Source organism: Urocitellus parryii, chromosome 11 (assembly GCF_045843805.1).
Source record: "Urocitellus parryii isolate mUroPar1 chromosome 11, mUroPar1.hap1, whole genome shotgun sequence".
Classification (NCBI taxonomy): domain Eukaryota; kingdom Metazoa; phylum Chordata; class Mammalia; order Rodentia; family Sciuridae; genus Urocitellus; species Urocitellus parryii.
The window spans coordinates 101,339,060-101,411,148 of NC_135541.1; the positions used below are offsets into that span (position 1 = coordinate 101,339,060).

Consider the following 72,089-nt stretch of genomic DNA (forward strand, 5'->3'; position numbering starts at 1 on the left):
AATTTGTGTATCTGATATTGCATGAACTTCTGTAGGCAACTTAATAGACAAGGTCCTACTAGGAGAAACCTAGAGAGGACTAATAGGAGTCCTGTGAGGGGGAGCAGCCAAAGCCATACTTGACTGAACATTCCCCATGGAGCCTGTTGGCTTATTTGCTGTCTCCTCTTTTCTAGCTGTTCTTGTCTTTTTTTACTCCCAGGAAAGACTGTATTTTGGCTTAACTGGTTTTGGTAGGTGTTTAAGATCAAGTTGGTCAAAATTGACTTTGTTTCTATTTATTGTTAAGAGTCAGCTGAGTTCCCATAGGGGTCACTCGTGGGGGAACTTGAGAGCAGCTTCTTAGTTCTGCTAGTGCCATTTGTGCTAGGATAGGTCCAGGTCTTGCTTGATCATGTGGCTTCCCTTGGAAGCATCAGGGATGTCTCCTGTCTCCAATGACCCTCCTATTCACAGCAAGTGCACTGATTGGCTTTTCATTCTCCAGTGGTCTCAATAATCTCCCTGACCAGGAGGTTATGTGGCCCAGAGTTGCAAAGCTCTTTAGAGAAGTTCCCTGTTCCCTGGATTCAGACTGACTCAGAGGGCCAGAACCAAATATTGGTTTTCTTGGCCATTTTAATTTAACTTTAAGTCTTGATCATAAACATCCAGCAAAATCATTTTCACCCTAAATTAAGAGTATTGGGCTTTAGCTAAAGTCTGGCCTACTTTGGAGTCATTCTGACATGTAGTAAGATGGGAAGCATAGCCTTATCTCAGGTAAGGCTAAGATTTATAAAGCTTAGGTAAAGTGTTCTACTATCAAACTGATCTTTGTTTTTAAATATTATTTTATAAAGTTTATATATGTTGTTGCTTGATGTCATATGAATACTAGGTAATACAGTATATTACATTTAAATTGCACCCAGTGTATAGAACTTTATATTAATCTTATTGATAACAGGTTCAGTTTAAGAACATTAAATGATATAAATAAATCTCCAATATGTTATTTTTATAAGCCTAAAATAACCATGCAACCTTTTGGAGAACACTAGCTTGATATAATTTTTTTAAAGCTTCTATCTTAATGAAATATATCTGGAAAATATGAACATATTTAATATACAAAGAAGAGTAATAGTACCACAATTATTACTGATGTTTTTATATTAATCAAGTTTAGCTTTTAAAGAAATAACATATTACAATATTGCAAAATAACAGTTGTTGTTTAACCATAGTTGTATACACAGACCTTCTTTAGCACTTACTTAAACCTATATAGCCAGCATACACAGACTTTCTTCATCACTTGCTTCAACCCTCTTATTTACTTAATAGACTCTCTTATCTAGAAACACATTATTCTTTTATTAAATCCTTACTTAGAACCTTCTAATTTCTCTCTCCTGTTAACTCCTTCTTTATTCACACTTTGAAACAATCCTTGTAAATTTCTGAATTTAGGCAAATTATTCCATTTTAATAAGAGATATTTTGTTATTTGCAGAACACAATTAATCACATCTGTTGACCATTTCATGAAAACATGAACAATGTTTAAGTGTATAGAATTATACTGTAGTAGGGACAGACAAGGCAAGGCACCTAAGATAGCACTGAAGATAGGGAAATAGTTTTATTTGGTTGCAGCCAGATTCAGAAGGCACAGCTTCTGTTGTAATCAATTAATCCCCTGAACCCCAAGTTTAGGTTGTTTCAGAATTTTGTACCCAACATGTAAGGGAAGGGGCTCAGAAATTCACAGTCTGCAGAAGTTCACAAAAAGAAGTTTTTGTGTGTTTGTGTGTGTGTGTGTGTGTGTGTGTGTGTGTGTGTTCTGGGCAAGTTAACCCTTCCAAGGACACACCTGGGAAGGGGAGAGCTTTTTCTTCCTTTTCTCTCTCCCTGCCCCCGACAGCTGTTATCATGGAACCCAGTTGGTAACTTCCTTATCTTAGAAATGTAGCCTTCTCTGTGAAGCCCCAGCTCAAGGCCAGAGGCCTTGTTTACATATTTTTTGAAAAACTAGTAAGGGGGTGTCCAGCGCCCTGAGTGCTGATTTTTATTGCAAATTGGTGCAACTATTCTGGAAAGCAGTGTGGAGCTTTTTTACAAAACTTGGAATGGAACCGCTATTTGACCCATTATCCCACTCCTCACTTTATACCCAAACAACTTAAAATCAGCATACCACAGTGACATAGCCCCTTCAATATTTAATAGCAGCTCAATTCACAATAGTCAAGCTACAGAACCAACTTAGGTGCCCTACATCAGATGAATAGATGAAGAATTTGGTATATATACAAAATGGAATACTACTCAGCCATAACGAAGAATGAAATTATATCATTCACCAGTAAATGGATGGAACTGGAGACTATCATGCTTTGTGAAATAAGGCAATCCCAAAACCCAAAGGCAGAATGTGGATGCTAACTCACAACTAGAGAGTGAAAGATTAGAGGTTCATTGGGCTAAACAAAGGGGAATGAAGAGAAGGGGGGAACATGTAATAGGAAAGACAGGAGAATGAATAAGACACATCTTTCCTATCTTCATGTATGAATATACAAACAATGAAGTTCTTCATCATGTACAACCACAATAATGGGGGATCCTATTTTCAACAAGTTATAATTATTCTATGTATGTATAATATGCCAAAATATGCTATTATGTAAAAATAATATTTTAAAAAAGAATTTTCAATAAAAATACTGTATTCCTAGATTTGGGGTTGTAGCTCAGTGGCGGAGCACTTGCCTAGCATGTGTGAGGCACTGATTGGATCCTCAGCACCACATAAAAATAGATAAAGTAAAAGTATTAAACAAAAATAGCTCTGCCAAAAGAAAGATACTGTATTCCTAAATATATGTTGTAATTCCCACCACTTCAAGTTGGGATGTTAATATATTAGCCTAAATAGTTATCTCCTACTATCTAATTCTTGAAATAGTTTTCTATTTCAGTTTGTTTTTTATTATTGGTACCACTGTTAAATATAAAACCAGACAATAAGTAATGCTGCAGAGCTCTAATAACAAAGCAGCATGATATTGTCACAAAAATAGACCCAAAGACCAATAGGACAGAATAGAAGACAGAGACAAATCCAATACTTAGATCCCTCTGATACTTAACAAAGGTGCAAAAATATACATTGGAGGAAGAGGCTTTTTAATAAATGGTTCTGGGACAACTGGATAACTATCTAGAAAAATAACACTAAAACCCTATTTCTCACCCTGCACAAAACTCAAATGAAAATGGATCAAACACTTAGAAATTAGACCAGAAACCTTACAACTGTTAGAAAAGAATGTAGTGCCAACATTCTACATATAATTGCTGGAACCAGCTTCCTCAAAAGTACATGAACTGAAACTGAATATATAAGTGGGACACCATCAAACTACCAAACTTCTTCCCAGCAAAAGAAAGAAAGAAGAGTGTGAAGAGAGAGCCTACAGAATGGGAAAAATATCTTGGCCAGCTACTCATCTGATAAGGGATTAATACCCCAAATATATAAATAAGTCAAAGCACTTCATACAAAAATATCCCAAATAACCCAATCAATAAATGGGCAATAGAAAAAATGAAATAGAAAGTTCGTAACAAAAAAATTACAAATAGCCAAATAGATGAGAAAAGGTTCAACATCACTAGCAATTAGGGAAAGCAAATGAAAGCAATACTAAAATTTTATCTGACTCCAGAATTGCAATGTTCAAGAATATACATTAAAAAAATGCAGGCAAGGTTGTGGGGAAAATGTACACTTGTATATTGTTAATGGGACTGCAGACTTGTACAAGTCCAGAAACCACTATAGAGATTCATCAAAAAACTAGAGATGTAAACATCCTATGAGGATCTGCCCACTCCTTGGTATTTTGCCTAAACTTCTAAAATCAGCATACTACAGTGACAGCTACCTCAATGTTTATAGCAGCACATTTCACAATAGCTAAATTATGGAATCACCTTAATAGATAAATAAATTTTATAATTCTGACACATATATATGATATGTGTGTAAACACACACACACACACATACACATACACATACACACTGAGGTTCTTCAAAGGCATAAAAGAAAATGAAATAATGGCATTTACAGGTAAATGGATAGCAATGAGAATATCATGCTACGTGAAATAAGCCAAACACAAAAACTCAAAACTTGAATGTTTACTGTAATACAGAAACTAGAGTAAAACAAAGGAAATGGGGAGGGCAGGATAGGATATCATACAGATAAAGGAAAGAGCAGTAATGGAGAAGATTGAGAGGCAGAGTGCAGAGATGGGTAAGGGGAGGCAATGCAGATGATTGTTTTGTTGTTGTTGTTGTTATAGATGAACACAATATATTTATATATATTTTTTTAACCTGGTGCTTAGGGTTGATCAAAGGGACTCAGGCATTTGAGGCAAGTGTTCTCGACTAAGCCACAACCCCAGCCCCAGAATGAATTCTTAAAAAGTTGTTATGTGGGCATATAAATATACCACAGGGGACGCCACCTTTATGCATAGGTAGAAAGAAGCAATCAAATATAAATTAATAGATGAGCAAAAAGAAGTCTAGTAGAGTAGATGAAAAAGATTTGGGAAATGTTAGGGGGAATGGGAGAAAAAAGAGAGAGGGAAGGGGGCAATCATGAACTGAAGTCAAATTGCATGTGTGTATGATTTTGTCCCAATGAAACCACTACTGTGTGTAACTACACAGTTCTAATCTTAAAAAAGAAATATAGGTAAGAAAATCATTATGAAACCTAAAAAGGCAAAAACAAATTTCTATGGAAGTTTGGCTATAGGTGGGAGACACATACTGGCCTGGAGCCTGTGTTTTCCGATGTCATTTATAGTAGGACAGGTTTTACTATATTTTTATATTTTACATGATCCAACTGACAAATGGGGGAACTGAGACATTAATAGACAAGCTGGGTTTACAGGGCTTAGAGACCTAATCAGGTGCTTGGCTTTTTAGTTGGCCTTCCTTCCACCTCACTAGGCTCCGTCTCAGTATCACAGACCTTCCACACTCTCTAAAGTGGCTTCCTTTCCTTCACCTAGGGGAACCTCAGTATGTGGCACAGTGCTCGTGTCCCTAAGGAAACCAGGGCTGTGGAAAAGTGCTGGGTGGCAAGCACATTTATTCCATGTGGTAGACATCCACTTGTGCTCCAATCTCTTGCCTGCCTGTTCAGATAAGCATGTTCACCAGATTTCTCTGGCTCTCTTCAATATCCAGCCTCTATCTTGCCTCCCTAGTTTTAATTTGAGTGTTAACAGAAGTCCCACTCCCCAGCCTCTTGACACAACATTCCACTCTGTGTCTTCTGTTTTGTCTTTTGGGGGCACCAATTGATTCACACTCTCCAATCACCTCCATGGCCATATCCTCAATCACTTCTGCTCAGGTTTCTCAAAGTCTGAGCCTTGAAATTTTCATGCCAGATATTCTTGGGTCATGTTAATCCTTATTTTCTCTGTTGCACTGAATACTCATTTTTCAGATAATGACCTCAAGTGTCAGATGAAAGTGGACTATTTCATGGACTTTTTATTATGGCCTGTAAGTAAGAGATATCTGTAAACTGCTAAGCACAGTACCCAGGTGGCCGGAACTGCTCAGGATACATTAGGTTGCTGCCTTGCCCTTTTGGAGCTGCCATGGTGGATGTCGTGTTAAGTCTCTTCACTTCCTCCTGACAGGGCTTCCCTGTCACTGTTTTCCCATGTACTAGCTGAGATGTGCAGCAGCATGGCTCAGTCCCTGCTCTTTCTCTTGTTCCCAGCCCCAGAGGCCTGAACTGGAACCTGGCTCTGACCCACTCTCCTCTTAGCAGTAACTCCTTTTATTGATAGTTTACATTTTGATGAACTTTTGTAATACAGAGAATTTGAACCCAAGTTCTTCTGTGTGTGCCAGACCTGCCATACTCTATAGAGTGGTTTCTTTTTCTTCATTCTACCACTGAACTGCACCCTAGCCCTTGATAAATATTTTAACATATACATGTTTCGCATATATGCATATGTATGTGTATTTTATATATGTATGTGATTTTGTGCATATTTAAGTTTCACTACAAGGCATTGTACTAGAAAGCACATAGAAAATTATACATAAAGGTTGTTTATGAAATTGTACCTAACAAGTTTTTACTGGAAGTTACATTCATATGGAATATCCATCCATCAAACATTTTTTTTCTAAATAATAGAAACATATAAATCTGTTAACTTTTGCTTTTCTATGTGACATATATAGGCTAATGATATGAGAGGGAGGTCCTGGCACCTTGGATCTTGTGTGGTGAAGGCTAGACTGTGCATGATTTGGGGTGCAGGCTGTTTGTGATGTCCTTGACACTGGTTGTTTTTACTCCCTAGATTCAGGTATTTCCTCTGTGTTTGGGGTGTTGGCATAGATTTTCTAACTCTGGTCCTCCACAGCTCTTCTTTCTCTTCTCCTGGCTCAGATACTGTCATTGTCACCAGGACAAATGGTATAAATATGACAACTAAAGGGCTTGGACACAATGAAGGAAAATTATTAATGCAAATAGCTGGTGGTCCTCTGTAAGTGTGTCATGTGAATTTAGAAAATTTTCTGTGTGCAACATCCTTTTTCCTGACAGAGAAAGCATCGTCCATGTTCCTTGACTCTTCTGTGGCTGCCTTTCTTCTCATTCTTCTTCTTGCCACAGTTGTCCTATTGCTGTCTTTTGGTCATTGCCCTGTACACATTCTTATTCACTTGTCTGTGCCTTTTCTATACAGAAAACTTTCATGTTTATAATATTCTCCTGAATAGCCCACTTGTCAATGAAAACAAAATTTGTCTTCTGGAAAGTTTATCATTATGTAATGATGTAAGAAAGATTATAAAAATAAAGAAAACAAAAGGTGTCTATGGGCTTGAGCCACCCTGCATTTCTGAATGCTGCCTTTCTTGAACCTGGGCTCTTTCATTGTCTCTGCACTGGTGAGAACTGAGGATATTATCATGAATAACAGCAGATCTTTATTATTGTGGTTTTCTTTTTCAGAGCTGGATTCAAATGATCCTTCAGGAATGAAGAACTCTATGAAGCTAGAGGGTGATTCTATGGATGGCTCCTTCGCCAACAAGCATGGCCGCCACATCATAGGCCACATGGATGACTATACTGCTCTCAGAGAGCAGATTGGGGAGGGGAAACAGCTAATTGAAAAGATCCAGTCTCTCCTGAGACCCACATGCAACTTCCTGGGCCTTGAAGCTCAGAGCTCAGAGGTAGTCACACCTGCAGCTCCTGGGTTCACCCTTTCTTTGTGCCCTTTGTCCTTAATTCTAGTTTCTTCTCCTCTATTTACTTTTGTGGCCTGCATCTCCCAATGACAGACAAAGCATCTTCCAATTATTCTAGCCAAGCCCTTGCTTCCCTATCGCCTGATTCATTCTATGTTCTACTCTGTGGTACAGGAAGCAAACTAGATATTCTCCCTCAGAGCCACAGAGATGTCTGTGCAGTGTTGCCACCATCTTCAGTAAAGTATTTGTTAAGAGTTGATGCCCATATGATGTTGAAATCAGCACTGTCTCATGGTTTCTTTTCTGTTACACTCATGCTGACCCATGTGGATTAAAATCAGTCAGATGGACAGGTACAAAGGGATTCGCATCGATAAAGGCCTTGTGTGTGGAAAGAGTAAGAACCTGGCAAGGGGAGGGAGGCAATCTGCAAATGCTTCTCAGAGTACATCTCTGTTGAGAGACAACAAGGGCCAATGGCTGTGCTGTCTGAGCCACCAGAGACCCATGGATGTATAGACAGAGCCTTGCATCCAGGTAACCCCCACTTCAGGGCAGGATACACACCCCTATTTATAAACCAACTAATGGGCCACAGGCCCAATGTGAGAAGTCACCTCTGTGCCTCTCGTTCACTGGTGCAGAGGGGTCTTTTATTGCATGCGAGGAAGGTAAAAGGTCTGTAGAGGACATGACATGGGAATGAGCTGTGACAGCCTTATATAGGGTGTCCAGGTGAGGAGTCATTCCAGGTAAAAGGAGCCACACTTCAGTCCTGGGACCTCAAAGGGATGAGCCAGGGTTTCTAGGTTCAAGCAGCCCATGCTTTGTGCCTCATGATAAAGGAAGCTTGAGTCTTATGCAGGGCTGCAATGTCCTGAGCCCTGAGATGTCTCAACTTCAGTGATGTCCATGGCTCCCTCCCACCTTTCCACAGGCACCAGGCAGCAAATGTTTCCAAGAGCTAAGAAGCAGTGCTCATGCCCTGCAGCACACCCTGGAGGAGTCAGCCTCGCTCCTGACCATGTTCTGGAGAGCAGCTTTACCAAGCTTCCAGGGCCCTGGGCTGCCTGGCAAAGTGGTAAGGGGCCAGGGTTGTCTTCTGGTATAAGCCCTGCTCTTCTGACCCAGGAGATTCTGTATTCTCAGTTCCAGGGCTTTCTGAGGGTCAGGAGCTACATAGGTTGTTAGAATGTGCTGGATCTTAATGTAGCATCCTGGAGGGAGACCCCTGGTGGATCTTTTCATTGAAACTCTGATTACCTTACTTTGTCCTCACACCCCAAACCCCAAGATAATAATTCAAAGAAAAGAAAAGGAAATGGAGAAGCACAGACGTAGATGCCCTGATAATCTGTAAATATCTGCTTCCAATAAATCTGAAGTTTGAGCTAAAATTCAGGGGTTTTGAAGCTTCTCCATTCCTCAGAGCTTCTTGGTCAAAAGATCAAAGGAAGTCACTGTGATCCTGCAACTTCTTTCAGTCATGCTCCTAGAATCCCAACACACCTTTTATCTCTGTTCCAGTCTGAGGAAAAGGTAGAGCCCCTAAAGAATTGTCCTGCTTTGGGTGGGCTAGTCTCTGGATCCCCTCACTAGTTTTTATTTCCATATTAATGTAACTGGTATGTTTGGGGGAAGAACTATGCTAATTACAAGGAAGCACTTTACCATCTTCAGGTTTGTACAGACATTTTGAAATGTGAGCACTGTCATCAGGTAGCCCTGTGTCCCAGACATAGTATCTCTGAAATTCCAAGTCCTGCATGGATGGGAGAAGGGTGAGACAAAACTTCTGCAAGGACTGATTTGGAGGTCTTGTTCACAGTTGGGAGTTACTGTGGGTCTGGATTCAGGGTCTCCTTGATCACAGGACTGTAGGCCTGTGCTGGTCTGATTGGGGGCTTTCAGGTTCTCAACATTCCTACCTGTGGTCTCTCTCTCAACTGTTCTGAACTGAGGGATTCAGAAGTTGTAATGGAGAGAACTCAATCTGGAAGTGTCAAGAAGATTATAGAGTTCTACTTCTGATTGGCAGGAACCACAAAGAACTGGATATGTTTGGTCTCCAAACTGTTGTCTGAGAGCTTGTCCTTCTTCCCCAGGATGAGTCAATGGAGAGGGAGCTCCTGGATCTGCGAGCCCAAGTAACCAAACAGGAGAAGCTCCTTGAGAGCACAGCTGAGTATCTGAAGACTGCCAACCAGCAGAAGGAGAACATGGAGCAGTTCATTGTCAGCCAGCGTAGGTGCCCCTGAGCTGTGGAGCAGTAGAGGAAAGGGGTGGTCTTGCAGATGCCCCACTTGTGCTGCAGATAAACAGTGACCACAGAGGCACTGGAATGTTGGAGGGGAGAGTCTGATGCACTGGGCCCAACCCTCCTGTGACATGAGCAATTGTGGTTTCAGAGGGAGGGTACAAAGGGGTCAGCAATAGGCCATGATTGAGGGGTGAGAAGAAAATGCTCTAGAAATGCATGCCCAGCAAGTAGGGCCCAGCTAGAAATTCCTTCTTTGTGGGTTTCTTCTTCTTTCAGTGACCAGGACACATGATGTTTTGAAGAAGGCAAGGACTAACTTGGAGCTAAGGAACCTGTTGCACCTTACACGGTCACAGAGCCTGCTTCAAATACATTACCATCTGACATCAGATCAGTAAGTGACCCTGACCTCCTTTGACCTTCCAGGAGATATCTGGTCCAATACACAGGTCTTGGCTCCTGGATAGCCTCCTCCTAAGATTTTATCCCTTCCCCTTCCTGCCCCCTCAGCTCTCTCCTCTGCCCTTGCTCTCTTCCCTCTCATCATTATCTCTCCTCTTTAGCCCAATTTTCTCTCCTTGATGTCATTTAAGCAAGGAGCCAGAGAAATGCAGTTCAGTTGGTCCTTGAGGGAAGAACTTTCAAAGTCTCTCTGTGAATTAGTTGTCTACCAAGAGATCTTGAGGCCATATGTGCCTTCTAGACTTTCCTGAACTACTTTATGAAAAGTCAAATAAAGCATAACCTTATAAATTGACTTTAGTGCACAAAATTAGGTTAAGAACAGCATTTTATTTTAACACCTCATTTTCTTTAAAAAAAACATGAAGGAAGATCCACTTGGTCTCCTTGATATAAAAGAAAAAACTGATAATTAAAAAAAGACAACTTTAAGGGAAAAGTTTTAAAATATATGGCAGATATTCTCTACATTTACTTAAATGCTGTGCTAATAATTCCCTAGAAATCATATGAAGAGAAACTTGATGTGTAACTGATTGTTTTAAATATGAGAAATTAATCCTTTAAACTTAGAGGGTAAATATAAGAGCAGTTGAGCCTTCTAGGAATGTTCCTATATTGTACCCTGTGATCCTTGACACCCATAGTGTGATCAAGGATGGGCCATGTTTTAATTACCTCTTGTTTTCTAATTCCCTTTGGTTCTTCTGTGAGGATTGCTTTCTTTCCTGAGCCTCTTATCACAACACTTAGAGGATTGCCTCTGTACAGCCTCCTCCTATCCCTGCCAAGGTAACCCACAGCCTCCATTTCCTGCTGGCTCCCTCCAGTGTGCAGCCCACCCTCTCTTGTTCCTGATTTCTGGTCTCTAACTCCAGGCTGAGTCTTAACTGGTTGTATGCCTTTGGCTGGTCCCTTTGCCTCTGTGAGCTACTGCCCCTCATCTGTTAAAGGTGGACCTAGACTTCAATGATCTCTGAGGTTCCTATCAATTTGACTTCTTCTTAAGAAAACTGAGACACACACTTAACAGGGGAACTTGCCCCAATATGTCCTCTTCAGTACAGGCTGTTTCTACATTTGTGTATTTCATGCTCCATCCTTTTTCTCTGGAAGATCACAAAGGCCTTTATTTTCCTTCAAACCACATAACTTGTAGCATGAACTGGGTAGTAATAGGACAGTAGTAGGGCTGTGGCTGGGGCACCAGGGATTTGGGTGCACAGGGAAGCTTATCCTCTAAGCTGGAACCTGGAATCTCCTCCAGACCCAGTGCATCCCCTTGACTCATTCTTTTTACCACCTCCCACCTGCATGCTTTGCCCTAATTCCAGTGTCTGGGCATCAAAAGTGGTGTCTAATAGTTCCATCTGAACAGGATTCTTTTGTTTCCTTGCAGGTGAAATCCTTAAGGGTCCTGCTGTGTGCTCCAGCATTGAGACCCTCGCCTTCCAGGAGCCACAAAAGAAGCAAAGCCACCACAGGTCCCTTAAACACGAGGAAGCCTAGGCCTAACCCCCTCACCACATCTGAACAACTGTCTATCTGCTAAGGAGCACCTGGGCCCTATTCCTTCAAATCTGGTGCAGGTCTGAAGAGGTGTTCAGAAATGTCTCCTACTAGGGTAGGCAGAAAGGCAGAATGACTTCCTGGCAGTGATGGAATACCAGTAGTCAAATACCACCAGGCCTCTCACTAGACAAATTGCACCTAAGAGTGCATGCTAAACCTCGAGACACTGCTTATGAACAGCCTCAGTGACACAGCACCTGTCACAACACAGTTCTCACCTCAGCAGCTCTCCTCAGAAAATCAACTCTGGGGAAATGGTTGCCTCCTACACAAGGGTCATGTGGTTCCAATGTAGAGCTCCTTGGCAGTTCTAGAAGCACCCTAATGAGCAGCAGGGCCCTGCTGGACAGTGTCAGTGAGACTCAGCTAGCACCTTTCACAGATCCACACCTGACCAGGTAGCTCCTCTAGGCCAAGCCAGGCTGGACTTTGCACTGCACCATCAGGTCTGACCTCTTTGAGTCCATGTGAGGAAGGAAATTGATGACTTGCTAAGAGGCCCTCTTATTTGTAGCCTAGCACAATCTGCTTCCTTTATTCACTCATTCTCCAAATTTTACTGCCCCCTCCTTTCCATTAAGTATGCTGCGCCATTTTGCTAACCTAACATCCCTCGGGGGAATATGAGACTGATGTCCACACCAAGCCTATCCAAAGTCTTGCATATGGCAGCCTCTACTTGTTTCTTAGTGGTGTGGGCCAGGCCCCAATTGTACTGAAGCCTCCTTTGTGTCTTCAGAGTGCTCCTAGGACCTGAGTAGGTATGTGTAAATGTAAGATAAAGGTTTATTTATGTTGCTGTAGCCATACGTTGAAGACCAACCTCACTCATGGCAGGCAGGGTGAAACTGTAATGATCTTTCGGTGGCTCTTTTTTTTTCTTTTAAAGCAAAGTTTGTATAAATAGTTTTTCTTTTTTTTTTTTTGTCTTTGTTTCCCATGTCTATACCAGTCCCTAGAATAAGTGTTAAGAATAGAAAATAAAATAAACCAAACCCAAAAAACCAAAGACTGAATGTTTTTGCTGATAAGCAGATGCTGATCCATAAAGTGGGGTGGGGGGAATGAAGGAAATTTGGATTGGACAGAGGGGAGGGAGGTAAAGGGAGGGGTGTGGAGGTGTGAAGGATGGTGGAATGAGAGGGACTTTAATACCCTATATACATTTGTAACTACACTACTGATGTTGCCTGTGCACCACGTTCAGCCAGAGGAAGTGCTCCATTTGTGTACAATATTGTCATGTATAATTAATTAGAATAAATTTAAAAATTAAAATTAAAAAATGATAAAAATTTTTAAAAGAATAGAAAATAAAACTGTCATGAAGAAATTTATTGGCTAATTCTGAGGTCTAAGTTTAAAAAAGTGACAATTTTTCCTCTTTGCCATTTTTCAAGAATTTCTAAGATAAACAAGTGATTCTTAAACCTGATGTGCCTTTACAATTTCACAGAAAAGGACATATTTTGCTGTTTGTTCTGTAGCATTAAAACTCAGGAGTCAGGATGGCAATGGAGAATTGGTTTCTTTCCATCCTGGGTTTGAGCAAGATAGAGAAGAACATTTTCTTTGACAAGTCTTCATCTTTGGTGACTGTGAGGCATGGAAAGCTTTCATAAAAACAGAACACAGTGTGGGGGGAAGGCAGGAAATACCCAAGTGTGTATTTAGCTAGACTGTGTTAATCAGGAACCTGTCTTAAAGTGTGTGTTCCCTTTTGCAGTGCCCAAGAGGGCCAGGCAGTCCATCAACCTCCATCGTCAGTTTGAAGATCAAAATTTAAAAAGAATTTGAAGATTTTCATTTCAAAGGGGGTCTGTTTCACAGTTGGCTATGGGGATTGTGGTAGCGACTCCCTGGGCTGCAGTATAAAGCACTTCAGTGGTTGTGGGACTCTAATGGAGGATCTGCCTCTTTATGTAAGTATCCCAGTTGATACTAATGCAGAAACAGTTTAACAAATTGATGATTCTGATACAGGTGGGCCACAAATGACAGTTTAACACACATTATGTATGTCATTGAGTCAATAAATTTATTTAAGAACCTTAATTGATAATGAAAATTTTGTAATAAATTTTTTTAAATAATCCTTCAGAAAATTTTGTGTTCTTTCTTCTTGCAGAATTAAAATAAAGCTATTAGTCTACAGTTATTTCCTAGAAATAGTTAAAAAGGAACACAGTGACAGAACAAAAACTGTAATCTTTATCACAAAACCACCACCATTACTCAGCAGCAACAACAAAAAACCTTCAATAGACCTCCCTGTGTAGAGACATGCCCACTCCCTTGGAAAGATATGAAGTCAACCTGTGCTTTACACTTGAGTGTTTTAAGTATTTGCATGAATGATTTTGGCTTTGAAATACAGAGGAATTTGCTGGCAGATTTAGCTGAATGGTTGGAAACTCCTTAGACCCATTACTGAATCTAAAAATAATGCAGCCAATGGTAAGGATATGCCTGTACAATTTCACAGGAAGGACCTATTTTGCTGGTCAAAAGATACTATTATGTATTTTAAGTGCTACAACAGGTAGCACTTTTCTGGCCGTGAGTTTATTGTAGCAAGCTTGCAAATTTCCTTCTTTTACTTCTGATCTTCAAGGGCTGGTAGCCTTGATAAAATAATCAATGATCACAGGACAACTCAAATATTTCTACTTAGTAAGTCAGCTTACTAGGAAGCAATGTGATGATGACAACAGCAACATATTACCTCTTGTAAGTCTGAGACTGGTGGATACAGTCCCCAACTACTTTTGTAGAAACTTTTGAAATTTATTGTATTTCCCCATTTATGATTATAGAAATAATTCAAAATAGCTGTTTGAATTAATAATTTTTTAAAAGGCAACAGTATAAGCTGGAGTTGTAGCTCAGTGGTAGAGCATTTGCCTTGCAAGTAAAAGACAACTGGGTTTGATCCTAGCACCACATAAAAACAAAGGCATTGAGTCCATATACAACTGAAATAAATAAAAGGTGACAACAAAATATCCTTGAGGCAGATTCTACCGTATATAATTTTTTATAAGTATATTCTTTCCGTGTGTGTGGCAGAAACACAGCTCATTCTGTAAGAAATAAAAGGGGGGGATGGTGCAGTTCATATAGTTCAGTTCATAGAGTGCTTACATTGCAAGCACAAGGCCCTGGGTTCAATCCCCAGCACCAGGAAATTAAAAGAGAAAAAGAAAAGGGGAAAACCTCAGTCATACATGACTACCACTGTCTTCCAATTTTTTCTAATTCAAATAAAATCTATGGAGAATCCTGTGAGAAAAATGGAGTGAAAGTCCATTCTGCTACGTGACCAGTGCTGGCTTCATGAAAGAAGGTTCGATTCTTGAGCAAATGCTAGGGAGTTTTAAATTAAAGAGACAAGACTCTTATAACCTTTAATACCAGCTCCAGGATGGCTTCTCCTAGCTCCTGCCTCCCGCCACCTAATGCAGTAGTGAGGTTTACTGAAGAGGCGAGAGAAAGAGAGAGAGAGAGAGAAGAGAACACACCAGGGAGTGGACTTTTATTGGAGAACAAAAAATTCCAGGGAAAATCCCATCCAATGAAGGTTAAGGGGCACAGCATCCCAAGGTCAGGGGCGGAGATTGGTTCTTGAGGCAATGGCCAGACACATCTCTGCACGGACAATGTGTATCTAGGCACCTCTCACCCAGCCAGGGAGGTAACTCAAATCATGTGTGAGGATGGCCTCCCACAGTCCATAAAAGGAGACAAAAGAAAAGAGGACAGGTACCTATTGTAGCATTTAATATACATAGTACTATCTCTTCACCTGCTGACCTAAGATGATCAGAATTTACAGAGAATTCATCATAGGGTTAGGGTTAGAGTTATGAAATAATACTCCATTTTTAATGATGAAGTAGAAGAACCTGGAGAAGAATGAGGAGGAGGAGGAGAAGGAGGAAGAGGAGGAGGAGGAGGAAGAGGAGGAGGAGGAGGAGAAGGAGGAAGAGGAGGAGGAGGAGAGGAAAGAAAAGGGAAGAGAAAGAGCAGGAGAGAAAAAGATAAAAAATGAAGAAAGGAAGGTGTGCTGTACCCTTGGAAATCTACCAGGGACTCCATCGCCTTCCAAATGCCTCCATGATTCTAGTAGATATAGTCATCTCCACCCTCAATACAATGGCAGCCCTTCCAGAACTAAGTCCAACCAACCCATGAAATTACAATTTTCTGTGCTGAAATTACAATTCTGCATTTTTCTCCATTGCTGGCTCCTTCACCAACAAGTCTTCTCATCTAGTTCTGAAATCAGGAAAAAGGAAAAAAAAAAACTCATGCTTCAAACTGTTTTGGAAAATTAATTTGGAGGTTACTAGACTGAGACACCTCCAGTACTGTGGTTTCCTATTGAAGTAAAACAAACCACAACTCAATGAAAACAGAAAAAGGGAAACTCAACATTAATTACTAGACACCAACAATTAACTTACAAATAAGAGCTTTGTAGTTGAAACAAATATTTTGTCTTTTTTCATTAGCATCTTAAAATTTATTTCCATTCAACCCACTGAGAGGAGCCCTGATCTCCTGCCAACTGAGCTATTATGTTAATAATTTCATAGAATGCTTAGCACAAGGCCCTGGATTCAGTCCCCAGGTCAAACAACTATTTAAAATTTTCATGTGACTAACTCTTTCTTTGATTCAAACAGCAAAAATCTCATCTTCCTATTCCTTATGTTAGCCACCATTTTTTTCCTGAATTTTCATTTCTTATAATCTGTGCTGTGAGGAAAAGAAACAAATGAAATACTACCAAGATGGACAAAGAAGGACATGCCCAGAAAACCCACCATCTTGTGCTTTGAGAAATTGCCCTGAATCTGCTTATGCACATGCACATTTTGTTCATGGAATATGGTACAACTGTCCTGCACTGCTCTATACTATAGCCTTTGTCTTGCAAGTTTCACATTGTTATAACACTTGAACCTAGATTTCCTCCCCTTGGTGTATAATCAGGGAGAAAGGTTAAGAATCCAACCAAACAAGCAGGGAAGATTCACCAACTTTGCATTTTTAAGTCAATAGATACTATTTTATGGTTATTCATGGGGCACAAAATGATAATTTAGTACATTTATACAATGTGTTATGACCAAAATCAGGGCTATTACCATTTCCATTCCTTAATAAACTCAACATATTTTTAAAATACTAATTATGTTTACTGAACACAAAATTATGTTATAATTAATAATAGGTATCTATGAAATTCCCATATATTAGAAAGAAAATAATTATCCTCTTAAATAACACAAATGAAAGGGAAAAAAATCACAAAAGTAAGTGGAAAATTCTTCAAACTTAATGTCAATGAAAGGAATATATTCTAAAATTTGCAACAAAAGTGGTACTGACAGGAAAATATATAACTTCATGTCAATATAAGAGAAGACAGTTTAAAACCAATGATCTTAATTTCTATCTTAAGAATCTAGAGAAAGACAAGCAAATAAAATCCAAAGTAAATAGGACAAAGAAATCATAAAGAGCAGAAATCAATCCAATAGAAAACAGATAAACTACAGAAAAAAATCAAGTTTTGGAAAAGATTGATAAAACTGAGTAGAGCAAGAGTCATTGAGAAAAATGACAGAAAATACAAATTATTTTTAGGTGGTATCCATAGATTCTACAAACATTAAATGTAAGATAATCATGGACTATAATGAATAACATTATATTCAGAAATACAATAACTTAGGTGAAGTGGACAAATCTCTTGAAAAATAGATTTCTCAAGATAGCAAGATTATCCTATGAAAAAAAATTTCATTTATAATTTGAAAAAATTCAATATTTTTTTTAGTTGTAGTTGGACACAATAGCTTTATTTTATTTATTTATTTTTATGTGGTGCTGAGGATTGACTCCAGCACCTTGAACATGCTAGGCCAGCACTCTAATGCTGAGCCACAACCCCATCCCATAATTTGAAAATCTGACACAAATAAAACTCTAACTCTCAGAGATTTCACTGATTGAATTCTTTCAATTATTTAAAGAAAAAGTGATACAAATATTCACAAGTTAAGGGTTGGGGTTATGGCTCAGCGGCAGAGTGCTTGCTTAGCATGTGTGAGGCTCTGTGTTGGATCCTCAGCACTACATAAAAACAAATAAACAAAATTAAGGTATTGTGTACAACTAGAAAACAAATATTTTTTTTTAATTCACAAGTTAGAAAATAAAAGGAGAAAAAAATCTCCCACCTCATTTCTTAGGTAGACATAACCCTGATACCAAAACCAAATGGAACATATCTGATACCAAAAGATCTGATAACAACAACAACAAAAATATGCACAACCATTTCTCATAAACATATGTGCAATAAAAGTCCTCTACAAAAGCAAGCCAGACATATGTAACAGGAATAATACATCCCAAACAAGTTTAGTTTGGGAATGTAAAATTTTCTCACTATTTGAAAATTAATGAATGTAATTTACTTCATTAACTGAACAAGGAGAATATATAATAATTAAAATAAATTTTAAGAGTATTTGACAAAATTGAAACTCATTCTTTTTTTTTTTTTTTTTTTTTTTTTTTTGCAAACTAGGAATAGGAGGAAATTTTTCTCACCTGACACAATGTGTCTATGAAGAACAACAACTGATACATTTAGTAGTGAAATGCTGAATGTTTCCTACCTAACTTCAGGAACAAGGTGAGGATATCTCACCATGTTCACTTACTCTAATGCTGAACATCTTAGTCCACAAAATAAAGAAAAATAAAGACAAGCTGAGAGGAATAAGTGTGGAAATGAAAATGTGAAACTACTTTCATTTGAAAAAAAATTCTAAAAAATCTTCTTCAAATTGTTTTTATTATTTGGTGATATGGACAGGGTCATAGGATTAAAAGTTAATGAACAAACAGCCAAACATGGTAACAAAGGAAGAGACCCTGCACAGAGAAGAATTGGAAGACTTTAATGTTACCAAATAAGTTATTCTTCTCTTTACATCTGCTAAGTTTCCAGTGTTAATTGAAAAATTTCTCCCCAAGGCCAATGTTATACAAATGCTTTTTAAAATTATCTTGAAATTAGTGTTTAACTTTTTTTTTTTTTACATTTTGGGCTTACATTCATATATATATATATGTATTTTGTCTTATGTGTCAGTGCTCCAGCATTATTTCCTTACAGAAGAGATTATTTTTTAAGTTATCAATTCCTCCAATTATTTGATATATCATTAGCTTATTTGTTTATATGCCAATATAATCATATTTTTCAAGTTCAAGGAATAGAATTGTTTTAGTCAGCTTTATGTCACTGTGACCAAAATACCTAGCAAGAACACCTTAGAGGAAGGAAAGTGCCTGTGCAGCCAAATATAAATGGAATAGTTTGTCACACATTCTTTGCTATCTGACTCCTTTTGCTCAACATAATACTTATGAGATTGTTTCATGCTATTACTCGTATCCGTAGTTTATGTTTTTATTGCTGAGTACTATTCCATTTCAAGGATTATGATAACTTGTTTTATCCAGGCACTTGTTCATGGACATTTTGATTGCTTCCATTTGGGCACTACTCTGAGCATAGCAGCTAGGAAAAAAAATGGAGCTAGGATAAAGGTCCAAACACAGCACAGAAGTATTTCAGTGGACACTACTCCCCAACTTGTGCCACTTAACACTTTGCTGCTAGGAACTCAACTCCAGAGCTTGATCAGGACACTCAGTGTCTTCACAAGAATACAAATTCCCTACATGCCACTCCTACCCCTAATCGTCCATATGCACATGTAGGTTTGTCTCACAAGAATTCATCTCATTGAAGAATAAATGCCAATTGGAACCCTTACTCCAGATGAGACTGGGAAACTGCACTTATATATTATCAGTCTATGCCATTGTAGAAGGCATGATAAATGGAGAAAAAGACATCTACCATAGTAGGCATTAAACTCATTATATACTCTTAAAACAAATTTATATATTGTTCAGTCCCACACGAGGACCTTGCATCCCTTGCTGGTAGGCAACCTTGGTTTTAGGGGTTAGGTGAGTGGCTCTGAGTGCTAGGGGAGGTAATGCTGGGTCTGTGCAGGTCCCGCAGACTGCTGGGGGCCAAATGCACACCAGGGAGAGAGGGAAGCTGAAGACAAATTGTGAGGTAAGGGTGGGAGTGGGCTTGCAGCTCCCCTAAGGGGCCTGAAGAGCTGGCGGGCCTGGAGGGGCAGGATGTGGCCAACACCTGGGACAGCTGCTCCATGCGGCTCAAGGCCTTTGCCAGCTCAGCTGCTCCTTCTTCATCTGCTAGGCCAAGCAGATGGTAGCAGAGCACAAGATGCCCTCCTAGCAGTGCACCATCCTTGGACCGGGGCAGTCCTTCACCGCACAGTCCTACTCCATGGCTTCCATGAGCCAGGAGCCTATGTTGGACTTGTGGTTGTCTTCCACGGGATGCGTTTGTACTGGTCGTGTCCTTCCATGTGGTTTGGGCACTGGGAGGAGACATTCAACAGTACCCCCTAGGGCGTGCAGTATGTCTCTCCAGGCAGCATGGAAGGCACCATGGAAGTAGGGAACCAAAGAATCTCCAAGGGACCTGCCACCTGGATGAGCAGAGTGGTTCCACTGGAGCTGCAGCCCAGGTGAAAAGACTCCGTGGCACTGGGGGGATGTCTGCAGGTGCGTTGGTTTTGGAATAGAATTCTGGGTAAGCAGAGGAAACCATCTCACAGCCACATTGGAGCAAGCAGATGTCTGCTCACTGGGCTTAGGATGGAGTGCCTGCACTACTGGAGTCAAAGTGCAGTCCTCCCTGAGCCCTTGGCATGGGAGCTCTGATCAAAGTAGAGGATGACAGCCAAGTAGAGGCTAGAGCACAAGAGAGCACACTTGCTCTTGGACGTGCAGGATGGACTCCAGGCTCCTGGAGCCCTTGGCCCACCTATTGTCCTGGGTGTTGTATCTAAGGAGGTGGACCGACCTCGGATAGGAATGGTGTGCAAAAAGTAGAGCAGCAAGCGCTTGCTGGCACTCCCTAGCCTCCGGATTTGGGGACTTCGGCTGTTGTCAGCCCCACTGCCACCACGCACCTCACCTTCCAACCTGCCCCGCAGCCCAGGCAACCACCTCCTCCCAACCTCATCCCTGCTGCCGCCACAGCTACAGCCTCTGCCTTGGCGGTTCTTGCCCATCTTCATCAGCCTTTTGAGCACAGTTCAGTCCATCTCTCCCAGTTAATCAATCGTCACCATGGAGTGTAGGAACTGGCGCGATAGATTAAGAGAGGGAGCCTTCAGAAGTGACCACCAACTTAGTCCCCAGAGGCTTGGGCGGCCAGACCCCTATTGGATCCCTTTCCTCCTTCAGCCTTCAGGTTACATAACAGCCCTAGAAGCCTCAGGTGCCTCGCACAGCATGCACTCACTAGGGGGTGGCAGCAGAAGTGTGTGTGTTAAAGGCAGAGTAGCACTGGCCCCCTCCTGTTGTTGCCTCAAACACATTTTGCTGCTCCTGCCCCTTGGTCTGCAGCTTTGTCATTGCTGCTCTTCCCCCAGTACCACCAGAGCTCTGCACCCTTCCTCCACTTTTTCTTGGAGGAAATTTGATAATTGGTTTGGCAAGATGCTTGTCATCTATGTTGTCACTGAGATAATTGTTTTTCATATCTTACATCATTACAAGAGTATACACAGTGCTGAGTTATTGTGACATCGTAGGATCCATTCAGATAACTTTTTGATTTGGTATTGCCCATTGTGCTTTTCTATCTCACTTAGTCTTGTCCTCATCAAGTTTGGCGAACTTTTTGAGAAATCCTTTTCTGTTTTCTTGTTTTTCTTTATGGTGTCATCATTTTCTCCTGTCTTTATTTTACCTTCTCACTTTATTATCTCCTTTCCTCCACTTTGTCTTAATTCCTTCCTTCTTGTTTTTTTTTTTTTTTTGCAGCTACTCAAGGTGGATTTTCAGAGTCAACAGTGATTTTATCCATCCATGTGTCTTTATCTAATGTAAAAATGTGGAAGTAGAAGCAGTAATTTAAGAACTTCTTAAGACGCATCCTGTTGCTGTTGATTGGTTTAAGGTCAGTTATCATCTGCTCAAAATTATTTCAAAATTCCCTTGTAATTTTTATCTTTATCCCATATGTATATTTTACTAAAATGCTTTGCTTTTTTTGAAATTTTTTTGTGATTTTTCACATGGTTTACTTTGTTGACTCATCATCTAGTTCTGTTGTCAAATCATCTACTCTGAACAAGTCCTTAAGAAAATTTTGAGACTTCCTTTTTGCCTGTATTAGGTCACTTGCCAACATAGTGACAAAATACCTGAGATAAACAATTGAAAAAAAAGGAAAGATGCATTTAAGATTTCCAGGAATCAAGGAAAAAGTGGGAATGTCCAAGAATGCTGTCTGTACATGGGTCCACTGCCCAGAAACCCCAGCCCCTTTATGCTTTTCTTTCAACCCACTGTTCAGCCATGCAGCTCCCAGGGAAGCAGGGCACCCATGCAAGGGCACCACTGGCTTTTCTGAAAACAGTAAGCCTCACCCAATCATGGGGCTTTGAGACAGGCAGACAGGACAAACCATGCCAACACAGGTTAATGGTTCATGGAAACACATGTAGTGAACCTGGGCCTGTTATTCTGGGTGAGAAAGAGCATTCTGACCTGATGGTAACATTGAGGCTTGAAGTCATTCATGGGTGAACAGATGTGTTTGTTGCCACGTAGCCTCTCCAAGGGCTTTAAAAATGCCCTCCTGCGCCTCAGTGAAGCCATTAATTGGCAAGCAGGGAGGTTAGGGAAGGCCATTAGGTGGAATCCCACCAGCCAAGCCCACACGGACCCTTGGGCCGAGCACGGGTTCTCAGAAGGGGAAGGAAGCGGTACAGTCCCATCCCCCACAGCGGACACTCCGCCGAGGCAGTCAGCGGCCACCATCCGGGAAAGCTGAAGGATACACCGCCACTCTCCTTCAGAGTGCGACATCAAAACAGGTCGGTGTCATTCAGCTCACCCCCCAGACAGCGGGAATTTGCATAAAATCTCTCCTAGGCTTGCCGGGAGAGGGAGTATCAAGCTGAGCCTCCATACAGACTAGGGGGAAACCAGAGACACCTGACCTCCAACCCCTCCTCCCAGTAGCAGCCAAAAGGAAACCTGGCTAGCCAGCGCTGGGGGAGGGGCAAGCAGAAAAAATCAAAGTGATAGAGTGCCAGGGATCCCAGCAGCCTGCAGCAGGGCCCCGGAGATCCAGGCCAACTGATTCGCGTGGCCTGCCCTGCGGCTACAGAAGGCGTGGCGCCTCAGTGAAGCCATTAATTGGCAAGCAGGGAGGTTAGGGAAGGCCATTAGGTGGAATCCCACCAGCCAAGCCCACACGGACCCTTGGGCCGAGCACGGGTTCTCAGAAGGGGAAGGAAGCGGTACAGTCCCATCCCCCACAGCGGACACTCCGCCGAGGCAGTCAGCGGCCACCATCCGGGAAAGCTGAAGGATACACCGCCACTCTCCTTCAGAGTGCAACATCAAAACAGCGGACACTCCATCCAGGCAGTCAGCAGCCACCATCCGGGAAAGCTGAAGAATACACCACCACTCTCCAACAGCTTGCAACATCAAAACAGCCAGCACCAGGACCCCGGAGATCCAGGCCAACTGATTCGCGCGGCCTGCCCCGCAGCTACAGAAGGCGTGGCGCCTCAGAGAAGCCATTAATTAGCAAGCAGGGAGGTTAGGGACTGCCATTAGGTGGAATCCCGCCAGCCAAGCCCACCGCCCACGCCCGGAACAGGCCCAGCGACCTGCCAGCATTGTAGTCACGACACCCCAATTGGAATAGGGACAGAGCAGAGCCGCCTTCCACTCCCGGAACAGGCCCAGAGAGCCGCCAGCGTGGTAGACACGTCACCCCAATTGGAGTAGGGGCACAGCCGCCGCCCGCACCTGCAAGGGAGACTTTTCAAGTATACAAGAGCAACATAAATAAATAGGGGGTAAATTTCAAAACACAACAGTTTCACCAAGCAGAAAGAAACTCGAGCAGTATGAAAAGACAAGGAAAGAAAGGACCACAAGCAATGCAGGTCAACTCAACTTTAGAAGAGGTAATAGCTGCAACAGATGGAATGTCAGATAAGGAGTTCAGGATATACATGCTTCAGATGATCTGGAGTCTCAAGGAAGACATGAGACAGCAAAATCAGACAATGAAAGATCACATTGACAATGAACTACATAAACAAATCCAGGAAGTAAACGATCAATTTCACAGGGAGATAGAGGTAATAAAAAACAAACAAATAGAAATTCTAGAAATGCAGGAAACAATAAACCAACTTAAAAACTCAATTGAGAATACTACCAGCAGAGTAGATCACTTAGAAGAGAGAACATCAGACAATGAAGACAAAGTATTTCAACTGGAAAAGAACATAGACAGCTCAGCAAGTCTGCTAAGAAACTATGAGCAGAACATCCAAGAATTATGGGATAATATCAAAAGACCAAATTTAAGAGTCATTGGGATACAGGAAGGCACAGAGCTCCAAACCAAAGGAATAAAAAGTCTATTCAGTGAAATAATACGAGAAAACTTCCCAGACTTGAAGAATGAGACAGATTCCCAAATCCTAGAAGCCTACAGGACGCCGAATGTGCAAAATCATAAGAGATCCACACCTAGACACATTATAATGAAGATGTCCAACATACAGAATAAGGAGAGAATTTTAAAAGCTGCAAGAGAAAGAAAGCAGATTACATTTAGGGGTAAACCAATCAGGATAACAGCTGATCTCTCAACACAGACTCTGAAAGCTAGAAGATCCTGGAATAACATATTTCAAACACTGAAAGACAATGGGCTCCAACCAAGAATCGTGTATCCGGCGAAATTAAGCTTTAGGTTAGAAGATGAAATTAAAACCTTCCACAATAAACAAAAGTTAAAAGAATTCGCAGCTAGAAAACCATCTCTTCAAAAAATCCTTGGCAAAACATTACAGGAAGAGGAAATGGAAAACAACATTGAAAACCAACAATGGGAGGTAGGACAGTAAAGGGGGGAAAGTAGTCAAAGAGGATAACAAATCAGGTTTAGTAACATCAATAAACAAATATGGATAGAAGAACAAACCATATCTCAATAATAACCCTAAATGTTAATGGCTTAAACTCACCAATTAAGAGACACAGGCTAGTAGAATGGATCAAAAAACAAGACCCAACAATATGCTGTCTACAGGAGACGCATTTGATAGGAAAAGATATACATAGACTGAAGGTGAAAGGTTGGGAAAAATCATATCACTCATATGGACCTCGGAAACAAGCAGGAGTGTCCATACTCATATCTAATAAAATAGATTTCAAGCCAAAGCTAATCAAAAGGGATATAGAAGGACACTTCATACTGCTCAAGGGAACCATACACCAACAAGACATAACAATCATAAATATATATGCCCCAAATAATGGTGCAGCTGTATTCATCAAGCAAACTCTTCTCAAGTTCAAGAGTCTAATAGACCAACATACAATAATCATGGGAGACTTCAACACACCTCTCTCACCACTGGACAGATCTTCCAAACAAAAGTTAAATAAGGAAACTATAGAACTCAATAACACAATTAACAACCTAGACTTAATTGACATATATAGACTATACCACCCAACATCAAGTAGCTACACTTTTTTCTCAGCAGCACATGGAACCTTCTCAAAAATAGACCATATACTATGTCACAGGGCAACTCTTAGACAATACAAAGGGATAGAGATAATACCATGCATCTTATCTGATCATAATGGAATGAAACTGAAAATCAATGATAAAAGAAGAAAGGAAAAAGCAAGCATCACCTGGAGAATGAACAATAGGTTGCTGAGTGATCAATGGGTTTTAGAAGACATCAAGGAGGAAATTAAAAAATTCCTAGAGTTAAATGAAAACACAGACACAACATATCGGAATCTATGGGACACATTGAAAGCAGTTCTAAGAGGAAAATTCATTGCTTGGAGTTCATTCCTCAAAAAAAGAAAAAACCAACAAATAAATGATCTCATACTTCATCTCAAAATCCTAGAAAAAGAAGAGCAAAACAACAGCAAAAGAAGTAGAAGGCAAGAAATAATTAAAATCAGAGCTGAAATTAATGAAATTGAAACAAAAGAAACAATTGAAAAAATTGACAAAACTAAAAGCTGGTTCTTTGAAAAAATAAATAAAATTGACAGACCCTTAGCCATGCTAACGAAGAGAAGAAGAGAGAGAACCCAAATTACTAGCATACGGGATGAAAAAGGCAATATCACAACAGACACTTCAGAAATACAGAAGATAATCAGAAATTACTTTGAATCCTTATACTCCAATAAAATAGAAGATAGTGAAGGCATAGATAAATTCCTTGAGTCCTATGATCTGCCCAGATTGAGCCAGGAGGATATAGACAACCTAAACAGACCAATAACAATAGAGGAAATAGAAGAAACCATCAAAAGACTACCAACTAAGAAAAGCCCAGGACCGGATGGGTATACAGCAGAGTTTTACAAAACCTTTAAAGAGGAACTAACACCAATACTTTTCAAGCTATTTCAGGAAATAGAAAAAGAGGGAGAACTTCCAAATTCATTCTACGAAGCCAACATCACCCTGATTCCGAAGCCAGACAAAGACACATCAAAGAAGGAAAACTACAGACCAATATCTCTAATGAACCTTGACGCAAAAATCCTCAATAAAATTCTGGCGAATCGGATTCAAATACATATCAAAAAAATTATACATCATGATCAAGTAGGATTCATCCCTGGGATGCAAGGCTGGTTTAATATACGGAAATCAATAAATGTTATTCACCACATCAATAGACTTAAAAATAAGAACCATATGATCATCTCAATAGATGCAGAAAAAGCATTGGACAAAGTACAGCATCCCTTTATGTTCAAAACGCTAGAAAAATTAGGGATAACAGGATCATACCTCAACATTGTAAAAGCAATCTATGATAAGCCACAGGCCAGCATCATTCTGAATGGAGAAAAATTGAAGGCATTCCCTCTAAGATCTGGTACAAGACAGGGATGCCCTCTCTCACCACTTCTGTTCAACATAGTCCTCGAAACACTGGCCAGAGCAATTAGACAGTCAAAAGAAATTAAAGGCATAAAAATAGGAAAAGAAGAACTTAAATTATCACTATTTGCAGATGATATGATTCTATACCTAGCAGACCCAAAAGGGTCTACAAAGAAGCTATTAGAGCTAATAAATGAATTCAGCAAAGTGGCAGGATATAAGATCAACACGCATAAATCAAAGGCATTCCTGTATATCAGTGACAAATCCTCTGAAACGGAAATGAGGACAACTACTCCATTCACAATATCCCCCCAAAAAATAAAATACTTGGGAATCAACCTAACAAAAGAGGTGAAAGATTTATACAATGAAAATTACAGAACCCTAAAGAAAGACATAGAAGAAGACCTTAGAAGATGGAAAAACATACCCTGCTCATGGATAGGCAGAACTAACATCATCAAAATGGCGATATTACCAAAAGTTCTCTATAAGTTCAATGCAATGCCAATCAAAATCCCAACAGCATATCTTGTAGAAATAGATAAAAGAATCATGAAATTCATATGGAATAATAAAAGACCCAGAATAGCAAAAACAATACTAAGCAGGAAGTGTGAATCAGGCGGTATAGCGATACCAGACTTCAAACTATACTACAGAGCAATAGTAACAAAAACAGCATGGTACTGGTACCAAAACAGGCGGGTGGACCAATGGTACAGAATAGAGGACACAGTAACCAATCCACAAAACTACAACTATCTTATTTTTGATAAAGGGGCTAAAAGCATGCAATGGAGGAAGGATAGCATCTTCAACAAATGGTGCTGGGAAAACTGGAAATCCATTTGCACCAAAATGAATCTGAATCCCTATCTCTCGCCGTGCACAAAAGTTAACTCAAAATGGATCAAGGAGCTTGATATTAAATCAGAGACACGGCATCTGATAGAAGAAAAAGTTGGTTATGATCTACACGCTGTGGGATCGGGCTCCAAATTCCTCAATAGGACACCCATAGCGCTAGAGTTAACAAATAGAATCAACAAATGGGACTTACTCAAACTAAAAAGTTTTTTCTCAGCAAAAGAAACAATAAGAGAGATAAATAGGGAGCCTACATCCTGGGAACAAATCTTTACTCCACACACTTCAGATAGAGCCCTAATAACCAGAATATACAAAGAACTCAAAAAATTAGACAATAAGATAACAAATAACCCAATCAATAAATGGGCCAAGGACCTGAACAGACACTTCTCAGAGGAGGACATACAATCAATCAACAAGTACATGAAAAAATGCTCACCATCGCTAGCAGTCAGAGAAATGCAAATCAAAACTACCCTAAGATACCATCTCACTCCAGTAAGACTGGCAGCCATTAGGAAGTCAAACAACAATAAGTGCTGGAGAGGATTCGGGGAAAAGGGCACTCTTGTTCATTGCTGGTGGGACTGCAAATTGGTGCAGCCAATTTGGAAAGCAGTATGGAGATTTCTCGGAAAGCTGGGAATGGAACCACCATTTGACCCAGCTATTCCCCTTCTCGGTCTATTCCCTAAAGCCCTAACAAGAGCATGCTACAGGGACACTGCTACATCGATGTTCATAGCAGCTCAATTCACGATAGCAAGACTGTGGAACCAGCCTAGATGCCCTTCAATAGATGAATGGATAAAAAAATGTGGCATTTATACACTATGGAGTATTACTCTGCATTAAAAAATGACAAAATTATAGAATTTGGAGGGAAATGGATGGCATTAGAGCAGATTATGCTAAGTGAAGCTAGTCAATCTTTAAAAAACAAATACCAAATGACTCCTTTGATATAAGGGGTGTAAACAAGGACAGGGTAGGGACGAAGAGCTTGAGAAGAATATTTACAGTAAACAGGGATGAGAGGTGGGAGGGAAAGGGAGTGAGAAGGGAAATTGCATGGAAATGGAAGGCGATCCTCAGGGTTATACAAAATGTCATATAAGAGGTAAGGAGGGGTAAGTCAAGAGAATACAAATGGAAGACATGATTTACAGTAGAAGGGGTAGAGAGAGAAAAGGGGAGGGGAGGGGAGGGGAGGGGGGATAGTAGACAATAGGACAGACAGCAGAATACATCAGACACTAGAAAGGCAATATGTCAATCAATGGAAGGGTAACTGATGTGATACAGCAATTTGTATACGGGGTAAAAGCGGGAGTTCATAATCCACTTGAATCAAACCGTGTAATATGATGTATTAAGAACTATGTAATGTTATGAACGACCAATAAAAAAAAAGAAAATTTATACTTAAATTAAAACCCTATCCCCCAGTTCAGACTATGAAATAACTGCACATTTGGATGATATTGTCCCCATACAAAACTGCCATTACTAACTATTATTTTTGAGTTATACCACTAACCTAATTTAAGAATAGTGTTTAAAAAATAGCTTTCTGAAATTGCAATCTGCACATACTAAAGTGATAAGGTTTTATATTTGTTTTTTTGCTATATTATAGAGTACCATGAGAAAATTTTTCTCTTTATTCTTAGTTTGTGGATAGCTGTGTTTCTCCTGCCTGCCTAAGTAACAAGTTTATCTTTATATTAGGGCCAATGTTATTTATGTCTAGTCACATTTCCCTCTTTTACTGATTGCAAGAAAACAAGAGTAAATTTGGGGGCTTTCTCCAACATTTGTCTGCACTTAAAAACATGTTCCTTTTTTGTATTAGTAGCACTCATTGAATAAAATTTATTAAAAATTTCTTAATATAAGTTAACAGGTGACTATGAAAGGACCTTTCAGAGTAGCCCCTTCTCTACCTTATAGACAGTTTCACTTTCCATAGCTTCAGCTACTCCCCCAGTTAATTACATTTCAAACAATATTAAGTGAAAAATTTGAGAAATAAAAAGTGTCAAAACTTCACATTGTTCCAAGCAGCATGATAAAACTCATGTCATCCTGTTCTATTCCGCAACAGATATATTCCCTTTGTCCAATGTGTCTACTCTATACATTACTCATCCACTGATCACTTAGTAGTCATTTAAGTCATCTCAATTGTCATGGTACTGCAGTTCTGTGTTTAAGTAACCTTTATTTTATTTAATAAAGGCTCCAAAGTTCAAGAGCAAAAAAAAAAAAAAAAAAAAGAAAAGATTGATGCTAATGGTGCCTGGGTCTGAGGCAAAGACTCCAAATAGTAGTAAACACAGAGGGGGTCAAGATGCTGCCAGAGGCTGGGCACCAGTCAGAATGTTCTAGGGTGTCACCATCTGGCACAGTTGTGAAAGGTTGCCAGCCCCTTGAGTTAGAGCACTGACAAGTTTCAGCAGATTTACCTGTCTGTGGGGAGCCATTCTCACACGTGATCGGGTGCCTCCCGTTAAGGGTCTGAGGCACTTTGGCAAAAGTCGAAGTTTTTCCCGGCCCTTTCCTGATGAGAGATCCCATCCGTGTGGGGGTGTGCCTGACCACTGACCCCGGGGACCCAATCACTGACCCTGACCTTGGAGTGCAGCCCCCCCTCAACCTTCATTGGATGGAATTCTCCCCTGAATCTCTTGTTCCCTAATAAAAGGCTAGTCCCCAGCGTGCTCGCTCTCTCTCTCCTGCTAGCCCTGAGTAATCCTTGCTGCCCTGCTGGGTGGCTAGAGGAGCGAACCAGAGAGGGGAGCCATCTGGGACCTAGCAATAGAATTAAGGTAATTGAGTCTTGTGTTTTTATTTCGATCTCGTCTAACTAACTTTATGCCTAGAACCTCATTAATGAAACCACTGCGCAGGCCGCGTGGTAGACCTGTCTTCTCTGATTGCTAACAGATTGGTTCAAATACAACATTTTATTAAATTATAGGGCTGATAAAACTGTTGTTACAAAAACAATTCTCAAAATAGCATGTTTCATTGTACTTGAAATTAACCATCATTCAGACAGGAAGACAAAGCCCTTGTAAAACCTACTGGAACTATTGTAGCCTCTTATGATCATGAAAATATTTACTATCAATACAAATTATGTCTTTCTTAGAGAAAACTTGCAAAAAAATCTCACCTTTCTATAACATTTTCCATTCTAATTAGACACTACTTATAACACTAGATTAATGTGATAATAATATCCCATTACATAAATTTTTAGAATATTTTACAGGCAGTGCATCATCAGCATTACTAAAAAAAAAAGTTCTGTTTTGTGTTTTTTTTAAATTTTACAGATAACTCAGTTTGAATGTTTGACAATTACAGTGAAATATTATTAAAATAAAATGTCTCATTTTCTCATAAAGAATAGAAAAGGAATATCCTAAAATTATAACATTCAAGGGATTCATCTTCAAGAACTGAAGCTGAACTCAAAAAGGAGATTATGCTAAAGAAACTATAAGAAATGTTACTTTTGTGAGATTTTAAAAGATACCCTCTAATTTTCTTTTCTTAATTAAAAAAATGATGTTGGAATTATGAAGTGTGTGAACAATTAGTGTAATGAATTCATAATGTTTTTCCATTGCTCAGTATTAAAGTCAAAATTGATATTGAAGGTGGTGGCTCGGTGCAGCAGTGGCTGGAGCACATCAGCCCCAGTTGAGGATTGCAGTAGGGGGCATTGCCCTGGGGGCAAACTCTTTGATTCTACAATAGCTGATGAGGGAATGTGAACTTTGGAGGATAGAAAAATGATTCCTGTTGTTCTCTGAAAGACAAATAGAGATGTGGCAAATTGTTGGACTTCTCTTCTAGAATCTGAGTATGCAGTTGATCTTTCTGTACAAGACCAAATGCAGAGAAAACTTACATTAGAGAGATTCCAAAAAGAAAATTCCTGGTTTTGACTTCAGTGGAGCAGAAATCTCAGGAAACTATAGTAAATGTGGACCAGATTTTTCAAACCTTAAGTAATAACTTTTTGGGGGGTACATTCTGTGGATCCTAGCAGATGTTGCCAACTTAAAGGAACAAATTATGTGCTAGAAGAAAAATATGGATGCTTGCATTTAAATTGCAAAATACATTTAAATATGGTTCTAAAAATTGCATTCAAATATGATTTACATAGGAAACAAACAATGGGAACTTTCTGTGGACATATGGTAATTTTTTGGACTTATTTTTGCTCAGCATGGAGTTTTATACACTACATTTTACCAGTTTCATATTTAAATGCATTTTTACTACAAAAAACATTGGGGTGCTGATCATATTAAATGAAAGTGTACCTTCAGGGAAAATTAAGTTTTTCTTTTGATAAGTGTGGTGCAGGAATAAAGTTCAATAACCTTTTTCAGAAAGAGAAAAAAATGATATTGTAACATTAAGAAGAAAATAACTATCCTCATCAGCATTTTTGGTGGCAATTGAAATAGTATCATTGTAGGCAGAGACAAAATTTATGAAGAAGATAAAAAAAAGAACAAGGACAAAAGATGAAACTGGTAAAAGAGAAAATGATTGATATTTTTATAGCAGTTAATCAAAGAGCTCAAGGACTAAATACAGAATGAATTCTTTTCATTCTTTAAGTGAAGGTTTTTGAGGGATTGGTTGAAAACTCATTTCTTGAGTATCTGGAAATAGTGCTGGCCATAGACAGGCCTTTGTAGTCACTAAATTCTGAGTGTGTAGAATACCACTAGACTAGCAAGTAATAGAAAAATGAACAGAACACAGCAACATGAAAAAAATTAGCATACAACTTGAAAAGATAAGACAATGCAATAAATTACATTGCATGCCAGTTTTTAAGCTTTAAATATATCCCCAAATATCTAAGCAAAACAAGAATTCTGGAGAATAAACATTGTTCTCAAACACAAAAGCAAAAATTTTAAATTAAATATAAATTATATGAAATGTATCAATTCATATATTATGAATGAAGATATTTATTAGAAAAAAAATTCCCACCAAAATTGTTTACTCTTGAAGGTGTTTAAATAGGGAAATTTCTGAATTTATTTATCTTTTCCCAGGTATCTTAACTTTATATGTAAAATAGATACAAAAAGCTTAATAAACCAAAAATAACTTCTCCCTGATTAATAGTGGTAAAGATTTGGTATAATTTGAGACTTTTAGTGAATGGGTCCTTCTTTTCCTTCTAGTTCCATGTGTGTATAATATTAATATTATATTAAGCTATCGTTTGAAAAATATTAGAATATGGTCTCTTATACAAAAGAATTCATGTCAAAATTTTGTTTAACTAGGTTAACAATGAAGGAGAAGTGATATATGTGCTTTAATAAATAAATAAATAACTGTTAGACTGTGATTACTCCATTACATTCAGAACTGTTTAATGTTCAATAAGGCCATAATCTATAAATATTGGAATTTTCTGTTCCACATGACAGGAGTTAATGTTGATTCTTCATTGAGGAAAACTCTGCAAATTAACATGTAAGGTTATTAAATCTTGGACTCTAAATCAATAATAAATAAGTCTTTATTCTCTAGATAACCCTTAAGTTCCCTTTTATTGTACAACATTGAAAAAGATCTTTTAACTTTAACTAAACTTCAAATAATTTTTGAATTTCTCATCTTGTGATCAATGCAATCTCCAAAGATTGTCCTGTAGCACAAGAAGGTTAGTGAATTTAGATTTGTTCTGCTTTTTGTATACAGATTGTGAAGAATATTACTTAACTATACATGGAATCTTGGGATTGCTCTGTAAATCTAGACTTTCAGAACCGAGCAAGCAAAATACCAAAGAATTTACTTCTGCCTGAAAATTTTGAAACCAAATCTCAGATATCATTTGGAAATTACCTTTTCTATCAAGAATCTAAAAAAAAAACCAAAAAAACAGTGTTTAGAAACTTGCTCAGCCAGATTTCACCTTTAACACTCAAAAATTAGTGTAAATTCCTTTTTTCTTGAATTTTTACAAATGTAGAAATATCCCTTTACTGATAAGAAATAAATATAGGACCAGTCATGAATATAGAACCCTGCAAAGGAGATTTCAAGCCAGAGGGGCTTACATGCTCCAGGATAGTGACATTTCCATCTGCTACAGGACAAAGCCTTTCACAAACCCCATGATGTTAAGTCAACCAGGACTCTCCATACATAGTGGGCTTGCTATGCCTAATTAAATGAGAGTCATTCTCAAGTGTGACTCTTGAGATACAGCCTTGGTTTCACAATAACTTTGTCCAATTATATGCTGATAAACAGGAAGAAAAAAATATTGAAAGGATGTGAATGACTTTATTGCCCTAAAATGTAAGATAGCATGGAGAAGGTGTCTGTATTTTCTAATTCTAAGTAAGGTCTAGGGGAGGAAGGGGGAATTAACAATACTAAAATTAACATTTAAAAAAAACTGTTATTTCATTTTCCCAAACCCAAGTCTGCCAAATTGAGGATTAGCAATAAGAACTTCTTAATACATTCTTAAAAATATTATTAACAGTATTTCAAAGAGTTATACTTAAATTCTACTCTCAATTGCTTAATCCTGGGTAATTCTTGTTTTTCTGGATAATTGATCACCAGTGTGTTTTTATGGAGTTCATTTCTGGACTGAATAAAAGTCTAGACATAATGACTCAGTCAACTGTAAAACTCAACATCAAAGTCTTACACAATAATGTATTTTCTTAATTTTAGGAGTTCAAAATACATGAGATAGTCTTTCCATATATACTGTAATTGTTCTTTTTTTAATGCAAAAATTCTAGACTTCTGCTTGTACCAGAGCTTCATTTAACCATCACAGAAAAGCAAAAACTTATTTGAAAATGAAACTAAAAGACTGTGGACATTAATTATGGCCACCAATGATAACAGAAAAAAAAAGTGTGAAATTATTTACTGGAGTAGACTATGTACACATTTCTTAGAATATAACCAATGTTTCTTTCCATTGGAGATGAAAATATTTATAGAATGCAGAATCATTAACAAATTCCCTAGGTATTCATATAAAGTATACAATTACTGAAAATGTTTTTATTAAAATTATTTATTAATACAAATTTAACTCAGGGTAGTTTAGTTATCTCTTTTAATTTGACAATTCCTAAGCAGTCTTACAATTGTACTGAGCTAATTTAAAAATATAGAACACAACAAAAAATCTGGTGTCTCTTTACAAAATGAAGGAACAGAGCTATATGATTTTCTGTGGGCCTTCTGAAAAACATAAAATATTGTTTTAGGTTAAAGAAATATTTATTATAAGTTTTATTTGTCCTAAATAGAGGGTCTAATATTAGAGCATCTGTTTTTTAAGATAATATTTAATGTTAAATATTAGATTATTTAATAAATTATTTGGCCATTGAATTAAGATAGGATCCTGAAAACTTGAGCACTGCAATTTTAAGGAAGCTTAGTTCTTCCTTTTGTAAATAAACTTAGTTCTATTTTTAATAAAGAATGATATGATGAAGTCATCTCAAAGAAAATAAAACTATTTTGGTAATCCACAGATTTTCTCATATATGCACAGATTGCACAGAAGGTAAAAAAATGACTGTTTATCATTTAAGAATGAGAAAGCAAAATTCCAAATATTTGGCATGCTTCATAGCATTTTTAGAATAACTACTTCAAACTAAGCCAACTCTGGAAAAAAATAGTGTCTTTACAGATCCAGTAAAGACTATAGAATTGAAGACTATAGAATTCAAGGCAAGTAAAAACCTTCTTTTCATAACATTGTGAACATTTTAATGATCTTGCTTTTCATGACCCTCTTTCACATTACAGATATAGATGCTACAAGACTATCTTATTTGAATATTGATGAAAGTAAAAACACACTAAATAGTTAAGCTTCTCTATTAACTTTTCTTCCAGTATTAACTCAATGATGTGTATTAAATATAGCATTCAGTTGAAAGAAATGATATCACTTTAAGAGGTTCCTTGGTGATGAATCATTGAGAAATATCTGTCATATGTGAGCATCTTAGCAGACTCAACAGTCTTGAATTTATATAACACAATTTTTATTGACACATGTATTTCTTTTATATTTTTAAAAATAAACAACATAACCTTAAAATGACTCAAAGGTAAATCCCTTGAAAACAGAAAAATATGCCAAGTATACCAATTTAAAATAGTAATCAATTTGTTTGCATTTGATATCATTGAAAAATTAAGCAAATATCCAAGAAATATTAACATATTTTTGTTTAACACTTATTCGAGGTTTTGGGTTATATAAAAATCTTAGAAATATTTTTTGAGCTAAAACACTAAAAAATATAATCACTACTGTAAACATATTTATCAGAATATTCACTCTGATCAATTTTGGTGAAGCCTTTGTACATCTTTTCAAAATGATTGTTCGATGAATAATCATTGTTTACCTTTTGTGAACATGAATGAGTAAGTAACCTACATTTTTTAGTAAACCTACATAAGACATTTTAAAAATTCAAATTAAGTAGCAAAATGGATAACAAAATAAACTTTATTTTTATAAAAATAAAATGTACTCTAGTGCCATATTAAAAGTGGTGAAGCAGTGAAAAGATAGGAAGCAGCTTTTTAAAAACTTCCTTAAAACAGACATTAAAGATTCTCATTTATCCAAAGATCCATTTTAATTAAGTGAATCAGAAATCATTAAGTGTTTCTAAGAGAGCAATTTCTCTTCTAGTGGTCTTATGTTTTAGTCCAGTATTTTTTATATTAAATATTCTGATTTCTTTATTTTTGTGAAAATTTTATAAATATTCTCTATAAATTAACCAGAAAAGAATTCATTTAATTTAAAAGATATAATAATCTGATTCATCAATATGCCTTAGAGAGAGAAGAACACTTCACCCTCACCTGAAAAAAGGTAAAGTCTCAATTACGGACATATAGACATCAAGAGCAGAAATAGCTTTAGAATTACAGCTTCAGCCAGCCAGGACCTCAAAAGAAAGCTCTCCTTGCCAACCAACATAATATTCTAAATTCACTTGAACTCCTGAATATAGAAATAAGCAACTACACAGAGAAAAATAAAATACAGAGGAGATTCTTATCTTTCATGTGATAATCTTGATCTCGATTCTTCACCTAACAAAGGGTACAAAATGGCCAACCATGAGACTCAAGTTTTTATTTGTTTTCACCATTGCAAAGTAAATATTCAGTCTACATGAATCAAACAAAAACAGAAATGAAATTATCAATTGAAAAGACCAAAACAGGAACCTGGAGAGACCCCCAATTAGCAGAATTGAAGTTCCATTGTTCTGTCTTGTGCCCAATCTGGGGTGCATGCACTTCTTCAGAATGGCAGTTTAGTGGGCCCCATTAGTTTGATTCACCTGAGTATCTCAGTAGATGATCAAAAAAACATTAAACTCTTCCAGACTTTATGTATAACTGCAAAGTAAATGTAAAAATTAATGCTTCAAATATTTTTATTTCATTTGTTAATTAATCAGGGAACAAGTAGATATTAAAAGTTGTCCAAAAAGCAGTTAAGAAGTTAAAGAGCAGGACAGAAAAGAGGATTGGGAATGAGAAGAAGAAATGTGGAGAGGAAAGAAGAGAATAAAAGAGAGAAAGAGGAACAGAAGTACAGGTAGAGTCATAAAATTTAATTATTGAATTTTTAGAATAATGTAGGCATGAACACTTTATAATCCCCATAATTTGTTTTTATTACTCTTACAGTGTATGATCAGTATAATAGGTTTTATAAACAAGACAGCTGAATGGCCTGCCTTTTTCTATGTCATCAGTATGCTAAAGATCAGACATGCCCAATTTGAAGAGTACACATTCATAGAGGAGATAGTTATTCCATTGGCAAATCAGTGGAGACAAATTAGTTTCACTTGGTACAATGGGACATCTACCACACAACTAATTTAAAAATTGTTCTTTTCTTGAAGTTTACTTATATTTAGAAGGGATTAAGGGCAAAGTTCCTTGGAGACTGTTTAATGGAAATCCATCAAAGTATCCATTTATTTAACAATTCATTTGCTCACTGATTTGAGAGGAAGATCTTGGTGTTTTGGCAAAGAAGGCATCTGGCCAAGTGTAAAATGGAAGACAACCAAAAACAAAAAGAAAACATAGAATTAGATTCTGAAAGCTGGATGGAACTTTACAGAACACCTGATCCAAATTTTCAATTACTGTTGAGAAATTTCAGGAAAAAAGAATAAAAACCCTTTTCCAAACTTGCAAAGTTCATCCTAAAATCAATAATAATAATAGTAACAACAACACAAGTGACATTGGGGCCACATCGACCTTTTATTTTTTTTTTTCAAATAATTATGTTCAATTAATGTCACTATTAAAGAACAATGGGTAAGAGGTACATTTGGGGAAATGCTTCTCTCTGACAGAGTTCTCAGTATAGCTTACCATGAGTCTGTGGAGAGGAGAATACCTGAGATAAGGACAATTTTTTTAATGAAAGCATCCAGGGGAAGCAAATTTCAGCAACCAATCAAGTGATAGCAGGTGCACTGCTGATGTTCAGTCTGGCCATCCTGCCCTGGCAGAAGCAGTCAAAACAGGAGATAGAAATAAGTTGAAAATTTGAGTTTAATTACAACTAAGAATGTGAGTATAACCTAACAGCTATTGAGGTTCTATGTTAGCACATGTTCTCTATGTACTTAATCTTTTGCATTCTTCACAATAACTGTGAGATAGATATTGTGATCATCCCTATTTTGCACATGAAAAAAACTGGTGCTTAGAGATAAAAAGTATTAAATTAAACTATTTTGGCTGGCAATTTTTTTAATTGCTAATTCCCCTGATATCCTAACAAAGACAAACTCAATCCTAGAGCTATAGCAAAATGGAAAATGCTCACTGTTTTACCCATGCAAGAGTAAACCTGAAAAGATGCCAGACCAATTACCAGGAATACATTGTCCAGGATTCATTCTTTTCTTGTTATTAGTTTCATATGTAGTCATTCTACATGTGTTGGTATTCTTGGTATACCAGGGATTTCTGAAAAACGAAGTTCCTTTGTTAAAAGAAGCTCCATATGCATGATCCATCTCAACTATATCTTTATTCATGCAAGCTGTTAGCAAGCTCCCATTGGTGTAATAGTTGGTCTCACTGGATAATTAATGAATGCATTGTTTTCTTTAAATTTTATTTTGGAAAGAAAAGTTATCTGGTGTGTGTATCATATATAATTAAGTTCTTGAATTATTTGGGTTTCTGAGCCACAGAGCCTGAGCTTTATAACCTCCTTTGGAATATAGATCTACAATGAAGCTACCTGAATCACAGGCTTAAATGTAAAATTGAAGGAGGTAAAGGCTGATCTGGTGAATTCATTTCTATTTCAGCACAGGAAAATTATGCATCCAACAGTTTAAGTAAGCATCAATTTTCTTCAATCACTTTGAAGTTCTTCCATGATCAATTTAGGGAAGTTTTTCAGTTATTTATAAGCAAGTAAGACTTCACAGATATGAACAGTGAAGTTCTCTTGATTATTCACCACAGTTCTGCTTTTTTTCCCTTTTGGAAATAGCAATAACATCTAAGATTTGAAGAAGTTCAATATGAGAGTAATAAATTTCTACACTGTTGCTTTTGTTCCTATCTGTGGTGACCATTGAAAGGATGGCAATCTCACATTCCTGTTCTTTCCCAAAGACTTGAAATCAAATGTGATGGTTGCTTTAAGTTTGGAGACGAATGGGAGAAGAGTACATCAACTTTTTGTTAGATCCTTTCATTCTCCCAGCAAAACACACTTCCATCTCTAAATGATACACCACGTGGCTTGTATTTTATCAATGGGAAATATTTAATCTGTCTTCCTTTCTTCAGCAAAGATTTCCTGATCTTTTGCCTTATGAAAGCCACTATGTAAAGGTATTGGCTGTAGTACTAGTTTTCTCCAGATGTACTATTGTTCTCAGAACAGCTTCACTGCAGGCTTAGCTAAGGACTATCTTGCTCTTTGTTTGTTGGGATTTAACCATGCTTTTTTTGTGGCTGATCAGATTTTCACATTACACTTTCTTCTCCAATGAAAGTTTAAGTCCCTTACCATGTAGATGAGAAGCCTTGGAGGAACATCATAAAAACCCCTGAATAATCTTTAAGACCTACACAAGGACAGGTGCAGACTTAAAATATTATCATTACGTTTAAGAAAAATGCTATAAAAGAAAACAGAAGAATGGCACTTGTAATGATAAAGAATCTATTTTTCTGTATGTATTTATAAAAAGAGAATTTCTTAAATCATGGCTAGAGCATCTTCATTGACATGTTTGCTATGACAGTAATGTAGAGTTCAACAAATATATTTCTTAGACCCACTGCAATATTTGCTGATTGTATTACTTTCTTATTGCATCTATGCAAAAAAAAGGCAACACAAACTTAGTTAAAACATTAAAAATGCATTGCTTTATATTTCTGGAAGTCAAAAATGTAAAAATGATTCAGTGGGGTTCCTTCCTTCTGGAGGCTTCAAGGCAGAATCTCATCCTTGCCTTGTCTGGTGCCTCTGTCTAGAGGCTACCCACATTTCTTAGCTCCTGGATCCTTCCTTCATCTTGAAAGACAGCAGGGTAAGGTATTCAAATTTTTCTGCTTTATACCTCTGCTTAAGAAGATGGCTACAGTGGTATTGAGTTCAGCTAATAATCCAGGATACTCTTACCTTCTCAGGATCATTAGTTCATTCTTACCTGAAAACGTCCATTTTCTATGTTACTTACCATATCTTTATTTGGAAAGATCAGAACATTAGACATCTTTGAGAGTGAGTTTTCTGCCTATACTAGTCTCTGATCAATTTTTTTTAGCAATGTATATATCTAATTGTTTTCTGTTTTGTTTTGTCAATAATTCACCTTCTCTTTTTTGAAATTTATTTTTAACTGATACTGAAAAGTTGTATATACTAATGGTGTACTATGTGATGTTTTGATGAATATATATGGAGTATATTAAATCAAGTTAGACAGCTCTATATCTTTAAACATTTATCATTTATTTTGGGTGAAAACTTTCATAAAATTTCTTCCAGCTCTTTGAAATATATGTTTTTATCTAGAGTAAACCAGATCTCCTTGTTCCTATCTAAGTGTAACATGGTACCCAGGATCAACCTTTCCCCAGACCCCACTCTTATTCTCCTGGCCTCTAGTTACCACCATTCTTCTTTCAACTTTTTTTATATAAAATCAACATTTTTACATTCCACATAGGAGTGAGATTATGCAGGATCTTTTTTTGTGTGTCTGGCTTATTTCACTTAACAAAATGATCTTCATTTTTCTGGCAAATGACCGAATTTTCATTCTTTCTTGTGGATAAATTGTGCATATATACTGCATTTCTTTATACATTCATCAATAGATGAACACTTAGATGCTTTGCATTTCTTGCATATTATAAATTTGGGTGCAATAAAATGTGAGTGCACATCCCCCTTTTACATACTGATATCATTTTATTGCACATAAACTCAGTAGTGGGATTTTGGGGGTTGTATGATAATATGTTAATTTTTTTTTTATATATTTATTTTTTAGTTATCGGCGGACACAACATCTTTGTTGGTATGTGGTGCTGAGGATCGAACCTGGGCCGCACGCATGCCAGGCAGGCGCGCTACCGCTTGAGCCACATCCCCAGCCCAATATGTTAATTTTTGAGGAAACTATATACTGTTTTCCAGAATGACTGAATTAATTTACATTCCCACCAACAGTGCTCAAACGTTCTTTTTTCCTCACAAACTTGCCAGCGCTTGTTATCCTTAGTCTTCAAAAATAGCCATTCTTAGTGGGATTGGGAATTATTTTATTGTGGTTTCATTTTCTACTTCCCTCATTGATGACATTCAGTATTTTTGATGTATTTGCTGTCAATTTGAGTGTCTTCTTTTGAGAATTGTCTATATAGAACTATTGCCCATTTTTTAAAAATCACTTATTTTTTTGCTATTGAGTTTTTTAAAAAAATATATATAGTTCCTTATATACTCTATATACCAATGCCACATGGTATAGTGTACAAATATTCTCTCCAATTGTGTAAGTTGTCTCTGCAGTTTATTGACTGCTTCCTTCATTGTGAAGAAGCTTTTTAGTTTGAGATAATTCTATCTCTTCCTTTTCACATTTGTTTTCTGTGCTTTTGGTGTGTTGACCCAAAAATCTTACCCATTCCAAAACTTTGAAGTACTTTGCCTGTGTTCCCTTCTGGTAATTTCATAGTTTTAGTTCTTACATTTATGTCTTTAATTTGCTTCAAATTGATCTGATGCTTATATATCATGGATTTACCTCTGGACTCTAAATTCTGTTCCATTAGTCTCTGTGTTTGTTTTTATGCCAATAACATGCTGTTTTCATTACTACAGTTTATACTATATTTGGAGTCAGAAAGTGGAATGCCTCTTGCTTTATTATTTTGCCTCAAGATAAATTTGGCTCTTTTCTGTGGGGTGTGTGTGTGTGTGTGTGTGTGTGTGTGTGTGTGTATTGTATTTACATATATATTTAGGGATAATTTTATCTAGTTATGTAAAGAATGCTGTTGGCATTTTGATAGGGATTGTACTAATCATGCAAATAACTTTGGGTAGTATGCAATTTTGAAAATTTTGATTGTTTCACCCATGAATCCAGCATACCTCCCCACCTTTTATATCCTCATCAATTTCTTTTATAAATGTTTTTTAATTTTCATTGAAGAGATCTTTTACTTAATACATATATTCCTAAATGTTTTAATGATATGTAGCTACTATAAGTAGGATTGCTTTCCTGATTTGTATGCCAGAAAATTTGCTATTAACATATAGTTACTCTATTGATTTTTTTTAAAAAAATATTTGTTATTACTTATTTTTATTTATACTTGGACACAATACCTTTATTATTTATTTATTTATATGTGGTGCTTAGGATTGAACTCAAGGCCTCCCACATGCTAGGCAAATGCTCTACTGCTGAGCCACAACTCCAGCCCTACTCTATTGATTTTTCTATATTGATTCTGTATCCTGAAACTTGTTGAATTCATTTATTACTTCTGATGAATTTTGGTGAAGTTTTGGGGATTTTTTTATACATATGATCATGATATTTGCAAATAATAATAAACCAATTTTCTCTATGACAGTTTGAATGCCTATTTATCTCCCTTGCTTGATTATTATGGCCAGAACTTCCTAAACTATAGTGAAGAAAAGTGGCAGAAGGGGACCTTCTTGTATTATGTTGGATCTTGGAGAGAAAGTTATCATCTTTCCTCACTCAGTATAACATTTGCTATTGGCTTATTATAAATGGCATATCATCTTTCTTATTACCACTCACTGGCATGGAAGTTTTATCATATTTGGGGAGAGAAAAAGAGATTGATGGGACTATTCAGAAAATTTCAGGGAGGAAGAAGCAAAGAGTGGGAGGTAATAATTTTTTTGCCAAACCAATACTTAGACTACAAATACAGATAAGGTAATTTATTTTTAATGTGATGTTTTAAATATAATTTTTAAATTAATTTTTATTGATTTGTGCTTGCTATAAAACAATTTACCACCTTAAAACAACACACATTAAATATATAACAGTTTTCATGGGATCTAAAACAAGTCAGCAAGGTCTTCTGCTTGGGGTCTCACACGGCTGCAATCAAGGTGGGAGTGCACCAACTTTCATGCTTATTAGGATTATTTGTAAGTTAATTTCCTATGCTTGCATGACTGAGTGCCATCAGTTCTTACTGGCAGATTCTTGACATCCACCTTCAGATCATCGAGATCCTCTTAATTAATTACCTGATATGTGGGGTACAAGTCAAAGTGTCATCAACGTGAGAAAAAAATACTGAGGAAAAAACAACCTAAAGTAGGAATGGTTTATTTTGGTTCAAGATTCCAGAGATTTTTCTCCATGGTCAGCTGGCTCTGTTCACTCTGGGACAGTGATAAGGACCATTATGTTACTTCTATGATGAGGGTGTGATTGGACAAAGCCACTCACTTCATGGTGGCCAAGAAGTAAAGTGAGAGGAAGAGGCTGGGGACAAGTTATATTACTCAAGGGCATGGCCCCAATGACCCATTGCCTTGAACTAGGTTCCCAAAGTTTCTACCACCTCTTAATACTCACTCTTAATGGACTGATCTATTGATACTATAAAAGCCCTCAAGATCAATCCCCAAATCCCCACCTCTGAGCATTGGTGCATTGTAATTTATACCTATTTTAGTTTGGATATGAGGTGTTACCCAAATGCTCACAGGTGAGACAATGCAAGAAGACTTCAGAGGAAAATGATTGGGTCATATCTTTAACCTAATCAGTGAATTGATTCCTGATGGAATTAACTGAGTGGTAACTGGAGGCAGATGGGGTGTGACTGGAAGAAGTTGTTCATGGAGGACTTGACTATGGAGTATATATTGTGTATCTGGCAAGTGGATACCTCTCTCTCTGTCCTTCCTAATCATTATGTGAGCTGCTTTGCTCTGCCAAATACTCCATCATGATGTTCTATCTCTTCTCATTCCCCTAGGAATGGCGCCAGCTTTCTATGGATGGAGACTTCTGAAATTGTGTGGCCCACAGTAGACTTTTCCTCCTCTAAAATTGTACTTGTTGGGTCCTCTAGTCAGAGCAGTGAAAAAAATACTAAAACAATTTCTTAAACATGTGAGTCTCTGGAGGCCACTTCATATCCAAACCATAACATGTGCCTGTCTCCATATACGACTCAGGAAAAAACAAAGCTGTTCTTCAAGCCCAACAGAATTTCTCACTGCCGACTACTGAGAAAGAGTCTTATAGTTGATTACACCCCACAGTCTTTACTTGTAGAACAAAATCTAGTCAATGGAATACCATCACCATTTTTTTGGAGGAGTTAGAAATCAACTATGGGTTATATCAATATTACATAGGATGTAATACATACTGCTTTTCTATGACTTGAGAATATTAAAGTAATTTCAGGGAAAAATCTTACAGCTTATGTCATCACAAACAGACCAGAAGATCACATAGAGAGAATATTTGACTATACAAAGTAGATAATTATAGGACAATTGAGTTTCTAAGTAATTTGTTATTGGCAAGCCTCATAAATCTACAATGTAATTACTCTTGATTCTCAATGCTGTTGTACTTTTGTGGTCAAAATAACATCATTTGTATAAATAATAACATCATTTGTATAAATGATGCTATTGAGTATTTAATTATATGCTGCCAGGTATTAAGAAAAAACATGAATATAGTAAGGGTCACTGCTTTCAAAAGTTTATTGTCTTCAAAATATACTAACATGTAAAGATATTATTATAATGTACTGTAATAAATCTTACAATAGAAACTTTTACATTGATTAAAGGATAAAAGTATTAAATCTCTTTGTATTTGGAAATTATTATTAGAAAAGTTTATTTGGGGGTTTATTCTTACAGAGAAATTCAACATTCATGAAGGATAAGGGTAAAATAGTATTTTTTTCTACACAAAATCTATGGGAGCAAGTTATAGATTGGCATCCTTATGATACCTGTTATATTGAGTTAGGGCCCACAAACATTACCTCACTTAATCTTAATTACCTATATAAAGACCTTTTCATTTCCAATACGGTCACATTCGGAGGTATGGAAGGTGAGGACTTCAGAATAATATTTGGGGTGGTGATACAATCAACCAATAGCAGCTACTCTTTTCCCATTGTTGCTCAATCATGATTACAATATATGTTTTTTATAAGTCAAGTGATACATAACTCAGGAAACTGATAAATATTTTAAAAACACAATTCCCTTAAATCATTGTAAGCCTAGATATAAACAATGCCAGAGAAGGAAAATTCAGTGATAACATAAAACACATTTCAAAGGCTTTCTAGATGTAATAAAAAGGAAGGAAGGAAGGAAGGAAGGAAAAAGGAAGGAAGGAAGGAAGAAAGAAAGACAAACTTTCCAGACTTTTCCAATCTGATTTATTCTACCCTACAGTACCCACCATAATAATAATAACTTCTGTGGAAATTTTCTACAAGAATATGTCTGAAAGTTTTAAATGGTACCACACTTAATTTATATTATTATAATAGTACAACTTATTTATCGGATTCAGTAGTTGCTTTACGCTAAACATCCATTGTTATACATTGTAGAAGAGAATGAATAACTGAACAGGATTATAGAGTTTTACAACATCTAAAGTATGTTGATGGAAACTACAAAGAGTGTCACCAGAAACAAAAAAGTGATTTTTGAAAAAAGTAGAGATAATAAAGGCAACAAAACAGGTTTCACTAATTTATTGTGAATGCTAGGGGTCATTGTCAGTCACTCCCAGGATCTCCTAAATGCCTATTAATTCCTCAGTGGCTATCATTTTCTCTTTATTAAAGAATCTATACACACTTTCAAAGCCAACCTGTGCTAAGCACAGATTCGCTCTTATCCCATTACAATTACCTTTTTATTTTGGGCACAAGGAAATCTGGTTATCTTAGTTCTATAATGTACAAAATATATGGCTTATTGGATAATGTTCACAAAGAAGTTGTTCCATAGTGGAAACACATAATATATACACAATATCAACTGATGCGAGGTATAACATGATAAGAAAAATGTGATTAAAAAATAGTTTCAGAATTTAGGGAAAAAAAGAGATTTTACCTCTAAATATTTGGAAAGGATTTCTCATGAAAAGGACAACTCCATTGGGTTTTGAGTTGCCAGATAGGTAGATTTTAATTCCAAGCAAAATTGCATGATAAACAAAGCAAAAAGATAAGGCCTCCATGAGGAACATTGGGGTTCAATTGTCTGAAAGAAAGGGAAATTTAAAGGCAATAACATTTAAAAATTTAGACTTAATTTCATAAAATTTGAGTTTCATCATTTACACAAATAAGATACAGTGAAAGTTTCAGATAACAGATTTGCCTCAAAAGGATTAATGCTGCAGCAGTACATAAAATGGACTTGAACAGGGTGGGTAAACAGTAGATTTAGACAGTGTAGACAAGCTGTGTGGTACCAGAAATTAGCTAAACACTATTTCAAACAACTAAGTCAATTGTTTATGAGGGTTGGGTACAAATTTTGAGCCTGGCTGATTGAGAAGATATGATGTGTTTAATAGAAGCAGATGCAAGATGTAATTTGGTAAAGAACACTATGAATTCAGTTCTATTCATTGTGATAGCAAAAATTTTAGGACAGCTTTTGTCTTCCTCAAATGCAGACTGTGCATGATCCCACAGGCTGTGAGGGTGGTGATTATACCTATGTGATTAGATTATGTTGTATGAACTGCTGACTTTAAGAAATGGAGATTATGCTGGTGGATCTAACCTAATCATATGAGTCCTTAAAAGGAGAGCATTCTCCCTGGCTAGGGGCAGAACAGGAAGCAGCATGTTCAACACATCAGGAGGACTGAACGTTGGAATTGCTGGCTTGAAGACTGAGAGCTGTAAGCTACCTGGCAAGGATGGCAGTTGGCTTCTGAGAGCTGAAAGCAGTCTGTGGGTGTCATTCAGCAAGGAAAATGGACTTTGATTACTGTACCCACAGAGAACTGAATTTTGTTAACAATAAGAACAAACTTGCAGTGGATGATTCTCTGAAGCCTTCTGATGAAAACTCAGCTTGCCTGTTACATTTACTTAGAATGTTTTATAACCTGAGCAAAGAGCCAGTTATGTTTGGATAGATCTCTAACCTAAAGAACTGTGATGTAGTAAATAAAAATTAGCTACTAAATTTCTGGTACTTTCAAAAGAAAATGAATGCAGATATACTGTCTTTGAGTCCTCCGGAAAGTATGAGTGCAGAGATTCTTGGTACTATTGACATTTTGTGCTGGGTAATTGCTTAATGTGGAGGTTGGTTGTGAGCACTGGAAGATGCTTAGTTGCATTCCTGGCCTGGTACACAAGGGATGCCAATAGTGCCCAATGTTGTGACAATAAAAATGCCTCCAGACATTCTGAAATATCTTCTTAACAGCAAAAATTTCCTTAAACAGAGAAGTACTGATTTAAGATAAGAATTACCAGTCCTTTACAAATAGAGAATGTCTCATTCTGCTCACTATGCTATGGAAAAATATTATAAATTTGGATAGCTTATAAATAATAAAAACTGATTACATGTTTAGTGAGGTTCTGTTTCTCATAAACCCTAACTTCTCAGTCTCCTTAGAAGATAAAAGAATCAAGGCAGGTATCTCTGATCTCTTTTATAAGGGCATCAATCCCAGTCATGAGGACACCATCCTCATGATCAAATCCTCTGCCAAAGGCCAAACCTCTTAATTCCATCATTTGGGAAGTTAGGATTTCAACATACAATCTAAGAGGGTGATAAAAACACTAAGACCATAGCAGGATGCTGGAGTTTGGAAGATAACGTAAAAGATTTGAACAATTTGAAAATCAGCAGGCTGAAGATGATTGTTGAAATTGTGGAGATTAACAGATGCATAGCAAGAGTTTCAAGAAAGATGTCTGGAGTATTTTTTCTACTGAATGTTATGAAGAGAAAGGATATCTCAGACTAGAGAGGAAGCAAACAGAGATATGAAATAAGAAATCAAAACTTTTCAAACAATCCAAAGAATGAGAAATGTTGGAATGTCCAGAATAAAAAGATTATTGAAATTTGAACTTTAGCTTCATTGATTGATTAGTTTTGGATGACTGGTTTGGTCAGAAGCACAGCAACAAAAACAAAAAAGCATGAATAATTTATTTTGAGGTGATTTTAAATGGAGTCGTTTTCCTAATTTCTCTTTCAGTGGATTCATCACTGATGTATAGGAATACATTTGTTTATGGGTGTCAATTTCATGTCCTGCTATTTTGCTGAATTAATTTATTAGTTGTAGAAGTTTTCTGGTGGAATTTTTGGATCTTCTAGATATAGAATCCTGTCATCAGCAAATAGTGATTTTTTTTAGTTCTTCTTTACCTATTTGTACCCCTTTAATTTTTTCCCTCTAATTGCTTTGGTTAGAGTTTCAAGGGTGATGTTGAATAGAAATGGTGAAACAGGACAGCCTTGTCTTGTTCTAGTTTTTAGAGAGAATGCTTTAAATTTTTCTCCATTTAGAATGATGCTGGCCTTGGGTTTAGCACATATAGCATTTACAATGTTGAGGTATGTCCCTACTATCCCTAATTTTTCTAGTGTTTTGAATATGAAGGTGTCTGTATTTTGTCAAATGCTTTTTCTTCTTCTATTGAGATGATCATATGATTCTTGATGCAATCTAAAAAAAGAGGTGAAAGACTTCTACAATAAAAATTATAGAACAATTACAGAAAGAAATTGAAGTAAACTTCTGAAGACAGAAAGATCTCCCATCCTCCTTGATAGGCAGAATTAATGTTTTCAAAATTGCCATACTACCAAAACATTTATACTGATTTAATGCAGTTCCTATTAAAATCCCAATGACATTCTTCATAGAAATAGAAATAGCAATCATGAAATTTACTTGAAAAAATAAGAGACCCAGAATAGCCCAAACAGTCCCTAGCAAGAAGACTGAAGCAGGAGGCATCAAAATACCAGACCTTAAACTATACTTCAGAGCTATAGTAATAAAAACAGCATGGTATTGGCACCAGAATAGACTTGGAGACCAAGGGTACAGAATAGAGGACACAGAGACAAACACACATAAATATGGTTATCTCATACTAGAAAAAAGTGCCAAAAAGTTACACTGAAGAAAAGAGATATTCAACAAATGGTGCTGGGTAAACTGAAAATCAATTTGTAGCAAAATGAAATTAAACCTCTCTCACCCTGCTCAAAAATCAATTCAAAGTGGATCAAAGACTTAGGCAGTAGAACAGAGACCCTGCACCTAATGGAAGGAAAAGTAGGCCCAAATACGCACCCCATAGGCCTAGGATTTGAGTTCCTTCACAAGATTCCTAAGGTGCAAGAAGTAAAATCAAGAATCAATAAATGGAGGGATGCCCTCTCTCACCACTTCTGTTCAACATAGTACTCGAAACACTGGCCAGAGCAATTAGACAGACAAAAGAAATTAAAGGCATAAAAATAGGAAAAGAAGAACTTAAATTATCACTATTTGCAGATGATATGATTCTATACCTAGCAGACCCAAAAGGGTCTACAAAGAAGCTATTAGAACTAATAAATGAATTCAGCAAAGTGGCAGGATATAAGATCAACACGCATAAATCAAAGGCATTCCTGTATATGAGCGACAAATCCTCTGAAACGGAAATGAGGACAACTACTCCATTCACAATATCCCCCCAAAAAATAAAATACTTGGGAATCAACCTAACAAAAGAGGTGAAAGATTTATACAATGAAAATTACAGAACCCTAAAGAAAGATATAGAAGAAGACCTTAGAAGATGGAAAAATATACCCTGCTCATGGATAGGCAGAACCAACATCATCAAGATGGCGATATTACCAAAAGTTCTCTATAAGTTTAATGCAATGCCAATCAAAATCCCAGCAGCATTTCTTGTAGAAATAGATAAAAGAATCATGAAATTCATATGGAATAATAAAAGACCCAGAATAGCAAAAACAATGCTAAGCAGGAAGTGTGAATCAGGCAGTATAGCGATACCAGACTTCAAACTATACTACAGAGCAATAGTAACTAAAACAGCATGGTACTGGTACCAAAACAGGCGGGTGGACCAATGGTACAGAATAGAGGACACAGTAACCAACCCACAAAACTACAACTATCTTATATTTGATAAAGGGGCTAAAAGCATGCAATGGAGGAAGGATAGCATCTTCAACAAATGGTGCTGGGAAAACTGGAAATCCATTTGCATCAAAATGAATCTGAATCCCTATCTCTCGCCATGCACAAAAGTTAACTCAAAATGGATCAAGGAGCTTGATATTAAATCAGAGACACGGCATCTGATAGAAGAAAAAGTAGGGTACGATCTACATACTGTGGGATCGGGCTCCAAATTCCTCAATAGGACACCCATAGCGCAAAAGTTAACAACTAGAATCAACAAATGGGACTTACTCAAACTAAAAAGTTTTTTCTCAGCAAAAGAAACAATAAGAGAGATAAATAGGGAGCCTACATTCTGGGAACAAATCTTTACTCCACACACTTCAGATAGAGCCCTAATAACCAGAATATACAAAGAACTCAAAAAATTAGACAATAAGATAACAAATAACCCAATCAATAAATGGGCCAAGGACCTGAACAGACACTTCTCAGAGGAGGACATACAATCAATCAATAAGTACATGAAAAAATGCTCACCATCGCTAGCAGTCAGAGAAATGCAAATCAAAACTACCCTAAGATACCATCTCACCCCAGTAAGATTGGCAGCCATTAGAAAGTCAAACAACAATAAGTGCTGGAGAGGATTCGGGGAAAAGGGCACTCTTGTTCATTGCTGGTGGGACTGCAAATTGGTGCAGCCAATTTGGAAAGCAGTATGGAGATTTCTTGGAAAGCTGGGAATGGAACCACCATTTGACCCAGCTATTCCCCTTCTTGGTCTATTCCCTAAAGACCTAATAAGAGCATGCCACAGGGACACTGCTACATCGATGTTCATAGCAGCACAATTCACGATAGCAAGATTGTGGAATCAGCCTAGATGCCCTTCAATAGATGAATGGATAAAAAAATGTGGCATTTATACACAATGGAGTATTACTCTGCATTAAGAAATGACAAAATCATAGAATTTGGAAGGAAATGGATGGCATTAGAGCAGATTATGCTAAGTGAAGCTAGTCAATCTTTAAAAAATAAATACCAAATGACCCCTTTGATATAAGGGGAGTAAACAAGGACAGGGTAGGGACGAAAGTTTGAGAAGAAGATTTACATTAAACAGGGATGAGAGGTGGGAGGGAAAGGGAGTGAGAAGGGAAACCGCATGGAAATGGAAGGCGATCCTCAGGGTTATACAAAATGACATATAAGAGGAAAGGAGGGGTAAGACAAGATAATACAAATGGAAGAAATGATTTACAGTAGAAGGGGTAGAGAGAGAAAAGGGGAGGGGAGGGGAGGGGAGGGGGGATAGTAGAGAATAGGACAGACATCAGAATACATCAGACACTAGAAAGGCAATTTGTCAATCAATGGAAGGGTAACTGATGTGATACAGCAATCTGTATACGGGGTAAAATTGGGAGTTCATAACCCACTTGAATCAAACTGTGAAATATGATGTATTAAGAACTATGTAATGTTTTGAACGACCAACAATAAAAAAAAGAATCAATAAATGGGATGGATTCAAATAAAAAAAATATTTTGCTTTGCAAAGGAAACAATTAATAATGTGAGGAGAGCACCTACAGATTGGGACAAAATCTTTACCACATTCACTTTCAATAATCTCTAGGATATATAAACAACTAAAAAATGTAACACTAAAAAACAAACTAAAAAAACAAAAACAAACAAATAAACTGATCAATAAATGGGCTAAGGAACTGAACACACACTTCACAGAAAAAGAAACACAATTGATCAACAAATCTAAAGCTGTTCTTAAAAACATATAATCCAGGCCTGGGGATATAGCTCAGTTGATAGAGTGCTTTCCTCCAATGCACAAGGCTCTGAGTTCAATCACCAGCACCACCAAATAATAATAATAATAATAATAATAATAATAATAATAATAAAATCTGTTAATTAAAAGAATTTATCCCTGAGATACTGAAGAAATTTAACTACTTTCCAGAAATTTCTGAGTTTTTATTTTGACCATTTTTTTTGTTCTGCAACTCTTGTTTATTTATATGCATGTTTCTCCATAATATACTTTATATTTTAAACACTAAATAAAACTTTATACTATGATTTTCATTTTAAAAAAGAAAAAAAACTGTTCAATATCTTTAGCCATTAGAGAAATGAAATCAAAACTACTCTAAGATTTTTTCTTCCTCCTGTCAGAATGGCAATCATCAAGAATACAGGCAACAATAAATGTTGGTGAGAATGTGGTAAATAAGGTACACTCATACATTGCTGGTGGGACTGCAAATTGGTGCAACCACTATGGACAGCAGTTGGAGATTCCTCAGAAAACTGGGAGTGGAACCATCATTTGACCCAGCTATCCCACTCCTTGGTTTATACCCAAAGGACTTAAAATCAGCATACTGTAGTGATGCAGCCATAGCAATGTTTATAGCAGCTCAATTCACAATAGTGGATATGGAGGTAGGAAAGAGGGTAGAATAAAACAGACATTATTACTGTATGCATATGTGAGTACATGACCAATATGATTCTGCAACATGTACATTCAGAAAAATAAGAAATTATACCCCATCTATGTATGATATATCAAAGTATATAAATGCATTCTAATTAAAACAAAGAAAAAATTAAAATAAAGAACAAATGATTTAAGACAATAGTATTTAAGAGGAGATAGGGAAATGGTTTTAAAGATGGGAACATAGACACTGTGGAGAAAAAAAAGATGTGGAAAGAATTTCTGACTTTTTATTTTGACCATGTTTCCCTGGGTGCGGTGGGGCGTGGAGCTCCCATTGACACCCAGGTTAGGGGTCCTCTGTCCCGGAGGCAGGAGTCCATCTACCCTGGGTGAGGTGGTGTGGAAAGCTCCCCCGAGACCCAAGTTAGAAGGACCTCCACGCCAAAGGGGGGAGTTCGCTTTACCCTGTGTGCTGTGTTGGGGGGGGAGCTCCCCCCTGACACCCAGGTTAGTGGGACCTCCGTCCCAGAGGGGTTTGTCCTCTCAACGCTGAGTGCATTGTTGTGGTGAGCTTCCCCGGATATCCAGGTTAGGGGTACCTCCACCCCAGAGGGGGGAGTCCACTCTACCATGGGTGCAGTGGTGTGGGGAGCTCCCCCTGACACCTAGGGTAGGGGGACCTTTGCCCCAAAGGGGGTTCTCCTGTCTACCCTGGTTAGTGTATATGGGGAGCTCATCTGGACACCAAGGTTAGGGAAACCTCAGCCTGGAGGGGAAGGCCCCTCTACCCATGGTGCCTTGGGGTGGGTAGCTGCCCCCACACCCAGATTATGGGGACCTCGGGCCTGGAGGCAGGAGTCCCCTCTCCCCTGGGTACCGTGGTGTGTGGACCTCCCCCAGACACTCAGGTTAGAGGGACCTCTGCTCTGGAGGGTGTAGTCCCCTCTATGCTCGGTGTGGTGGTGTGGTGAGCTCCCCCTTACAACTAGGATAGGGGGACTTCCACCCTGGAGGTGGGAGTCCCCTCTACCAGGGTGTGGTTATGGGGACTCCACCCTGCAGGGGGTAGTCCCCTCTACCCTGTATGCATTGGTGTGCAGAGCTTCCCCCGACACCCAGGTTAGAGGGACCTCCCACCTGGAGAGGGTATCCCCACAACACTGGGTGCAGTGGGTAGTTCCCCCCCACACACCCAGGTTAGGGGAACATCCCCCAGGAGTGGAGAATCCCCTCTATCCTGGGTGCATTGGTGGGGAGAGCTCCCCTCCACAACCAGGTTAGGGGGACCTCTACCCCAGAGGGGGGAGTCCCCACTATCCTGGGTGCGCTAGTGGGGGAAGCTCCGCCCAACACCCAGGTTAGGGGGAACTCTGCCTCAGAGTGGGGAGTCCCCTCTACCCTGATTGCGGTGTGTGGCAAGCACACCCCAACACCCAGGTTAGGGGGACCTCTGCCCCAGAGTGGGGAGTCCTCTCTACCCTGGGTGCGGTGGTGTGGCAAGCTCCCCCTGACACCCAGGTAAGGGGGACCTCCATCCTGGAGGGGTGTCTCTCTACCCTATGTAAGGTGGTGTAGCCAGCTCCCCCCAACACCCAGTTTAGGGGGACCTCCTCCCCGAAGCGGGGAGTTTCCTCTACCTTGGGTACGGTGCTGTGGCGAGCTCCCTCTGACATGCAGGTTAGGGGGACCTCTGCCCTTGAGACGGGAGTCCCATCTACCTGGGGTGCAGTGGTGTGTCGAGCCCACACCAACACCCAAGTTAGGGGGACCTCAAAGGGTTGAGTTCCCTCTACCATGGGTGCAGACACCTAGGATAAGGGGACCTCTACCCTGATGGGGGGAGTCCCATCTATCCTGGGTGCAATGGTGTGGGGAGTCCCCATGACACCCAGGTTAAGTGGATCTCTGTTTTGGAAAGGAGAGTCTCCTCTACCCTGCGTGGGGTGGTGAGGGAACTCACCCCGAGACCCAGATTAGGGGGACCACTACCCCAAAGGGGGGAGTCTACTCTACCCTGGGTGCAGTGGTGGGGGAAGCTCCCCCAGGCACCCAGGTTAGGGGGACCTCTGCCCTTGAGGTGGGAGTCCCCTCTACCCTGTGTGCGGTTGTGTACAGAGCTCCCTCCGACACACAGGTTAGGGGGGAGTCCCCCCTCCACTACCCTGGGTGCAGATGGGATCTCTGCCTGAAACCAGGTTAGGGGGACCTCTTTCCTGGAGAAGGGAATCCCCACTACTCTGGGTGCGGTGGGTAGCTCCCCCAGACACCCAGATTATGGATCTACCCCCTAACCTGAAACCTGGACGGGGGAGTTTCCTTGACCCTGGGTCAAAGGTGTGGGGAGCTCCTCCGGACACACAGATTAGGGGAACCTCCGCCCTGGAGGGGGGAGTCCCATCTATCCAAGGTGCGGTGGTGTTTAGACCTCACCTCGACACCAAGGATAAGGGAACTTCCGCCCTGAATTGGGGAGTCCCCTCTACCCTGAGTGTGGAGGATAGCTCCCCCTGACATCCAGGTTAGGGGGACCTCCATCGTGGAGGAAGGAATCCCCACTACTCAGGGTGTAGTGAGGAGCTCACCCCAACATACAGTTTATGGGGACCTCCGACTTGGAGGAAGGAGTCCCCCCTACCCTGGGTTAGGTATGGTGGGAGCTCCCCATGACACCCAGATTAGGGGGACCTCTGCCCTGGAGGTAGGAGTCCCCTATACCCTGGGTGTGGTGGTGTACAGAGCTCCCCATGACACTCAGGTTAGGGAGACCTTCTCGCTGGAGGGGGGAGTTCCCTCTACTCTGGGGAAGGTGGTGTGGCAAGCTCCCCCTGACACCCAGGTTAGGGGGACCTCCTCCCTGCTCCAGGGCGTCCCCTGTACCCTAGGTGCAGTGGTGTGGCGAGCTCCCCCTGACACGAAGGTTAGGGGGACCTTCACCCTGGAGATAGGAGGCCCATCTTCCCTGGGTGAAGTGGTGTGGCGAGCTCACACCGACAACCAGGTTAGGGGGACCTCCGCTCCAATTGGGAGAGTCCCCTCTGCAATGGGTGAGAAGATGAGGGGAGCTCCTACAGACACCTAGGTTAGAGGGACCTCTGCCCTTGTGGGTGGAGTCCACTCTACCCTAGGTATGCTGGTGTGGGGAGCTCCCACCAACACCCAGGTTAGGGGGACCTTCGTCTTGGAGGGGGGAGTCCCCTTTACCTTGAGTGCAATAGTGGGGGGAGATCCCCCTGACAATCAGATTAAGCGGACCTGCGAACTGGAGGGAGTAGTTTCCTTGACCCTGGGTGCGGTGTTTTGGCTCCCCCGCCACACACACACCCAGGTTAGGAGGACCTCCACCCTGGAGGGAGGTATCCCCTCTACCCTGGGTTTGGTGGTGTGTGGAACTACCCCCAACACCCAGGTTAGGGGGAACTCCTCCCCAAAGGGAGGAGTCCCCTCTGCCTGGTGGCAGTGGGGACCTCCCCTGACACCCAGGTTAGGGGGACCTCTGCCCTTGAGGTGGGAGTCCCCTCTACCCAGGGTGTGATGGGGAGCTCTCCCCAATAGCCAGGTTAGGGGGACCTTCACTCCAAATTGGTGAGTTCCCTCTACCCTGGGTGCGGTGGGGAGCTCTCCCTGACTCCCAGGTTAGGTGGACCTCCGCCCCAGAGGTGGGAGTCCCATCTATCCTGGATGTGGTGGTGTGGGGTGTCACCCAGGTAAGGAGGACCTCCACCCTGGACGGTGGAGTCCCCTCTACCCTGGGTTGGGTGGGGAGCTCCCCCCAACACCCAGGTTAGGGAGACCTCCGTCCTTGAGGTGGGAGTCCTCTCTATCCAGGGTGCGATGGGGAGCTCCCCACAACACTCAGGTTAGGGGGACATCCGCCCTGGAAGGGGTAGTTCACTTTACCCTGTGTGCGGTGGTGTACAGAGACACCCAAGTTAGGGGACCTCCCCTATGGAGAGGGGAGTCCACACTACCTTTGGTGCAGTGGGGAGCTCTCCCTGAAATCAGGTTAGGGGGACTTCTTTCCTAGTGGGGGAGTCCCCACTACCCTGGGTTTGGTGGGTAGCTTCCCCCAACACCCAAGTTAAGGGGATATCCCTCCTGGAAGGAAGCGTCCGCTCTACCCTTGGTGCGGTGAATAGCTCCCCCTGAAATCCAGATTACCCTGGGTGCGGTGGTGTGGGGAGCACCCCCTGACACGTAGGCTAGGGGGACCTTCGCCCTTGAGGAACGAGTCCCAATTCCCAAGGTGCGGTGGGGAGCTGCCCTGGACACACAGGTTAGTGGACCTCCGCCCCAGAGGGAGGAGTCCCCTCAACCCAGGGTATGGTGGGGTGGGGACACGCAGGTTAGGGGGACCTCCCCTCGGAGGGGAGAGTCCACTCCACCTTGGCTGTGGTGGTGTGTGGAGCTCTCCTTGACATCCAGGATAGGGGACCTTCACCCCAGAGGTTGAAGTCCCCTCTACCCTGTTTGCGGTGGTGTGGGGAGCTCCCCCCAACACCCAGGTTAGAGGGATCTTGGCCATGGAGGGGGAGTCCCCTCTACTCTGGGTGTGGAGGATAGATCCCTGGAGGGTGGAGCGCCCTCTACCCTGGAGGCTGTGGGGAGCTCCCCCCGACACCCAGGTTAGGGGGATCACCCTGGAGTAGGGAGTTTCCTCTATTCTGGATGCGGTGGTGTACAGAGCTCCTCCCGAAACTCAGGTTGGGAGGACCTCCCCCATGGAGGGGGGAGTTTCCACTACCTTGGATGCAGGGGAAGCTCCCCCCAAACCCAGGTTGGCAGGACCTCTCCCCTAAATGGGGGAGTCCACACTACTCTGGGTACGGTGTGTAGCTTCCCCAGACACCCAGGTATCCCCTCTACATTTGATGGGGTGGGGAGCTCCCCCTGATACTCAGGTTAGGGGGACTTCTTCCCCAGGAGGAGAGCCCCCTCTACTTTGGATGTGGTAGTGTGGGGATCTCTCCCCAACACCCAGGTTAGGGGGACCTCCGCCCTGGAGGGGGGGTGTCCTCTATACCCTGGTTGTGGTGGTGTGGGGAGCTCCCCCCCCCCGACACCCAGGTTAGGGGGACCTGAGGGGTAAGTCCATTCTTTCCTGGGTGCAGTGTGGGCAGCTCCCACCAATGCCCAGGTTAGGGGGACCTCGATCCGGGACGGGGGAGTCCCTTCTACCCTGGGTGCGTTGGTGTGGGCAGCTCCTGCTGTCACCCAGGTTAGGGGGACCTGCATCCCATAGCGGGGAGTCCCCTCTACCATGGGTTCAGTGGTGTGAGGACCTCCACCCGACACCCAGGTTAGAGAGACTCCCCTTTCCAGGGTGGAGTTCCCCCTAACTTGGGTGTCGGGGGGGGGAAGCTCCCCACATCACTGCAAACAGGGTAGAGGGGATTCCCCGCCTCTGGGGCAGATTTCCTCCTAACCTGGGTATCCGGAGGAGCTCCCCACTCCACCGCACTTAGGATAGAGGGAACTCCCCCCTCTTGGGCAGAGGTTCCCGAATCTTGGGTTCCCAAATCTTGAGGAAAGCTCCCCACACCACCTTACCCAGGGTAGAGAGGACTCCTGCCACCGTAGGTCCCCCTAACGTTGGAGTCAGGGGGAGCTCCCTACACCACCGCACCCAGGGTAGAGGGACTTTCCTTATGGGGCATAGGTCCCCCTAACATTATGTCTGGGAAAGCTCCCCACATCACCGCACCAAGGGTAGAGGGGACTCACTCTCCAGGGCGGAGGTCCCACTATCCTGGTTGTCAGGTAGAGCCCCACACACCACCACACCCAGGGTAGAGTGGACTCCCACATTCCGGGGGGAGGTCCCCCTAACTGGGGTGTTGGGGGGAGCTCCCCACACCACCACATCCAGGATAGAGGGGAATGCCCCTTTTAGAGAGGAAGTCCCCTTATCCTGTGTGTTGGAGGAGCTACCACACCACCGAACCTAGGACCTTCCAGGGAGAAGGTCCCCCCAACCTGCGTATTGGGGAGAGCTACCCACACCACTGTACCCAGAGTAGAGAAGACTCTACACTGGGGGAGTACCCTCTACACTGGGGTCGGTGGGAGGGGGGAGTTCCCTCTATATTGGGGGCAGTGGTGTGGGGACCTCCCCCCAACACCCAGGTTAGGAGGTATTCCACCCCTGAAGGGGGACTCCCCTTTATCCTGGCTACAGTGGTGTGGGGAGCTCCCCTTGAACCCCAGGATAGGGGGACCTCTGCCCCAAATGCGGGAGTCCCCTTCATCCTGGCTGCAGTGGTGTGGGGAGCTCCCCCACACACACACCCAGGTGAGGGGAACCTGTGCCCCAGAGGGGAAAGTTCCCTGTGCGCTATGTGCGGTTATGTTTGGAGCTCCCCCTGACACCTAGGTTAGTGGGACCACCGCATCAGAAGGGGGAGTCATTCTACCTTGGGTGCAGATGTTTTGGGAGCTCCCCCCATACCCAGGTTAGGGGAACCTCAGTCCCAGAGGGGAAAGTCCCCTCTAAGCTCGGTGCGGTGGTGTGGAGAGCTTCCCCTGACACCCAGGAAGGGGGACCTTGCACTGGATGGCGAGTCCCCTCTACCCTGTGTGCTGTGGTGTGGGGAGCTCCCCCCCCCCACAGCCAGGTTACAGGAACCTCCGCCCCGAAGGGGGAGTCCCCTCTACCCTGGGTGCAGTGTGTGGAGAGCTCCCCATGACACACAGATTAGAGGAATCTCTGCCCCGGAGTGGGGAGTCCCCTCTACCCTGGGTGCGGTGGTGTGGGGAGCTCCTCCGACACTCAGGTTAGGAGGAACTCTTAATCGGAGGAAAGAGTCTCCTGTTCCCTGGGTGCGATGGTTGGCAGCTCTCTCTGATGCCCATTTTAGGGGGACCTCCACCCCGGAGAAGGGAGTCCCCTCTACACAGGGTACCATGTTGTGGGGATCTCCCCCCAACACCCAGGTTAGGGGGAACTCCGCTCTGAAGGGGAAAGTTCGCTCTACCCTGGGGGAGGTGTGGGGAGTTCCCCCCCATACCCAGGTTAAGGGGATCTCCACCCTGAGAAGGGAGTCCCCTCTACCCTTGGTTTGGTGGTGTGGGGAGCTCTCCCCAACACCCAGGTTAGGGGGACCTCTTCCTCAGAGGGGGCAGTGCCCTCTACCCTGGGTATGGTGGTGTGGGGAGCTGAACGCGACACCAAGGTTAGGGGGACCTCCACCCTGTATGGGGGAGTCCCCTCTACTCTGGGTGCAGTGGTGTGGCAAACTCCCCCCTGACACCCAGGTTAGGGGGACATCTGCCACAGATGGGGGAGTCTCCTCTAACCTGGGTGCAGTGGTGTGGGTAGCTCCCCCTGACACCAGATTAGGGAGACTTTCGCCCTGAAGGGGAGAATCCCCTCTACCCTGGGTGTGGTGGTTTGTGGAGCTCAACTGGACACCTTGGTTATGGGGACCTCCACCCCGATGGGGGGAGTCCCTCTACCCTGGGTGGGTGGTGTGGGGAGCTATTGTTTGTGTCAACAACATGGCTTATGAGGAACACCTGCTATCTTTTTGGAGGTCTGGAATTGTATGTTCTGGAAAACATGTCCAGTGCAAATTCTCTGCAGTGAGCATCAAAAGATTCCCTAATAGAATCTCATATGTGATTGTTAAGTTCCAGAGCTCCCTGCAAACCCAGGATATGGGGACCTCCGTCCCAGAGGGGGCTTTCCCCTGTACCCTTGGTGCAATGTTGTGGGGAGCTTCCCTGACACTCAGGTTAGGGGAAACTTCGCCCTGGAGGCGGGAGTCCTCTCCACCCTTGGTGGTGTAGGCAGCTCCTCCCTACTCCCAGGTTAGGGGTACTTCCACTCTGGAGGAGGGAGTCTCCTCTACTTTGGGTGCAGTGGTGTGGGGAGCTCTCCCCCCACACCCAGGGTACAGGAACCTCTTCCCTAAAGGGGGAGTTTTTTTCTACCCTTTGTGGTGTGGGGAGCTCCTCCACCTGACACCAAGGTTAGGGGGACCTCTGCCCCAGAGGAGGGAGTCCCCTCTTCCCTGGGTGCATGGTGTGGGGAGCTCCTCCTGACACCCAGGATACGGGAACCTTTTCCCTAAAGGTGGAGTTTCCTCTACTCTAGGTGCGGTGGTGGGGGAGCTCCCCCTGACACCCAGGTTAGGGGGACCTCCGCCCTGGAGGGGAGGGTCCCCTCTTCCCTGGGTGCATGGTGTTGGGAGCTCTACCTGATGCCCAGGTTAGGGGGACTTCCGCCCCAGAGAGGAGAGTCACTTCTACCCCTGGTGCAGTGGTGTGTGCAGCTCCCCCACACACACCCAGGTAGGGGGACTTACGCTCTGGAGGGGTGAGTCTCCTCTACTTTGGGTGCAGTGGTGTGGAGAGGTCACCCAGGATAGGAGACCTCTGCCCTGATGTGGGGAGTCCCTCTACCCTGGATCAGTGGTGTAGGGAGCTCCCCCACCCACCCACACAGGATACGGGGACCACCGCCCCAGAGGGGAAAGTCCCCTTTACCCTGCGTTCAGTGGTCTGGGGAGCTCCCCCCAAACCCAGGTTAGGGGAAACATTACCCCAGTGGGTAATTACCCCTCTACCCTGGGTGCGGTGCTGTGGATAGCTCCCCCAGACACCCAGGTTTGGGGGATCTTTGCCCAGGAGGGGGGGAGTCCCCTCTGCCCTGGGTGCGGTAGTGTGGGGAGCTCCTTCTGACACCAAGGTTAGGGAAAACTCCGCCCTGAGGGGGGAGTCCCCTCTAACCTGGATGAGGTGTTTTGTGGAGCTCAACCCTACACCCAGTTTAGGGGGACCTCCTCCCTGGAGGGGGGAGTCTCCTCTACCCTGGATGTGGTGGTGTGGGGAGCTCCCCCGACACCCAGGTAAAGGGGACCTCACCTGAATGAGGGAGTCCCCTCTACCCTGGGTGTGGAGGTTTGTGGAGCTTCCCCAGACCCCCAGGTTAGGGAGACCTCCACCCCAGTGGGGGGAGTTCCCTCTACCGGGGGTGCTGTGGTATGGGGAGCTCCCCCCAACTCCCAGGATACAGGGACCTTTGGCAGATGGGAGGAATCTCCTCTACCCTGATGTAGTGGTGTGGAGAACTCCCCCCAACACCCAGGTTAGGGGGACCTCTGCCCTGGCAGGTGGAGTCCCCTCTACCATGAATGTGGTGGTGTGGGGAGTCCCCCCCATTCCCAGGTTAGGGGGACCTCTGCCCCAGTGGGGGAGTCTCCTCTACCTTGGGTGTGGTGGAGTGGGGAGCTCCCCACGAAACCTACATCAGGGGTACCCCTGCCCTGGAGAGGGGAGTCCCATCCACCCTGGGTGAGGTGGTGTGGGGAGATCCCCCCAACACCCGGGTCAGGGGGACATCCACTCTGGGACCCCTACCCAGGAGTGGGGAGTCACATCTACCCTGGGTGCGGGGATGTCGGTAGCTCTCCCCAGATAACTGGGTCAGGGGGACCCCCACCTGGGAAAGGGGAGTCCCCTCTACCCTGGTTGCTGTCATGTGGGGAGCTCCCCATGACACCCTGGTCAGGGTGACCCTCGCCAGGGAGGGGGGATTCACTTCTACTCTGGACGCGGTGGTGTGGGGAACTCCCCCCGACACACACATCTGGATCAGAGGGACCCCTACCCGGGAGGGGGGAGTCTCCTCTACCCTGGGTTTGCTTGTATGGAGAGCTTCCTCCCACACCTGAGTCAGGAGGACCCCAGCCCGGGAGTGGGTAGTCCCCTCTACCTTGGGAGCGGTGGAGTGGGGAGTTCCCCCCAAAAAATGGGTCAGGTGGAACCCTGCCTGGGATGGGGGGGTGCCCTCTACACTGGGTGCGGTGGGAATTCCCCTCAACACTTTAAGGGGATCCAACCCCTTAAAGTGGGGAGTCCCTTCTACCCTGGGTACAGTCAGGAGCTCACCGGAAACCCAGTTCAGGGGTCCCGCATCCTGGAGGGGGAGTCCCCTCTAGCCTGTGTGCGGTTGGAAACTCTCCCCGACACCAGGGTCAGGGAGACACCCACCCTGGAGGAGGGAGTTTTCTCTACCATGGGTGCATTCTGGAGCTCTCCCCGACACCCGGTTCCCTATACACAGGGTGCAGTGGGGAGCTACCCCTGACACGCGGGTTAGGGGGACCCATGCCCTGGAGGAGGGAATCCACTCTAACTTAGGTGTGGTGGGGAGCTCTCTCTGACACCCAGGTTAGAGGGACCTTCCCCCTGGAGGAAGATTCCCCTCTACCCTGGGTGCGGTGGTGTACAGAGCTTCCCCTGAAGCCCAGGTTATGGGGACCTGCCTTCTGGAGGGAGGAGTCCCCTCTACCCTTGGTGTAGTGGTTATCTCCCCCCACACACACCCAGTTTAGGGGGACCCCCGCCCTAGAGGCTGGAGTCCCTCTATCCTGGGTGAGTAGGGGAGCTCCACCTGACACCCCAGTTAGAGGGAACACCGGCATGGAGGGGGGAGTCCCCTCTACCCTGGGTGTGGTGGGGAGATTTCATGGAAACCCAGGTTAGAGCTACCCCCACCAGGAAAGGGGAGTTCCCTATAACCTGGGTGTGGTGGGGAGCTCCCCCCGACACCCATCCTGGATGGGTTTCCCCTCTAACCTGGGTGTAGTGGGGTGCTCCACCTGACACCCAGGTCTGGGGGACCCCTGCCCTTGAAAGGGGGGTCCCTTCTACCCTGGATGCAGTGGGGAGCTCCCCTCGAAACCCAGATCAGGGAGACCTCCACCCTGGAGTGGCGGATCCACTTATCCTTGGTGCAGTGGGGAGCTCCCCTCGGCACCCGAGTTAGGAGGACTCCCGCCCTGAAGAGGGGGGCCCCTCTACCCTGGGTGTCGTGGGGAGCTCCCTCCAACTCCCGAGTCAGGGGGAAACCCTCCCTGGAGGTGGGGTCCCTCTACCCTGGGTGTGGTGGGGAGCTCCCCTACACACCCGTGTCAGGGGACCCCTAGTCTGGAAGGCAGGGTCCCCTTAACCCTGGGTGCCGTGGGAAGCTTCCCCCGACAACCAGGTCAAGGGACCCCCACCAGGGAGGGTGGATTGCGTCTTCCCTGGGTGTGGTTTGGAGCTCCTGAAACCTGGGTGGGGGGATCCCCGCCCTGAAGAAGGGTCCATTCTACCGTGGGTGCGGTGGAGAGCTCCCCAGAGACCCGGTTCATAAGCACCCCCGCACTAAAGTGGGGGTCCCCTCTACCCTGCGTGCAGTGGGGAGCTCCCACTGACAATCGGGTCAGGGCAATCTCGCCCTGGAGGGGAAATCCCATATACCCTTGGTGCGGTGGGGATCTCCCCTCGACACCGGGTCAGGAGGACCCCCACCCTGAAGAGGGGGGTCCCCTCTACCCTGGTTGCTGTCGGAAGTTTTCCACGACACTCGGGTCAGGGGTCCCCTGCCCTGGATGGGGGGCCCTCTACCGAGGGTGCAGTGGAGAGTTCCACTGGACACCGGGATCAAGGGAGACCCTCTACCCTGGGTGTGGTGGTGTGAGGAGCTCCCCAGGACACCCGACACCCGGGTTAGGGAGACCCGCACTTGGAGGGCAGAGTCTTCTCTATCCTGGGTGCTGTGGGGAGCTCCCCCAGACATCCAGATTAGGGGGACCCTCCTCCTGGAGGGCGGAGTCACCTCTACCCTCTGTGTGCCAGTGTGGGGAGCTCCCCCCAACACCCAGTTTAGGGGGACCTTCCCTGGGTGTTGTGGGGAGCTCTTTTAACACCCATTTTCGTGGGACCCCCAGAGGTGGGAGTCCCCTCTACCCTGGGTGCAGTGGGGAGCTCCACCTGACACCCAGTTTAGGGGGACCCACCCCCTGGAGTGGGGAGTACCCTCTATCCTGAGTGCGGTGGGGAACTCCCCCGTCACCCTGTTTAGGGGACCCCCTTCTAGAGAGGGGCATCCACTCCACCCTGGATGCAGTGGGAAGCTCCACCCAACACCCAGTTTAGTGGGATTCCCCCACTGGAAGGTGGAGTCCTTTCTACCCTAGCTCCCCAGACACCCAGTTTAGGGGGATGCCATGTGGAGGGGTAGTCACCTCTACCCTGGGATGCGGTGAGGAGCTCCCCGCGGACACCCAGTTTAGGGGGACCTCCCCCATGGAGGGGAGAGTACCCTCTACCCTGGGTGCTGTGGGAAGCTCCCCCTGACCCACAATTTAGGGGGACCTCCCCCATGGAGTGGGGAGTCCCCTTTAACCTGGATGCATTAGAGTACGGAGCTCCCACACACACACACCCAGGTTAGGGGGATCTCCCCTCTGGAGAAGGGAGTCCTCTCTATCCTGGGTGCGGTGGTTTATGGAGCTCCGCCTGATATCCAGGTTAGGGGTACCTCCGCCATGGAAGGAGTCTCCTCTACCCTCATTTCGGTTGTGTGGGGAGCTCCCCATAACACCCAGGTAAAGGGGAACACCGCCCTGGAGGGAGGATCCCCTCTACCTTGGATGCGGTGGTGTGGGGTGTTCTCCTGAACACCCGGGTCATGGGGATTCCCACCCTGGCATGGGGAGTCCCCTCTACTCTGTGTGCAGTGGTGTGGGGAACTCACCCCCAGACACCGGAGTCCAGGGGATCCCTGTCCTGAAGAGGGGAGTCCCCTCTACACTGGGTGCAGTGGTGTGGGGAGCTCCCCCCGAAACCCATTTCAGGGGGACACATGACTGGACAGTGGAGTCCCCTCCACCCTGGGTGTGATGGTGTGGGGAGCTCTCATCAACACCCGGGTCAGGGGGACCCCTGCCTTCTAATGGGGAGTCCACTCCACCCTGGGTGCAGTGGTGTGGGAAGCTCCCTCCAACACCTGGGTTAGAGGGACCCCTCCGCCATGAATGAGGGAGTCCCCTTTCCCATGGGTGAGGTGGTGCGGGAAGCTCCCCCCACACACACCCCGTTTAGGGGTACCCGGCTCTGGAGGGGGAGTCCCATCTCCCCTGGGTGCGGTGATGTGGAGAGCTCCCCCCGCCACCCAGGTTAGGGGGACCCCCGCCCTGGAGGGTGGAGTCCCCTCTCCCCTTCTCCCCTGGATGAGGTGGTGTGGGAAACTCCCCCCACCACCTGGGTGAGGGGGACCCCTGCCCTCTAGGGGTGAGTCCCCTTTCCCCTGTGTACTGTGGTATGGGGAGCTCCCCTCGCCACCTGGGTTAGGGGAACCCCCGCCCTAGAGTGAGGAGTCCCCTCTCCCCTAGGTGCGGTCATGTGAGGAGCTCCCCCACCCCCGCCACCTAGGTTAGGGAGACCCCCGCCCTGGAGGGGATGGAGTCCCTTCTCCCTGGGTGCGGTGGTGTGGGAGCTCCCCCACCACCCAGGTTAGGCGACCCCCGCCTTGAGGGGTGAATCCCCTCTTCCCTGGGTGCGGTGGTTTGGGGACGCCCGCAAACCCGGGTTAGTGAGACCCTCGCCCTGGAGGGGAAAGTCCTGTCTCACCTGGGTTGGTGGTGTGGAGAGCTCACCCTGACACCAGGGTTGGGGGACCCCTGTCCTGGATGGGGGAGTCCCATCTCCCCTGGGTGTGGTATTGTGGGGAGCTCCACCCGACACCCGGGTTAGGGGGACCTCCCCCCACCACCCAGGTTAGGGGTATCCCCACACTGAAGGGTGGAGTCCCTTCTCCCCTGGGTGCAGTAGTGGAGGGAGCTCCCTCCCCACACGGGTTAGGGAGATCCCTACCCTGGAGGGGTGAGTCTCCTCTCTCCTTGATGTGGTGGTGTGGGGACCTAGAGGGTGCAGTCCCCTCTCCCCTGGGTGCAGTAATGTGGGGAGCTCTCCCCGACACCCAGGTTAGGGTGACACCCACTCTGGAGAAGGCAATCCCGTCTCCTGTGTTGCGGTGGTATGGGAGCTCATCCAACACCCGGTTTAGGGGGACCCCTGTGCTGGAAGGCAGAGTCCCCTTTCCCCTGGTTGTCGTGGTGTGGGGAGCTCCCCTCGACACGCGGGTCAGGGGTACGCCCGCCTTGGAGGCAGGGTCTCTTCTCCCTTGGGTGCTGTGGAGAGCTTCCCCTGACACCCAGTTTTAGGGGACCCCCGCCCTGGAGGGGGGTCCTCTCTACCCTGGGTTAGATGGGGAGCTCCCCTGGACACCCAGGTCAGGGGGACCCCCGCCCTAAAGAAGGGGTTTCCTGTAACCTGGGTGCGGTGGGGAGCTCTTTCCAACACCAGGGTCAGAAGGACCCCCGCCAGGAGGGGGGGTCCCCTCTACCATGACTGTGGCGGGGAGCTTCCCCCAACACCTGAGTCAGGGAGCCAACCGCCCTGGAGGGGGGATCCCCTCTACCCTGGGTGCGATGGGGAGTTCCAATCTACACTCCTGGAAGGGGGACTCCCACACTGAAAGGAGGGTCCTGTCTTCCTGGGTGCAGTGGGGAGCTCCACCCGACATCTGGGTTAGCGGGAACCCCGCCCTGGAGGGGAGGGTTCCCTCTCCCCTGGGTGTGGTGGGAGCTCCCCCTGACACCCCCGTAAAGGGACCCCTGCCCTGGAGCGGGGGTCCCGTCTTCCCTGGGTGCAGTGGGGAGCTCCCCCCCGACACCCGGGTCAGGGGGACCCCACCCTGGAGTGGGGGTCACTCTGCCCTGGGTGCAGTGGGGAGCTTTCCCTGACACCTAAGTCAGGAAGATCCCCTTTCTGGAGGGGGGTCCCCTCTCCCCTGGATGCATTGAGGAGCTCCCCCCGACACCCGGGTCAGGAGGACCCCTGCCCTGGAAGGGGGTCCCCTCTACTCTGGGTGCAATGTGGAGCTCCCCCCGACACCCCAGTCAGTGAGACCCTGGCCCAGGAGGTGAAGTCCACTCTACCCTGGGTTCAGTGGGGAGCTCCCCACCGTACCAAGGTTAGAGAGGACCCCTCCTCTAGGGCAGGGGTCGCCTGATCCAGGTGTCTGAGGGAGCTCCCCACTGCACCCAGTGTAGAGGGGACCCCCCCCATCCACGAAGGAGGCCCCCACAGACTGGGGTATCGAAGGGAGCTCCCCATCACATCCAGGGTAGAGGAGACTTCCTCTCCAGGGCGGGGTCCCCCTGACCCTCCCATCAAAGGCAGGGTTCCCCCTGACCAGGGCGGTGATCCCCCTTACCCGGGTGTCAGATGGAGCACCTCTCTGCATCCAGGGTAGAGGGGACCTTGCCCTCCTGAAGGTGGGTCCCCTCTACCCTGGGTGCAGTAGGGACTCACCCGAACACCTGGGTAAGGATACCCCTGATCTGGAGGGGAGCTCCCCCCAACACCCGTGTCAGGGGAACCCCCACCCTGGAGGAAGGGTCCCCTCTACCCTGGATGCGGTGGAGAGCTCCCCTCAACACCTGGGTCTAGGGGACCCCCATACTGGAGAGATGGTCCTCTCTACCCTGGGTGCGGTGGGGAGTTCCCCCGGACACCGGGGTCAGATGGACGCCCTCCCTGGAGAAGGGATATCCTCTTTCCTGGGTGCTGTGGGGTACTCCCCCCCCCATACCCAGAAAAGGGAAACGCCCACCCTGGAGGGGGGTCCCTCTACCCTGGCTGCGGTGGGGAGACCCCTGTCACCCACGTCAGGTGGAGCCCCTCCCTAAAGAAGGAATCCCCTCTTCCCTGGGTGCGGTGGGGAGCTCCCACGGATAACCTGGTAAGGGGGACCACTGCCCTGGAATTGGGATCCCCTCTACCCTGGGTGCTGTTGGGAGCTCCCCACGACACCCGGGTCAGGGGGACACCTGTCCTGGAGGAGGGTCCCCTCTACCCTAAATGCGGTGGGGAGCTCCCCCCGACACCCGGGTTAGGTGGACCCCGGCCCTGGGGGGTGAGGTTCCCTCTAGCCTCGGTGTAGTGGACAGCCCCCTGCGGCACCTGGATCGGGGAGATCCACAACCTGGAGGGAGCGTCCCATCTAACCTGGGCGCGGCAGGGAGCTCCCCGGACACCTGCATCAGGGGGACCTCCACCCTGGAGAGGAGGGGACCACTCTACCTTGAGTGGGATGGGGAGCTTCACCCAACACCTGGGTCAGGAGGACGCCCGCTCTGGAGGAAGGGGTCCCCTCTACTCCCAATGCAGTGGGGATCTCCCCCCAACACCCAGGTAAGGGGGACCCCTGCCCTGGAGGGCGAGGTCCCCTCTACACTGGGTGCAGTGGGCAACTCCCCCTGACACCTGATTCAGAAAGATCCCTGTCTTGGAGGTGGGTCCCTTCTACCCCGGGTACGGTGGGAAACTCCCCTGAAGAAGGGTTCACTCTACCATGGGTGCAATGGAGAGCTCCCCAGAGACCTGGGTCATAAGGACCCTGCCCTAGAGGGGGGACTCCTCTACCCTGTGTGCTTGGGGAGCTCCCCCCCGACACCCAGGTCAGAAGAACCATGCCCTGGGGAGGTCCCATATACCCAAATTCCGTGGGTTTTTCACTGGATACCGTGTCAGGGGGATCCCCGCCCTGGAGAGGGGGTCCCTTCTACCCTCGGTGTGGTGGGGAGCTCTCCCCAAAACCTGGGTCATGGAGACCCCCATTCTAGAAGGGGGTCCCCTCTACACTAGGTGTGGTAGGGAGCTTCCCCCCCCACAACTGAGTCAGGGGACCTACGCCCAGGGGGCGTCCCCTCTGCCCTGGGTGCAGTGGGGAGTTCTGCCCAACACCCGGTTCAGGGGGACCCCCAACATGGAGTGGGGGTCCCATCTACCCTGGGTGCGGTGGAGAGCTTCCCCAGACACCCAGATCAGGGGGACCCTCACCCAGGAGGGAGGGGTCCCGTCTACCCTGGGTGCAGTGGGAAGCTCCCCACGAAACCCGATTCAGGGGGACCCCCGCCCTGGAAGGAGGGAACCCCTCTCTTCTGGGTGCTTTGGGAGCTCCACCCGACACCCGAGGCAAGGTGACCCCCACCCTGGAGGGAGGGATTTCCTCTCCCCTGGTGCGGTGGGGAGCTCCACTCAACACCCTGGGCAGGAGGAACCCTGCCCTTTATGGGAGACCCCGTCTTCCCTGGGTGCAGAGGGGAGCTCCCCCCCCCGACACTGGTTCAAAGGGATTCCAGCCCTAGAGGGGGGTTCCCTCTACCCTGGGTGCCATGAGGAGCTCCCCCCACACTCCAGTCAGAAAGACTCCCGCCCTGGAGGGGTGGTCCCTGAACTCTAAGTGCTGTGATGAGCTCCCCTCGACTCATAAGTCCCAGGTCACCAGCCCTGGATGGGGTTCCCCTCTACCCTGGTGCGGTGGGGAGATCTTCTTGACCCTTGGGTCAGGGGGACCCACATTCTTGAGAAGATTTCCCTCTACCCTTGGAGCAGTGGGTTGCTCCCCCCACACCCAGGTCAGCAGGAAGCCCGCCCTGGAGGGGGGGTCCCCTCTACCCTGGGTGCGGTGGTGATCTCCAGCCCCCAACACTCTTGTCAGAAGGACTCCCACCCTGGAGCGGGGTCCCCTCTACCCTGAGTGCGGTGGGGAGCTCCCCTCGACATCCGGGTCAGGGGGACCTCAGCCCTGGAGCTGGGGGTCCCCTCAACCCTTAGTTCGGTGGGGAGCTTTCCCCCCACACACACACCCATGTCAGGAGAACCCCCTCCCTGGAGGGCAGGTCCCTTCTACCCGAGGTGCAGTGGAGAGTTCCCCTGGACACCTGGGTCTGGGAGACCTTTGCACTGGAGGTGGGGTCCCCTCTACCCTGGGTGCAGTGGGGTCCTCCCCCCCCCTCCCAGGTCAGGTGGATGCCTGCCCTGGAGAAGGGGACACCTCTTTCCTGCGTGTGGTGGGGAGCTAACCCCGACACCCAATAAGGGGGAGCCCCACCCTGGAAGGGGGGTTTCCTCTACCCTGGGTGTGGTGGGGAGCTCCCCTCATCATCCAGTTCAGGGGGAACCCCTCCTAAAGAAGGTGTCCCTATTCCCTGGGTGCGGTGGGGAGCTCCCCCTGACACCCAGGTCAGGGGGACCCCTGCGGAGGTGGGAGGGATCCCGTCTACCCTGGGTGCAGTGGGGAGCTCCCCACGACACCCTAATTAGGGGGACCCCCGCCCTGACGTGGGAGATCTCCTCTCCCTCGGGCGCGGTGGGGAGCTCCCCCTGACACCCGGGTTGGGGGATTCCTCGCCCTGGATGTGGAGTCCACTCTACCCTGGGTGCGGAGGGGACCTCTAGCCGAGACCCCAGTCCTACGGACCCCCGTCTTAGAAGTGGGGGGTCCCCTCTACCCTGCGTGTGGTGGGGAGCTCCCACCTTACTCGGGTCAGGAGGACCCCCGCCCTGTAGAGGGTTCCCCTTTACCCTGTGTGTGGTGGGGAGCTCCCTCCAACACCAGAGTCAAGGGGAGCCCGCCCTGAGGGTGGGGTCCTCTCTATCCTGTGTGTAGTGGGTAGCTCCACCCAACACCCAGGTCAGGGGGACATACATCCTGGAGAGGGGGATTCCCCACTACCCTGGTGTGGTGTGGAGCTCCCTTGACACTTTGGTCAGGGGAACCCCGCCCTGGAGGAGGGGTCCCCTCTACCCTGGGTGCTGTGGGAATCACTCCCGACACCCGGGTCATTTGAACTCCGCCCTGAATGTGGGATCCACTCTACCCTGGTGCAGTGGGGAGCTTCCCCCAACACCAGGGTCATGGGGACCCCCAATCTAGAGTGTGGTCCCCTGTATGTAGCCTGCGTGCATTGGGGAGATCCCCGCGACACCCAGGTGAGGGGGAACCCGCACCAGGAAGAGTGGGTACCCTCTACCCTGGGTGCGGTGGAGAACTCCCCGATACCTGAGTCATGGGACAACCGCCCAGGTGGAGGGTACCCTCTACCCTGGGTGCGTTGGGAAGCACCCTGAGACACCCAGGTTAGGGGGACCCCCGCTTGGGGTGGTGTACCATCTACCCTGGGTGCGGTGGAAACCTCACCCTGACTCCCAAGCACCCTGAGACACCCAGGATAGGGGGACCCCTGCCTTTAGTAGGGGGTTCCCTCTCCCTGGGTGCAGTGAGGAACTCCCCCTGACACCCGGGTCTGGGCAACCCCCGCCCTGGAGAGCAGGTCCCCTCTACCCTGGGTGTGGTGAGGAGCTCCCCTCCACACCCAGGTAAGGGGGTCCCCGCCCTGGAGAGGGCCCCCTCTACCCTGGGTGTGGTGGAGAACTCACCCCGACACCCGACAGAGATGCTTAAGAAAGACACACGCACACACATGCATTCAGTAGAAAATGAGCACCGTCTTTACTTTTTTCTCTCCTTCT

General features: G+C 43.9%; 2 pseudogenes; one reads left to right on the plus strand and one right to left on the minus strand.

The window, feature by feature from the left end:
• Positions 1–19,661: 19,661 nt before the first annotated feature.
• LOC113178558 (dual specificity protein phosphatase 4 pseudogene) lies at positions 19,662–20,814 on the minus strand (annotated as a pseudogene).
• Positions 20,815–20,872: 58 nt separating this feature from the next.
• On the plus strand, positions 20,873–31,631 carry LOC144249357 (nudC domain-containing protein 2 pseudogene; annotated as a pseudogene).
• Positions 31,632–72,089: the final 40,458 nt, after the last annotated feature.